Raw genomic sequence first — 67,775 nt, 5'->3', positions numbered from 1 at the left:
TGATGCTTCTCAGCTAGATGGCTGCTTGTATGTCTTCAAGCCTTTAAGACCCCGGACGCTATATCTTATGGTAGCCGGGCACCATCAGCTTTCTTTACCACCTTTGCTTATGTTCACATTTTTCTATTTCATTTTTAATTAATTTTTTGAAGCCCCCTTGTATGTGCCTTATTTTGTATTTCTCCTGATGTTCCCACCTTTGAATTTTCCACCTTTGACAGAGTGCGGTTTTACCACTTTTCTGTCACTCTCTGTGACAGAGCAGTGAATCTATTGACCTGGAAGTCAGGAATGTATCCTGTACACTTTATGCTCCTTGTGTCTCTGAATCAATAGGCACAGAGTGTTGACTATAGGAAGTCCTTGCTGAGGGTAAAGGGATTACGGAATGGGTTGTGGAAGATGACAGTCCTAATACCAGCTATAGCCACATGATCAGTTGCATAAATGAGTACTATAATTTTTATAAATATTAAATTTTTGTATGTATGCATTAAATATTTTTGCTTACTTATGAACTATGCAAATGGGATTTTTGTGTTTTCAGTTGTGTATGTGTTATTTATTTCATATTACACTCAAGTATGATATTATTGTCTTTGTTTGGAGATTACTTATGGTTTAAAGGGATATGTATAAGGGGCAAATTGACAAGGGCTGGACTATAATAGTTTTTGTCCATTTTCAAAACTAGAGGCTTCTGTTAACTCTTGTATCTGTTAGGGCTGTTAGGTTTCCCACATGGTTAGCAATGTAGACCTTCCCTGTGATGTGATGCCATATCAGATAATTGACTCCATGATAGGATCAGCTCTGAGCAGCCAAGGAGTTGTTGGGAAATTAGGATGGAGTGTTGTGGTTCTTAAAATGTTCTTGAAATTCAAGTGTAATGTAATAAAGGTAGTATTGTGGCTCACTTGGACTAGTGTTAATTTTGCTGAGCTCAATCTGAACATACATATACATGAGCAATGAAAGGTCTGCTCCACAGTCAACCTCTGGTCTTGTTCTAGCTGCTGATATTGAATTTCTCCATTGTCTCTTTCCACAGATTCCATATGGAGAAGTACACATGGATAGCCACTGCTGTCTTATTGATAAAATATGTTTGCAGTGAAGTGGTTGGTCTTGAAAATTTTTATCACGCAATCTCCAGCTTTGTATTTATCACCAAACCCCAACTACTATTCTTTCCTCTTTGCTTCCAAATATGCATTCCAATCACCACTAATTATCATTGCAATTTGATCACAGGTTTGATCAATTTCGGGATGAAGATGTCTTCAATTTCTTCTCACTAGCTTTTGTGGTTGATGCATAAATTTAAATAATAGTTGTAATGACTGGATTTCCTTGTATGCAGATACATATTATTTGATCACAGATAGCATTGTACTTCAGGATAGATCTTTAAATACCTTTTTGATGGTGAATGGGAGGCCATTTCTCTTTAATTTTTTATTCCAGGCATTTTAAACCATATGATTTTCTGATTCAAAATGGCCAATACCAGTCCACTTCAGCCCACAACAGGGTGAAATGCTACCCCCTTAATCAGTTCACAGCCTTGATAAGATTTGAAGCAAGTTTTATCAAGGTTGTAACCTGCTCTTATATAAGTTGATGCTTAGGGGAAGCTGCTCACTTCTACTGGGTCTGGATCCTGCACCAAGTTTGGACATGAGCTAGTGTCCTGCCATACTGCTTACCAGTCCTGGGAGTCACTAGTGCCCTTCCAACCCTGGAATCATTTGACTTTGCATCTTTCTGCCTAGGTTTATCCCGCATGTCTTCCTGATTCATCAGCCCTCTCAGCTAAAGGAGTCAAGAGAAGCCTCTAGTTTGACATCTGACCCACAGACTTGAATCCAAATGAACTTACCCATACCTACAACTGTGTGAGCCACTTTCTTTCCATATATACACATATATACTTAATGCCCAGCTATATAATGCATATATATAATTCACATTTACATGGGTGTGTCACTGGTTCTGCTTCTGTCCAGAACCCATCCTAACCCAGCACAGTAGATTTTTCAAAATAATTTATAGGAAACCGAATAAAAATCTTTGTGAGCAATCAGGTACATCGAATTCATACATGTAGAACAATAGAAACTGAGCCAAATTCAACTATAATATTTATCCAGTCATTCTTTGCATCAAATAAAATACCCAGAATGAATTATTTATGTTATAAATATGCTTGTTATAATTAACCTCTATGACATTAATCCAGGTAGACCATAGAGGCTGCGGGGACGGGGACTCACAGTAAATGAGTGGGATTGGATAGCCTTTATCTTGCTACCGTTGTACTTTCCGCAAAGAGTTGTGGCTTAGCTGTGTGATTTCAGTGTACTGCAAGTGCTGTCTGCTAAGTATCTGCTATCTGCACTGCGGGAGCTTTAAAAGTTATGTACCAATATTTTGAAGCCACAGAATCAATTATGGATTGCGCGTATCCCTGTGATTGTGTGGAGAGGTTGTCATGTGTAATGAAAACGTATGGTCCTGTAACTCCCCAAGAGAAAAGGGCTGCTGCTGAGAGGCAGGGATGGAGCTGAATCCAGATACAATGCTCCAGTCCTCTACACGGCAGGGTTCCCAGAACTTCCCTGATGCTTATCTCCCAACGTGTGCTTCCCTGGTGCTCTCCTGACCTTTTAAGCAAGATGTGGGGTTTTTTTCTACTTGCAGAAAATGGGCACCAGGCCAAGCAATTTAAGAGTCACTTGTAGGTACCCAATATAATGGCACACTTCGGGATGATTTTGGTAGAACAAAGGCAAGAAAAAATAATCCTTTTCTTGGTTTCATGCATTGATAAGGATTATTGTTTGCTGCTCATGTGTCTAGTAAAAGGTAGGCCAATTTCAGTTGCATGTATATTTCCTTTGGGTATAGTATTTTGTTAAAAAAGCTTACTAAGAAATCATATATTTTCAAGTGACAAGATTAAATCTATCATTTATACTACTTAATAAATGATCTTGAGAAAGTTTTGTGAAATTTTTTTGACAGTTCCTCCAGAAATGAGGAAATAATAATAAATAAATTATAAATGATAGAAATGCTGGTATACTTGTTTTTTTTGTGTGCTGATCATAGAGATAATGAAAATAAATTTATTATTCAAGTGAAATATATCTACGTATGAGAAATAGTTTCAATTATATCTGTTTGCTTACTAGATAGCCTTCATGTCTTTGTAGAGAATTTTTATTAAATTATTATCTTCTATATTATGTGGAAAAGTGTAAAATATTACTTTGTTTCTTAGAGTTAGACTTGTGTCGTTTTCATTTGTTTAGACTTTAATTTTCGTTCTGAAATAATTTCTGATTCACATCAGTTGAAAGATATTACAGACAGATGGCCTGTAAATGTTAAATATTTTAGCCTAATGGTTGCCTTTTACATAATAATAGTGGAACATCAAAACTAGGCATTTACCATTGTTACTGCCTGTGTGTACTTTAGTACATGTGCATATTTGTGTAAATCTTAAAGCAATCAAGATTAGCACTACCCATCACCATTAAGATAGTCTTCATGATATCCTTTTTTTCTGTTCCTCTTTCTCAAAACCATTCATTTGTTTTCTATTGCTATAGCACTGCTTTGATAATTTTAGATAATACGTGGACTCAGGTCATTTGTTACCTTTTGGTATTAGCTTTGTTTCATTCAAAATAAGCATTTGAGATTCAACCAAGATATACATTAATAATTTACACATTTTATTGTTAACTATCCCATGGTATGGTAACAACACAGATTTTTTAGCTATACGATTCAGAGGCATCTTGATTGTATTCAATATTTGGCTATAAAAACAGAACTGATAAGAATACTCATATGTTGATTTTTGTGTGGAAGGAAATATTCATTTGTTTGGGGAACATGGCCAGGAATGTGTTTGCTGGCCTGTTGGAATACATGTTTCATTTTATAATAAACTAACAAAACTGTGCTTCAGTGTGATAAGCAGGATTGTGCATTCCTGCCCTTTTGGATAGATCCATTTTGTCAGGAAACTTACTCGTGTTTTGGTAATATTATTTCTGTTACGATTACTACTAAACTGTCCATTAGATGTGGAATGTAACTCATTGTGGTTTCAATTTGCATTTGTAGTATGGTGAACGACATTAAGCATTTTTCATGTATTTATTTTATATCTGTATGTCTTTTCATGTATCTTGCCAAAATTCTAATTATTATTTTTTTAAATATTTAGGTTTGAGATGATATGTGTCCCTTGCCATGCACAAAATTTGCAATGAAATCTGACTGGTCAATACCTTGTCCTTTACTCATTTTCATGGCACTTGTCACAGAACACTTTTTTCTTAATTTGACTGAAGCCTAATTTTTTCAACCATTTTTCTTTCATGCATTATGCTTTTACTATTATGTCTAAGTACTGTTTACCAAACCCTACAATTGGAAGATTTTCTCTTGTAATATCTTCTAAAGGTTTTATAATCACATAACTTGTATGTAAATCTATGATCCATTTTAATTTTGGATAAAATGCATGCTTCCGTCAAGACTGTCTTTCTTTCTTTTTCTGTTTTTGCCTGTGGGTAACTAATTATTTCAACAATGCTTGTTGAAATGGCTATCATTACTCCCTGTCAAAAATCTATTTGCTGAGTAAATATGCAAGATATTTCCAGATTGTCTATTTCACTGATCTACTTGCCAAACCAGTCCCCAATATTGCACAGTCTTAGTTTCATAGCATTAATCATTCCTTTCCTTCAATTCTTTTCAAAATTATTTAGCTAGTCTATGACCTAACATCTCTTTAAATTTTAAAACAAACTTCTCTATATCTAAAAAAAAAATCCCAAAAGCCTTTCTGGGGTTTTGATAGAAATTACATTGCAAGAATATCCTTTTACTGAGAATTTTCACCTCTGCCAGCCATGTTGGATTTTTTTCAATCCATAATTACAGGTCTTTTTTTTATTTAGTTTTATTCTTTCAACAGAATTTTGCAGTTTTCAGTGTGTAATCCTTACATATGTCATATTAGGTTGCTCTAGGGAAATAGAACCAAATACATATACATATATAATATCACTATGAAATATTAAATCACTTATTAAGGAACTAACTCATGCAGTTATGGAATTTGGCCAGTCTGACATTTGTAGAGCAACTGATCAGAGGATATGAGTAGATGGTCTGTCCCTATTCTCATCTGTCTTCCAACCCGACCACCTGAGCAGATGCCATGATATTCTCTAATAATGAGGCTGAGAATTAGAGCTCTCTTCCTCCCTGCCTTGTTTACCTATTGGGAAACCCTTCTTCATATTCTGGCACATAACAGCTTTCTTTGTCTTGTCTATTCTCAGGCCAAATTCCTTTCTATATCTGTTGCCAGCATCCCAAAGGGAATAAGTGTGGGACATCTGTTTGACATTGACCTTGAGAGAGGACTCATTGATTATAAAGGACCAGGGCTCACAGTGGAAACTGGCCTCACTTTGCCTCATCCTTTGTGAATAAAGTATTGTTCTGTGCCTCAGTATATCATGTGGATTGTGACTATGGCTGGCAATCTCAATCTCTGGTATGACAGCTGGAAATTCAAGTAGGAGTTGACACTATCTTGAAGTAGATTTTCTTTTTCTTCTGGGAAACCTCAGTTTGGAGTCTGAAAGTCTGCCCACTTACTGGATGAGCCAACACACATCATCAATGTCAATCTTATCTAATTAAAGTCAGTTGACTGCGAAAGTTAACCAAATCTATCATGTATGTGTACATAGCTAGATTTGAGTTTAAGTAACTAGTGATGTCCCTATATAAACTTACATATCACACATGCTTTGTTAGATTAATAACCAAGTCTTTCCTTTCTCTGTTAATGGTAATGGATTTTTAACTTCTGTTTTTATATATTTATTGCTAGTATATAATGACTGTTTAAGAATATATGGCTTTTATCCATTGCCTGACTTAACTACTTTGTAGGTCTAAAGAGTAGATTCATTTCTTTTATTTATGTGGATTTCTTGATGTTTTATGTAAATATGTCTTCTAGAAAGAAAGTTGTACATTTATGCTTTAATCTATATTCTGTTTTCTTTCTTTCTTGTTGCTTTATTGAGGTAGTTTCAACTTTTAGTGAGAGGGAACACCATTGTCTTGTTCCTGATATTACTGTGAAAATATTTGGTTTTCCATCATTAAATATGATGTTAGCTGTAAGTTTAAGACAGGGGGAAAAGACTAGAAAGGAATTCCCAGCGGCCAGCCTATATCCAACCCATGTGCCCCTCTATTGAACAGCTTTTCACAACTTTTATTAAGCAACAACTTCATGCCAAGCACTGAGCAAGGTATAGTACTTGAACCTGGACCTACAACTCAGGAAAGCACATGAATTCCATTCAAAATCCAATGAATCAATCTATCATCAGACCTCAAAGAACCTCACTTTTTTCATTTTTTTTCCAGAGAAACATTGTAATTCTGGTTCACCTGCACGATTGTTGGATTGTTGTTAGGGTCGAATGAAGTGATGTATACAGAAGTACATTTGGTAACAGTTAATTTCACCAATATAGTCTAAGTGATTTCATCCTTTCTCCCTTTTGTAATATCCCAGGATTGCACATCCTAGGAGCAAACTTTCTTTATGGTGATCCAGGGTTTCTCTCTTAAAAAGGTACTTTGCAGAAACTTTTCTTTTTCGATTTGTTTCCTTTACGTCCCACCCCCGGCCCCCCACCCAATGAAGACCATCCATTGTTGCAATAGAAAATTTTAAACAGCAAAGCAAAACAGAAACAAACAAAAATTCCCCACCATATAGCATAATCCCAGACCCTCATGATCCTATTCTAATGTCTGATTTATTTATTTGCAATTACGACCCTGCAATTAATGAAGTCTCACCTGAGGCAAATGCTGTGTTCTCTGTGTACTTACCTGGATCTTATTGATCCTGCCTGCTACTCACTGCTTTTATCCCTGTTAGTGCCAGTCTCATGTAGGTCACCACAGATTTCTCAGTTCTGCAGTATTTCAAATGAAAACCTCTCCAGAGCGCTTTTTCTGAACACTGAAATCCGGTGAGCGCCTGCTACTCTATAAATCATCAACCTAATTCATGGGTACAGCCTCAGCACACGTCAGCTCAGTTTTTGGCAGACTAGCTGTTTCCTGCCTCTTTCCCCATACTCGGAAAAGGTGGCGATAAATGACCCACCGGCCGTGTCTGGCACAGCGTGGCCGCTCCGCACCCTCTCCTCCTCTCTCCAGCGCCTCCAGCGCCTGCGGTCCGGTGCCCTCCAGGCCCAGGGCTGGGCGGGACTAAGCTCCCTCAGCAGGCGGACCGCCCTTGCCCTTGCCCTTGCCGCACCCAGCGGCTCCCTCTGGCTCTGAGCTGGAGCTTGTGCGCGCTGGGGTGTGTCCCTCCGTTTCCATCCTGTCATGCACCGGACAGCGGGCTGAAAAGGAGACAAAAGGGAGAAGGCAGAAGGCCAGGAGGACTCAGGCAGGCAGCAGCATGAAGTTCCTTTCAGCCCAGGTATTTACCACCAGGTGAGTCCAGGAGCGAGCGTGACCTGAGGAAGGGGCTCTGCCACCTGGACATGGGTCCTGCTGCAGGTCAGCAGGAAGCCAAGAAGAGGCAGTTTAGCTTCTTTACAATCCATCCTTTGTCTTTGGAGCTGCACAGCCTGTTTTTATGAAGTCTGGGGTGCTTCCTACGTCCAGAGGCCTAGGGGGTTCCTCGTGAAGAAGACCTATTTAGAATCCACTGGTAACAGAGGGACCAAAGAAGTGGAATGGGGTCAAGGAACCCGGGGGACTTTGTCACCAGGCAGTCAGTGTCCTTACATGAGTCCTATCTCATTGTTCACAGTCTGTTTCCCCCACTCAGTTTAAGTGTGAAAGCAACGAGAAAAAGCAGTCTGTCTCTGGGATGTGAGACCCAGTTAAAAACATAAAGTACTTGTACTCCTAACTAACTGGATTTACTGTCTTGGCAAGGCTAAGTGGTTTGACTAAGGAACACATCCATTCCCGTTCGCATGTCATTGAACCGAGTTGTGCAGATAGCAAATGAAGTGATTTATTGTAAGAAAACACTTTCAGAAGACTGATGTTCTTCTCTGGACCCAGATGGAACTTTTAAAAGGTAGTATTTGCATATAAATAAACGGGCAGATTTAAACTGCATAATTTAATGACTTTGACCAATGTATGTAAATTAAGAAATAGATGATTTTACCCCCTTTGCAGCTGACATGCTGTCCGAATTAAGATATATTAATATTAATATATATTAATAATATATATAGTATTTCACCATAGATTAATTTGGCTTGGTCTTTAATGTATTAAATAAAATAACTACAAAATATATATATGCTTTTTTGTCCAGCTCTTCCACTTAGTGAAAAATCTCTGAGATTCATCTAGTTTGCTTCCTTAGTGATTTGCTCTTTTTCACCGCTGAATACTACTCCGTTGAATGGATAGACCACAATGAATCAAGGCCGTTAAGAATATCTTTATAAATGTTGTCTGTGGATGATCGTTTTCAATTTCTTGGGAGTTGAATTTAGAGTTTGGGATTGAAATGGCTAGATAATAAAGTGTCATTTACCTGCATGAGAAACGAGCCATCTGCTTATGAAAATCATTGTGTTTTACTTCCACCGACAATATATGAGGTATCAGTTGATAAACAGTCTCAACAAATTTGTGTTTTCAATCCTTTAACTATCCTTCTTTTTACAAAGCTGAATGCTTTTTTAAGTTTGATAAAGTCAAAAATATTCATTCTTTATGGGTAGGGCCCCTTCTTTTCTGGTGGTAATGATGTTTTGTTGTCATTTAGAAAAACACTATTATTTTAGCCTATACTTTAGATCTGTAATCCAATCCAAATGATTATTTTTTGTGTTTAATGTGAGATACATTAAGAATTTTCTCCTAATAGATATACAGTAACTTTGTGAGCATTTGTTGAAAAGCTGTAACTTTTCCGCTGGATAGCATTGTTGTTTTATTTGAAGAATTTAAAAACAACAACAACAACAAACAAAGCTACCCACAGGCCAGGGTGGAACTGCCCCTGTGGTTTCCGAGACAGCACTTGTCTCTGGAGGCAGAAAGCCTGTCCTTTTCCCTGTAGTGGGCTTGGAACTGCGGGCCTTTGGGATCCGAGATCAACACACAATCATTACACCACCAGGGCACTTGACCATAATTCATGGGTTTATGTTTGAACTAATGATTGTATTTCATTGGTTGTACCTTAGGCTAATTGTTCAATGTATCGATTAATCTAGTTTAATGTAAATTCTTGAAGTACTGTGATGCAAAATGTATTCCTTTTCAGGATGGTTTGGCTTTTCTAGATTTTTGCAAAGTCACATACAGTTTACAACCAAGTTACCAAAGTCCACAAATTTATCAGATTAAATATTAATTAAATTGCACTGCATATGCCGAAAAATTGGGAGAATGAATGGCATAGAAATTATACAACCTAGTTAGCAATGAACCACATATCAGCCCTGGTGGTACAGGACATTAAATATTGGGCTGCTAACTGAAAAGCCAGCTGTTCAAACCTGTCCACTAATTGGCAGGAGAAAAGTGAGACAATCAGCTGCCATGCAGATTTACAGCCTCAGAAACGATATGAAGCGGTTTGACTCAGGCATGTAGGGGTCTTTTGAGATGAAATTGACTCCAACGCCCGGAGCTTAAGTGTCTCAAGGTTTGGCCCAGCTCTGAGCTGGATCTATCCTTTTATCTACTTAGATAGTCTATATCGTTTCTCCACCAAGTTTTGTCATTTTTTTGCATGGCAGACTTGCACATTTTTTCTTAAATTTAATCAGTGTATTTTATTTGCTTAATTTCATGGAATATGATATACTAAAATTTTAAAGGAGCAAAAAACAGGATTATCATCTCTGTTATTTTAAAATGTCTCCCATTATTTTTTGAAATACGCTTTTGTATGATATTAATAGAGGTACTACAGTGTGTTTTCTTTTTTCTTTCAAATCAGCAAATCTTTCTTTTCAGCCTCTTTTAACAACAATACTGTAATGGAGATTGTTTCTTCTCACCCCCTTTCACCCCCACCCCAAAGAAACGTATTTGAACTTTATCAGCTCTCTGTATTGAGCAGAAGTCCCATCTGTATCTTTAAATCAGGACTTCTCCCTTATATTGGTGGGGTTGGGAGTAGGATTGGAGGCATGAGTGCAGTAAGGTTCTTAGTCTGTACCCAAGAGCAAGGCTGGCATAAAACCTTTAAAAGAGTTTACCATTTTAAAGATTATGTATATATACTTCTAGGTAGCTTTTGCCAGAGAATTTTTTTACTTCTCCAGCTAAGAAAAGGATATACAATTTAAATGACATTCTTATTTCTGCAAAAAAAAATAATTTATGTGAAAGTTCTATCAGGAAAATGTGACTCTAGATACTTTACACTTAGTATTATTCACTACGAATTAATTTTCTCTAATCTCTTCACTATATCTTATTATCAGTGAATTCTTTTCTCCGACAGTGTATGCCTCAGTGGTTTTTACAACTTCAATCATGTTTTTATCTGTTATGAATATTTTAAAAATTATTCAAAAGAAAGATAATATTAATGAAGCCCTAATTATCTCATGCAAACAGATGCACATTAAAAACGGAATAAGTTAATGGAGTACAATAACTATTACATTGGGAGCACATTCGACTACAGGCCATAAAGAGAGGTTGGCATACTGCAGGTTGGCATACACGTTTCTTGCATGGGCTTGGGAGGCAGCATTGATGGATTTTGTACATATACAATTTAGCCTAATATACAAGTAATATCATTTCCACATCTCATCAATATAGCATACACTACTTTTTTGTACTAGGCCTTTCTCTTTTTGAAAACGTTTTATAAGCATAACATTACTAAGCCAGGGAATTTTTGATCAGTCAGGTTTACAAGTTCACTTTCCTACAATGAAATCCTATTTAGTTCATCAGCATCAACTCATAAGAAGTGTTCTACCTTAAGATGTTCTCATTTTACATCTTAAGTTTATAAAACAACTGTAATGCTTAGCTAGTTTTGAATTAACTCACAGATTTTTCTATACCGTTTGGATACTATCACTGCTTTTGTTGTCAATATATTTTCAAATTCTGGGGATTATTAAAATAAGACCATAGATGCAAAAACATGTTATATTACTAAATAACTTACTGTGTGGCTTTTGGTAGATGTTGTGTTTCTCATTGTTTTAAATAAATGTGGTAACTGCAACACAAAACACTATAGTCATTATGTAACAATTGTTAGCTGGCAGAGAGTCAGCCCCTAGCTCCTAGCCCAAGGAATGAAGCATGCCTTGTCCTGTGTCAATCTCTTGAACACTTGTGGAGTGGATCACTTGAGTGATAGAGTTCCGTGTGCTGATTTTTGGAAACATACCCCATTTCTTTCTTCTTAATTTTTGTGTGGAATCTCAGCTGAAACTGATTTAGGGTCATTGTAGCATGCAAGTTCCAAACAGGGGTGGCTACAGAGGGGGTGTTTTCTTGAGGTTAGACCTAGCTCTCCTATGTGGAGAGTCAGAACCCTACACCAAACCAAACAGTGTTACTTGTATCCTACCTTCAGTTTTAAAATAAAAATATGCAATTTAAGTATGAAATCTTCTATTACATTTTGTCTGTTTTCTCCTTGTAACCCTTTTTAGCAACTTTAGAAGCTGAAACAATATTGCAGTTATTAGTCCCATAGATTTCCCCATAGTGGAAACCACTAGGTCCCCTAATTATTGTTTCTTTGTTTGTTCTGCAGTTAGTATTCAGCCTTCAGAAAACTAGTAATATGTATATATTTCATTTAATCATGACAATTGGTTCTTCCCCTCAAAAGCTGGCCTATAAACTCAGTAAAATGAAATTTAATGGCATGAAACATATAGGTAGAAACAACTGTGGACAAATAAAGTAAATGTGTCAATTTAGTAGCTGTGCTTTTAAAATAATTTCATTCTGTAGAAGTATGCCATTGCTATTACAGCTAGTATACCATGCTATTACAGTAATTTGTTTCAGACCCAAAGAGTCTAAGTGTTTAAAAGGGAAAAAAATCTCCAGTAGTGGACCCAGGAGGGGCTAGAGAAGACTGGTCTTTAATCGGCTGTGGCTTTGTGATGTATTTCCACTCTGGGCTCATTTGATGCATTAACCTGTACAGTAAAACCGGCAAGAACCTGAGTCTGGAGAAGGTGGAAAACTGCCGAGGAAGGAAAACAAATATTTTCCACTAAAGAAGAAAAGAAGTCGAGCTCACCTGGGTTAGGGCCAAAACTTGTGGGACCTGGAAGAACAAGGCGGTCTGGACAAGTTCCAGCTTTCCCAGTTTTCACTGTCCATGGTTGGTGAAGACGGAAACACAGTAAGCAAGTAAAGTAGACTCCAGACCTCAACGCTAATCCATTCTCAAAGGAGTGTCGAAATGCGATGCAGTCGAGTTCTGAATCAATTTTCCCATAAGAAATAACTGAAAACCGATTAATGCGTTCCCGACCACCAAGTTTTTACCCTACTCTTGCCTTTTTATACAAAACATTACACAGATATTTCAAAGTAAATAAGTTCAGAGTTAAATAATATAATTTAAATAAGAACACAACATTTAAAAATTTTTAACTACAGTATTGTCCGTTCCTTGAGATGGATGACTATCTGGATCTGTGGACACGGATGTGGAAAGGAGGATGGAGAGAGAGCCATTGTTTGGAAGGGGAACCCCCTTCCATCAAATCAACTGGTCGCTGCTTTTCAGAAGTTTTGTTCCTCCCTTCTTTGCCTTTTTTCACTAGGACCTGGCTGGCTTTCTCTAAAAAAAAAAAAAAAAAAAAATCTGTCTAATGTGGTCTGCTGCTTTTTAAAAAAAAAAAGCTTTATTAAGCAAAAACACGAGGATGTACACTGGTACAGATAGGAACTGTAAACAGGGAATTCAGGACAGATGACCTCTTCAGGATCAGTGGTGAGAGTGGCAATACCTGGAGGGTGGAGGGAAGGTGGGGTAGAAAGGGGGAACTGATTACAAGGATCTACATATAACCTCCTCCCTGGGGGACGGACAACAGAAAAGTGGGTGAAGGGAGATGTTGGAGAGTGTAAGATATGACAAAATAGTAACAATTTATAAATTATAAAGGACTCATGAGGGAGAGGGGAGCAGGGAGGGAGGGGGGAAATGAGGAGCTGATATCAAAGGCTCAAGTAGAAAGCAAATGTTTTGAGAATGATGATTGCAACAAATGTACAAATGTCCTTGACACAATGGGTGGATGTATGGATTGTGAAATTTGCACAAGCCCCCAATAAAATGATTTAAAAAAAAGAGTAAGGAATGTGAATTTGTAATTTCCACATTGGGGGGCTGGCCACCTTAGAGAGAACTCTGATGACATATCATTTTAATAACCCATTCATAGAACTCAACAAATTTTGGTATCAGAGCTGCTGGACCTATGTGAACTGTCTAGCTTTCCATCTGCTGAAGATGGACCTGCAAAGTAGAACTGGGATCATGATAGTGGGTAGGGAGGAAGCACTCAAGAACTAGAGGAAAGTTGTTTGTTTCATCATTGCTACACTGCACCCAAACTGGCTCATCTCCTCCCCAAGACCCTTCTGTAAGAGTGTGTCCAGTTGCCTACAGATGGGCTTTGGGTCTCCGCTCTGTACTCCTCCTCATTTACAATGATATGAATTTTTGTTCTTTGATGCCTGATACCTAATCCCTTCTACACCTTGTGGTCACAGAGGCTGATGTGATTGTTCCATGTGGGCTTTGTTGCTTCTGAGCTAGATGGCCGCTTGTTTATCTTAAAGCCTTTAAGTCCCCAGACGCTATATCTTAATGTTCAACTTCACAACAACATAGTCTAAGTGCTGTAGTAATGTTCATTCCAAAGGTATAAAAAATTAGATGGAACTATGCTTACAATATTTATCTACTCATGTAATAAAGCTCCTTATACTTTTGATGAATTACTAAATTAAAAATCATTTTATTGGGGACTCTTAGAGCTCTTATACTATTCCATACATCAATTGTATCAAGCATATTTATACATTTGTTATCATCATTTCCAAAAGATTTTCTACTTGAGTCCTTGATGTAAGCTCATCTTTTCCCCCCTCCCTCATGTATGCTTCATCAATTATATATTGCTATTGTTATTTTGTGTCTTACACTGTCCATTGTTTCCCTTCACCCACATTTCTGTTCTTTGTCCCCTGGGGTGGGGTGGGGAGCTATATATCCATTCTTGTGATGGGTTCCCCCTTTCTTACCCTCCCCCCTCCCTGACCATTCTCCTACCCTCAGATATCGCTACTCCCATTACTGTTCCTGAAGGGTGTATCTTTCCTGAATTCCATGTATGGGAACTTTTATCTGTACCAATGTGTATTTTCCAGTCTAGCCAGATTTATACGTTAGAAGTGGATCATTAGTGGGGGTGGGAGGAAGTATTCAGGAACTAGAGCAGTGGTTCTCAACCCTCCTAATGCTATGACCCTTTAATACAGTTTCTCATGTTGTGTTGACCCCCCCAACCATAAAATTATTTTCATTACTACTTCATAACTGTAATTTTGCTACTGTTAGGAATCAGACGACCCCTGTGAAAGGGTTGTTCAACCCCCAAAGGGGTCATGACCCAGAGGTTGAGAACCGCTGAACTAGAGGAATGATGTGTGTTTCGTTGGTGCTACACTATACCTTGGTTGAATCATCTCTTCCTTATACCACTTCTGTGGGGGGTGATATCCAATTATCTACACATGGGCTTTGGGTCTCCAATCCAACTACCCTCTTTCGCATTGATATAGTTGTTTCTTTGGGATCTTTTGATACCCGATGCCTGATCCCATTGGTATGCTTCTTCCATGTGGGCTTATTTGCTTCCCTGCTAAATTGCCGCTTGTTTGACTTCAAGCCTTTAAGACCCCAGATGCTAACTCTTTTGATAGCCGGGCACCATCTGATCTCTTCACCACAGCTGCTTATGCACCCATTTTGTCTTTAGTGATTGTGTCATGAAGGTGAGCATCATGGAATGCCAGGTTATTAGAACAAAGTGTTCTTGCATGGAGGGAGTACTTGAGTAGAGGCCCAATGTCTGTCTGCTACCTTAATACTTAATATATAAATATAGATACATTGACCTCAATTCTTTTCATTATAAATTAATATATTTACATATATACATGCCTACAACTATACCTCTATAAATAGCTTTTGCCTCCAATTGCTTTCCTCCATTTCCTTTCACTTTCCCCCTATCCCACTTTCAGGCTCACCCTCCATTCAGCTCTCAGTATTTCCTCTCAGATACATTGCTTTTAATCAAGCCCAACCCTGCTTTATATGCCCTCATCACCATCAATTTTAGAACTCTTGTTCCCTTATCTCTGTGTTTATTGGCTACTCACTCCCCCGCCCCACCCCTCCTCTCCCATGTCCCCCCCAGAACAGCCAGTCCTGTAGTTTTCTCCTCCGGATTGTTCATCCTGCCTATCCTATACAGATAGATATGGGTAATAGAAACAAAACACAACACAATAAAACAAATGAACAAACAAAACAGAAAAAAAAGATAGTTTCAGGTCTGTCTGCTGACCCTTATGTTTGTTTTCTAATCAAGTCTGATGAGGTGCCAAACCCTGTCCCCAACATCAGAACTCTGTTTTCAGGATTCATGGGACACTTGGTTCCTTTACTCCCCTTGCAGCTTAGTTGCACCACTCCCTTCACCTCCCACGCTACTGCACGTGCGGCAGACTGGGTGTGACTTCTGCACAGAGTTCTAGTGCTGCCCCCATAGTGCTGGTGAGGGAAATTTGTGTATCATGGTGGGACTGGCTCTATGGTCCTCTCTATGTACTGGCTGCTCATAGCAGGGATCTCGTCCATGGGGCTTGGTGGACCATGATGAGGCTCTCTCTCTCTCTCTCTCTCTCTCTCTCTCCCTCTCTCTTTCTCTCGCTCTCTCCCTCTTAGTTTGCTCCTCTGTGGTCTGGACAGACCCACTTATCTCCCAAGGCTATATCTTCAGTGAGTAATGGTCTTTTAATACAATGTTTAAATTGATTAAATATTCAACCTAGTTTTGTATACTTGTTTATTCAAAACAAGATCTTAACATTAATGTAATGCTTTGTTCTTTGGCCTTTACCATAGCCTCCTACCCTAAGCAACCATGAGAAGGGTGCATAGAAGTTGTATTTCTTGTGTTACCGTGTTCTATATACCTAATGACATTTTACTAGCAATTTCTCACCTTTTTTCTTAGATATGTAGTTTGTAATTTCCTTAAAACTTGTTCTTAATAAGCCTGTTTTCATCCTTGATAAAAGTTATCAGGATTGCCCCTTTGGGATGGACAAAATGTTGCCGTAACTCTCTGCATTGACATCTCTGCATTGACGTCTCTGCCTTAGATTTCATTTACCCGGCAGACTCCCTTGGACCTGATTTTCAAAGGCACTCGAACGAGACAAAGGCACATGTATGAGAGAACTTGTCTGAAGCCAGTCATTGTTTGCAGACACATGTTTAAAAGTATTTTGTTTGGAATAGATTTGTTCATATATGACCTCTATCATAATGTTGTAATGCCTTATTAAATTGCTTCTAATTTTGAACTTTAGAAATAGTGGGGGATAAAATTTTAGGAAAAGGTGTAAATAACATGTTTAAATGTCTTTTTTTTTTAAAGAAATGTAAGATTTAATTGATTTTTCTTGTGTGAAACCTCTTCAAATGTCTCAGGTTAGATAAAACATACAAGAATGGAAGGGCTAAATTGATTTTCCATTTCTGTTTATTGCAGGGATGAGTCAGAACTTAATCTACCTTAAACATGGATATTGAACAGATGCTAATATGGGATAGGAGACTGAGTTTCAAGTTAATTATCTATAGTTATGGAGGTGTTTCAGGAATTGAGCTGTCCAGTTCCATAATCTTTTGAAAAGTAATAAAGATTTTAAGTGCTACATTTTATCAGGAAAATTAATAAAATAAAATATGCTATAAGATAAAACAGGATATTCACAGTCTGAATATTGAAATCCTAGTCACAACTACTGGCCACTTAATTGACCGCACTCTGTAATAGTTTGACCCAATTTGAAGAATATGCTTGTTCTGTCGATAAATCAGGATTTTTTGAAATGACCTAACAGCAGGAACTTCCCTTTAGAGAAGAGCCCAATTTTAGTGTCACATCTCCTTTAAAAGTTATATTATTTTTTCCCTGTATAAATAAGAATTCAAATATATTGTATACAGTGTAGGATAACTAAAGATCAAATGATAATCAACTCCCTGAGATCCACTTTTTACCATAAGAATGATATCTATTAAAGTAAAAACAGCATAGTTTCCATTTTATCCATTAACTACTTTGTATTATTTGCACAGAATCCAGGGGGGTGGGGGGAATAAGACTCAACTTGCCCCATAGTTCCCAATGAAATCAGGCCATCACCTTAATTGTGATGTAGTCCGTGCTTTTGAGATTGAAATGATAGGCCATAGTGGGTTTGTCTAGTGAGAATATGAATGTCTTGTCTCAAATGTCATGCCAAATAAGTCTAGCTTTTCATTAGTTTACAGGACAAAAAGGGAAGAATTTCACTTTATGCATTCTAGTATCCTGAACTCAAAAATAATGAGCAAACTCATAAAGGAGGAATTAATAAAGTCTTTTGGAACTGAAACAAAATTATTAGATTACACTCAACTCCTACTAATTAGCTGTCCTTTAAGAATTTATATGCAAACATCTATAATTCTGCCTGTGTTGATTGCTAGAAGCCATAAATAATTAGGTAACACTTTCCCTGCATTCCAGGCAGTACAGTATGTGTAAGGAATACACCCAAGGAGGGAGATTTGGACAGTTATATTGCTGTAAAGTGTCATTGGTTTTTTAAATTTTTATAATGCACCCATAGGAAAGAAAACTCAAGAAGAAACTTTAGATTTAGACTATCAATTCTCTTACTAAGTTTCCCAGACAAGCAAAAGGTTACAGTTGAGCAAGCAAATTTTAAAGAGAGATCCTTAGCTTTAATTCTTATTACCAACTCTAGCACCAAGGAATGTTTTATACCAACCTTGACATTTTTCTAACCCTCTATGAAAAGTATGCACTGGTGACTACTCTGTGATTGTGCTTGTGAATTCTGTAGTCCACCTAAGCACATCTAAGCATATGTACCCACTGGAAGCCTTTCTATTCTTCTGTAACCCCTCCCCCTACCGTTTTCTTTTTAATTTCAATCAAACCTAACTAATCAATGGTTTTATTTTAATATCTTTGTTCCTTGATGCATATCCATGTTCCGATATGGTCATGTTTTTCTCTATACAAAATGGCGATTCCTCCAATTCTCACTAACGCCTAAAAATCCTCTGAATTTTCATTTTCGGTCTCAGTATTTTTCAAATTTCCCTTGATTTGACAGTGGCAAGTATGATAATTTCATGTTCTAAATTATTTTGAATAAATATAGAATTGTATTAACTTGTGCTTAACTACTTTCCTCTCTGCTTTTCTCTGATGGGCTCGTTTAACATCCAGTGGACATTGCTCAGACACTCAAAGATATAAAAAGTGAACCCTCTCATTGTGAACCGGGCTGTCGTATACCCATGACCACCCTCTTTTCTGTCTTTGTATTTTAAGAGCTAAAAATCCATTTCAAACCTGTTTTACTGAAGCAGGTCACTCTCCTTAAGGGGACTTCCCTCTGTGAGTAAAGATGAGTGGAACTGCCATATTCGTGAGTGTCTTCAGCTTTCTGGCTATAAAGACCTTGAAAGTATCTCTCTTGACAGTTCTGAGGAAGATCCCCTTTGTGGCGGCCACACGAGGGAACTGTTTTCCTCCTGGCACAGTTGCTCTGTGGTGCGCGGAAGACTGGGAGTCTCAGGGTTGCTTTTCTTTGTAGGTATGAAGTGCTTGCGGATAGCTGGGCTTTAGCTTCTGGATGCAGTCTGACGTCCCTCAGGGAGAACTGGGAAATGGAAGTGAGAATGTTAATTGCAGAAAACTGAAATTTCGTAAGTAAACAAAGCTTTATTTTCTACTACGCTGGTTTGTCTCCCCATGGGTCTAAAAATATATTATTATATTGGGCCTATCCTGTGATATATTTACCCTAGAGGTAACTAACATATTTTAAATTGTGCTTAATTTGGTTTATGTATTTTCATCAAGATTAACTAAAAAGGGAAATGAATAGTCAAATAATTGAAGAAAATTATTTTTATTTAAAAATATCTTCATATGCTTCATAATAATTATTTTATAACTGTACATTTAAGATCAAATTATATAATGCAAAGTCTTTTTTTAAAGAAATGTTATAAATCATACAGATCATTTTAAATATGAATTTTAATGGCATTTATTTTAAAAAGACCCTTTTCAAGAATCCCTCCTCAGCTTTAATTCAGATTATTGTAAAGTCCTTTGAAATAAATGTGTTCCGGATTGTTTTTTAGTAAGGGCCCTGGTGGTATAGTGGTGATGTTCTGGTCTGCGAACTGCACGGCTAGCAGTTCCAAGCCATCAGCAGCTCTACAGGAGCAAGATGAATTTTTCCACACCTATCAAGCTCTTCTGTGTGGAAAACCCACGGAGGCATGGGTTTCTACCATGTCCTATGCGGTGGTTTTGAGTTGGTGAATGAATGAGTGAGAGATTGCTTTTAATAGCCTACCAAAATATGCTAATTTTTTTTTTTTTAAATACTTACACATATTTACTTAAAGGATTCTGATTAACTTATGTATATCTGGATCTCTATGTAATTTAACTTCCAATGAAATTAATGTAATCCAACTAAGAATTTATTTAGATAATAGACCTCCCCTAAGAAAACAAATTGGGATTCCCACGACACCAGCCATATTGACATATTTAGTCTGGGTTTTAAGAAAGATAAGACCAAACCTGAACCTATTCAAGAGAGTAGTGCATTTGAAAGCAGCATTTTGGGAGATGAGAGCACTAGGTATTCTAATCTGGAAAGGGGAAACTAACAAGAGACGCAGGTTTGATGTATCAACCTCAAAAATTTGAAGGATAACTAATGCCAAGAGGCTAGATGAGAATATCACCGGTGCGATAGTTAGGCTTATATGTCAGTTTGGCTAGGCCTTGACCTAGAACTTGTCCATCTGTTTTCATGGTGGTATAGTCACAGTCAATAATAGAAGTGTAGGGAACTGGAACTGTGCTCAAATGAAGTCGAATTTTTGTGCTGCCCATAGAAACAAATTGGAGATCTTGAAAAACAAGTGGGTTTTCTGCCACTCTATGCATCAACTCAGTGACTAATTTTGGTTTTTAAGTTCTTACTCTGTAAAGAATATACTTAAGAGATTTGAAGGATGGTAGGCTACACTAGATCTTTCAACAACTCTGTGAAAACTATTGAATTACACACTTTAAATGGGTGATTGTACAATGCGTGAATTCTATATCATTAAAACCACTACAAAATGCACACTGCCCTTTACAAAAGATGTGTGAAATCCTTAGTGCAAAACAATAAATAAATGAACATGTACTTTGATGCCTGTGGAATAATTATAGAAATATAGGAATTCAACCTTATAATTTATAAAACATATGAAATTGATTTAATCACATTTTATTAATAATTTCCTTATAATTTGGTAGCTCCAAAAATGCTTTTTCCAATTTCTTGTGAAGCAATGATGTCGAATCTCTAAGTGAAGGCTACTAATTTATCTGCCTCTGAGGACCTTATCTCTTAATAATCTAGATTTAGCCCAAGATTCTCCATTTAGGTTTGCATGTCACACTAAGATTTCCTACCCGAGGGTGGCCTTTGACTTCTTAATGCACTCTAAGGTGTCATTTCTATAAATACCTCTTCTCTTCCCTTGTCAACTATGTAAAAACAGATATTTTACATTTATAGGAACAGAAAAAAATTCTAATATTTAGCTAATTTTGACATTAAGTATATCACAACTGAGAAAAAGGCATAGAAGCCACCTCTGACCTCATCCTACTACAGAAAGAGGAGAATCATCACACACCAACCCAACACATTGCAACAAGGGTGGGGGGGGGGGCGGGGTTTGAGCCAGGCCCTGCCCTGCATCTTTCTTTATCTGACACTAACAGTTCCTCACATGAACTCTATTTTTCTGCTCAGTTTAATAATTAATTGCAATCACCACACAGAATTCACAGATAGCACTCATAATTACAGAGGTTCATTAGGGAAACAAGGGAGACCTAGTGATGTAGTAGGCTATGCATTGGGCTGATAACTGCCAAGTCAGCAGTTCAAAACCACCAGCCTCTCCTTGGTAAGAAAGATGAGGCTTTCTACTCCTATAAAGATTTCCAGTCTCCAATGCTTTGTCTCATGGTCTCCTTGCAAGATGAGAGTATCACTGACTATGGTACTTAGGGTTATATATCAATTTTGCTAAGCTTCTAATTTCAGTGATGTAGCAGCTATGTACTGATGTAATTTCACATATATAATTTAAGATATGATGTAGTCATTCTCCATTTTTGCGGGACTCCCATTTTTTGGTATAATCTCCTGATCTTGGGAATCTAACTAAGCAAATTATTGAGCAGACATAAATCATGTTAAAGCTTTCCAAGTTCTTTGGGGGCTGCTAATGAATGCCCCCAAAGGCTTCCTACTCTGCTCTAAACTTCAACCTGAAGGCACTAAAGTCCAGCTCAGTGGGTCACCAAATCTAGGTCCCTAAATGAAGTGCTGAGTCACCCCATTCCACCAGCCTGTGTCCTGCCCCAGAACACTCAACTTTGCTTGGACCATGGGCTGGGGGTCCACAGCTCTGTCCATCATCTGGTTCCTGGTTCTGCTCTGCTGCTCCTTTGTCACTCCTCTGGTGTTAAGAGCTTCGTTACACGCCTTGACTGAACAACTGCAACCAGAGGCTTTCTCACCTGAGTAGCCACCGTTGCCTTCTCTAATGACCCCTGTAATTGTAAGCATCGTCTGTGAGTGATCTATGTGCCCGTTGTGTGGGATTCTAGGACTCAGTGTAAAAGTTGAATGCTTGTGAGACTATCAACTATTGGATGTATATGAACTACTAAAAGCGTCAACAAATCTACCTGGGAAGTGTGGCCAGAATTCACCTTCGAAGTAAGAATGGAATGATTTCATCTCACGTATTGTGGACATCTTATCAGGAAGGTCTAATCCTCATAAGAAGACATCATGTTTGGCAAAGTAGTCACATACTCATTGCTATAGGATTAATTCCAAGTTATAATGACTCTTTAAGACAGGTAGAATCAAGACTTGCCCTGATGGGTGTCCAAGACGGGAACTCTTTATGGAAGTAGAAAGCATTACTTTTCTGCTAACCTTGAATTAGCAACCTGACAGGTAACCCAGAGTAACTCCCAGAAGAGAAGATAAAGTTGCAAAGAAGGCACTCACTGAGATGAGTTGACATAACGGTACAGCAAGGGTCCCAGGCAGCAGCAATTGTGAGAATGAGACAGGACTAGGCAGTGTTTCATTTTGTAGTATGTAGGCTGTCTGTGAGACATAATTAACTAGAGGTCACTGAACAAAACAACACTGTTGTTCTTATATTTTTTCAGTTCAGTTTTTATCTGAAACAATTAAGGCACTTTAATAATTGATAGCATTTGAGCCTTCCTAGAGCTTGTGAAAAGCCAAACAAATGTTCATTGAACAAGTATGGAAGTTAAGTTTTAATCATAATCCTCCCTTTTTTTTTCTTCCACAAAAGCTTCCGTGCATTCAGTTTTAGAGAATTTCTTCCCCCAGCCTTTTGAGATGAACAATAGTGTGTGCCCAAGATTTTCAAAGCCCTAGCTTCCTAAGGGAGGATTAGACAAACAAACTTTACAGCATTGTCTCTAGTATGTCTGCCGAAAGACACATAAAAATAACTGGGCTTTATAATTTTGAAAAGATCATGATTATTCATATTGTTAGACTTCAAAAGGAAAAGACATATGAGTATAGATAATTATACATATCTTAAAAGTATTCCAGAAAAACATGACTTCCTGATTTGTTTTCCCATTTGTAAAACATCAAGTAAAAAGATTTTAAAAGCAAATATCACACAAAAACCCTTGCCTGTAAATAGTACATGACAGTGATTATTAAACATCATTAAGGCAAATTCCTGGCCTTATAATGCATGACATTTATATATATGTTATTTTTTCAATATTATACTTTTAAAACAATTAATGTTAGTGTACCCATTTTATTTTAAAGAAATAAAACTGCAGACAAGTCTTAATATATCAGAGTTAAACTATCATATTAATAATGACATTTGCAGCAAAGAATAAACTAATTGAACATTAGACTAAGTGAAAAGTAGTTTCACTCTTATATTTCAAAAATCTAGGGGTAGTGTAAGATGATTCCTCAATGAGGAAATTAAGATTAAGAGCTTTGATATTTTTATGAATCCTCATAGATTGTTTCATCCCCTCGATATACCATCTTGGCTCTGGCGTGATTCTCAGTGGTTTGGCAATTATATGATGGTGTGATCATATCTCATGATGTGATCTGATGTGATAAGTCAATCAGTTAAAGGGTCACAGTACTCATCCTAGTAAGGGAACTTCCCTTGGGGTGAGACCTGTATTACCATTTACCTCATACAAGATAAGAGGAAAAGAGAGGGGGACCTAAAGATAAACAGAGAGAGGGGGACCTAAACATCCCCCAAAAGATGAGCTCGGAGCATAGAGCATACGTTAGACCCAAGGTTCCTGCTCTGAGTAGTTATTAGACCCAGGGGAAGGTGTTGAGAGTACGATATTTAAAGATCTGACATTTCCAGGGAAAGGAAGCTCTTTAGAAAGAACCGTGACACAAACCTCTTCATCAAGACATGGAAACAAATAGATATGGTGGAGGACCCTAGAGAACTGAATCTCTGAGGAATGAAAAGTCAATAAGCAAAACACCAAGAGTTCAAGAGGAGCAGTCAATTCTTAGCTGGCCAATTATGAGCCACATATAACACCCCCTCACTCACACACACACACACACACACACACACACACACACACACACAGTGCAGAACATTCCCCTGAACACCCAACCATGAAAGAGGTGAGCCAACTCGCTGCATCTCACACCCACCCACCAAATGAATAGAGGAATACTTGGTGTCTGAACTGGTCCACTGAGAGGATGGATGCACCCTTCCTTCTTCACCTTCAGTGTGTCATGGGCCTGGTGTAGAGTGGGCAAGCAGGACAGGCTGGCCATACAATAACTATGGCTAACTACTGAATGACCACACAGCCTCAGCCCAGGCACCTAGATCCAGTGAAAGTTGTTACTCTCAGCAGTAGCCTGGGGCTAAAGCAACTTCACGGCTAAAGCACAAACTTGGCTTCCTCTCTTCCAACCCCCTCTTTCCCCCCCTCTTTCTTTATCAATCTGTGGCTTCATAAATAGTAGACACAGACACAGAAGGGCAAAACCATCTCTGATACCACAACAGGAGTGGATTCATTGCTAATTCCTCACAATCCTACTTTGTGCACTGGAGACAGCAGTCCTACTGTGTACATTCTGGACAGGCCTTTGAGAAGCTTACACTGGTGACTGAAACACGATGTAGTTCTTGGCTCCAAATTGTGTGTGTGTGTGTATTATTTAATACAGACAGTTTCTAAGTTATTTTTACAACTCTTTTCTTATTCACACGATTCTCAAAATTATTCTATAAAGCAGATTGTAAGTAAGGATCTGTAGCAATAGGTTAGTGTAAGTGTTTGTTTGATGGTTATGCTAATTATTTTTGTTTGTAGCATTTAGCACAGTGTCTTGAATATAAGAAAAGAATAATAACTAAAAACATTAAATTGGTGTCAGATTTTATGAATGATAGATTTTATGATATTCGTACTTAAGAGAACCACAGGATTCTTTAAGTTGACATGAATACTTCTATATCTATTTTGTAAACCGTAAAGTCCCATGCATTCCTTAATGTTGAATCACGTTTGAATATGACAATTCTCTCTCTCTTTTTTTAATTCTAGTATTCTGGTCAAATGACAAAAATGCAATTTACTTTGTTTTATATATTCGCAGTTTAAAGACAATAGCTTTTGTGTTTTTTTCTGTTGGCTTCAGAAGTTTTAGACAAGGCAATTAGTTGGAAGACAGCTGTGCATCTGGTGCCTACAATACTGAGAAGATTCATTTTCCTCCCTCATTGACTGCCATGTCAAATGAATAGGCTGAGAGTTTATCTGTTTTAAATGCACTCTGTTTAATGCAAGAAGACAGTCTCTTAATTGCCATACCTACTGTTGTGTCAGCTAAATCTCCTCTGCTGATTTAATTAGCAAGAACTCAGTGTTAATCAACTTAAACTACTGGTTTCACAGACTTGAAAACCTATATAATTATTTCTTAAATAATTTATAAAAAATAGGCCAGTAATAAAAACTGTGTTCATGCTTTTTAAGAAAGTGTAAAATTATTAAATAGTTAATGAATTATTCAACACTCTGCATCTTGGAAGAGATACAGATTTTAATGAGACTCCTTGATTTGACTTTTATCCAAAATTATACTATTTTATTCAAACTTGTTTTTATTGACACAGATGTTCATTAAAAAAATATATTCACCAAATTACCACATATTTTAAATAAGAAAAATGATTTGGAGAAATTTCATTGTAGTGTTTGTTCTAAAATTCTTTCAGTTGACAATTGTTTTAAACTAATTACTCATTGGTTATCCTATAAAAGTTAAGCATATAATGGAAATGGAAATTGTCTGAGTTTGTATATGCTTTCCTCTGGAAGCTTATGTCAACAATGACATAGAGCTCACTTTTAAATATATCCCAATCTCAATTCTTGAGACACTTTTAATATGTCTGCACCTTACAGAGACTGCTGAGGGAGAATAGAGCAGGATGGCAAAGTGAGTGGATACTCCTGTTTACTTACCTAGCAACCATCCCACTGAACAATGACTAAAACCAAGCACAAACCATTACCTTTGAACTCTAGCTAGTAGCTAGAGAAGACTTGGGTGTATCTTGAAGCAGAAATAAGGAGTGGGGACCACACAGAAGCCGAGAACTCTTCCCTGCTAACATTGGGTGTAGACTCTCATTGCAGCCATCTCTGAATGGGGCTGGACAAAACCTCACTCAAGTCACACTGAAAAGGAGCTAATTGGAAGAAGCTGTAACTGGATTTTTTAAAGTAGCACTACTTGGCCGTGGGAGTTCACAGACCATGCCATTCAAGGGGCAAAATAAGAGCATGACAGTATAAAAGAGAACTATTAAATCTCTCAAAGACTCAAGATGAATGAGCACTAGGACCAAAAGACAGGACAAGGGAAGTAGTGTAAGGGGAATTCTTTTGAGGGACAGACAATATAGAGGGAAATGGGTGATTCCTATTCATAAGAGGGACACTGTTGGAATACCTGTGAAGGAGTCCCCATGAGGGAAAGAATATAAATATCCTCACATCTAACCACAGGAAAGTCAAGCCCTACAATTTCCATCAGTATGTGTAACCAGTCATCACAACTATGTGAGCCATTTCCTTAATATTGCCTGAGTTCTGTGAGATGTTGCAGTAAATTGCAGAATTCTGGGATGTGATGGAATCGAGAGGGTATTAACGAGCAAACAAACAAACAAACAGAATTGTGGGAGAGCTTCTGTAGTATGCATTTTTTTTTCCTGCTAGGAAAGCATTGAACAACTCGCTCTGAGTTAATGGACCCAGTGTTTTTGTCTGGGAAGGTTCTCTCTGTTCACAGTGAATATTTTCATAAAAGCTGTTTTGTTCCAACCTCACTTTTTGTGGTGGCTGATGTAAGAAAACAGTGTATGACTGTTAAATTTTGTTTCCTGATAGAGAAAAATGCGGCAGAAATTGTTGTGACATCAAATGCAGTTTACAAGGACAGTGCTTGGGGAAAAACACAAGTGTGCGAGTGTTTTTCTCCTTTTAGCAAAGGTGAAATGTTGATTGCTGACAAACCTCTTTCTGGACCTCCGTCAGCCTCCTGAAGGGATGAAAATGTCGACTCCTAGTACATTTGGACTTCATTCCACCAGGCAGGACTGTTCATCAAGCTTTCTATTTAGAGGTTCTGCAAAGATTGTGTAACCATATGTGACCAAACGAGGCCTGTTTTGTGGCCGCTAGGGAGTGGGCAAGGGGACTGGTTTTGCCACCACGACAACTCACCTGCTCACGCAGCCATCTCAGTACATCAGTTTTTGGCAAAAAACAGTATGCCTCTCTTGCCCCACACACCGTACTCACCTGACCTCACTACTCCATGTAACTTCTTTTTGTTTCCATGAAGAGGAGGGGCATGAAAGGAGGGTTTGATGACATGGAAGAGGTGAAGAAAAAAATGAGAGAGATGCTGTTAGCCATCCAAACAGATGAGTATGAAAAATATTTCCAAGAATGGAAACACAGATAGGACAAAGATAGTGAGTGTAATGACAAGGTTGTTTTGTAAAAAAATTAAATACATAACTTTGAAAAATAAATTCTGGGATATTTTGGATACACCTCGCATACTAAGGGAACAGTGTGGTTAGTATCACAGATAATAGGAGTGGTGTAGAATCTTGGGAGAGTTGGACATTTCATGCATCTTAAATCTTCACCTTATTGGTACTCATTTTGTAGTAATCTTTCAAAAGTAAATTATTTTTGCTACCATATTCTAGGACATATCAACACCTATACTTTTGAAACTTCCTTATTCACTGCCCAGCCTTCATTTTCTTATGTGGCAAACGGAAAGATCAACATTTTAGGTCCGGTTCCCTTAGACCTCCAGGTGCCACCTTTGCCCTTTAACACTTTTAAGAAGTCCCGTGTAGCAGATTTGTTTAGTGCAACACTGCTTGAGTTTTTGACTGCTGCTCCAGGGGGTGTTGATTGTGGATCTAAGTCAAAGGACATCCTGAACTTCAATCCTTTCTTGGCTTACCACGATGCTGTCTGTCGGGGCAGTTGTGAGGCTTTTGGTTTTATTCGCGTTTAGCTGTAATCCATACTGAGAGCTGTACTCCTTCACCGTCACCAGTGACTGCTTCGAGTCTTCAATACTTTCTGCAAGCAAAATCTCTGTATCACAGGTTGTGACTAAGTTATGAGTTGTTCTTTAAATTTAACCCCTCAGGTTTATGGTGAATAGGTATACATATGGGTCTCCTGTAAAGAAAACATCATTTTCTGTCCATACTGCAAGTATATCTCTGACATATTGCTCTATACCAATGAACATTAAATAAATGATTGGATTTCTTGTGTTCAAACACAATCTTCAGTAGCATAAGTGTTAATGCAATGGTAGCCTTCTTACAACTGTTTAGATCTCCTAGTTGAAGTTAAACCTAAACAGTACCTCCAAATTGAAAATTAGATTGTGCTTCAATTTGAAGTTCTTTGATGGCCAGCAAACAGTGATAGAAGAAACTGTAGCACTCGTTGCGTTGCTTTCCCCAAATAAATAATAAATATTTGAGTTGCATGATGTGTTGTAATATAAAGAGCTGAAAAATTACAGAAAGTAAATAGAGACTCATTGAAAATGAGCTAAAGGAAACAATTCATAAATTTTAAAACATGTGTTCTTATTTGTGTGTGTTGTAGTGATGGTTATGTATCGAGAGAGATACAAATTTTAACAGCTGGTCTTTTCCCTTTGGAACTCACAGTTTTGTTTTACCATAAGTTCTAAAACTTACAACATAAAAATGAATGCATACACACATGACTGCACTACAACAATAATATAACATTTTAACCACAAGAGAACGCAATGCCAAAGATATGCCAAATGTGACATTTAGAAAATATGGGAAGAAAATGTTATTGATTTTAAATTTATTTTCAATATGCACTTGCTGTTATTCCCGAATGGCTACGTGCACACCTGCTAACAAAAGGGTTAGCTGTTTGAGACTACACAGAGGTATCTTAGAAGAAATTTTTGGTGACCTGCTCCCTCAAATTTGGCCTTTAGCAACCCTACTCAATGCAATTATAATCTGCATCGTTTTATTGTAGCACTAGCCCAAACCAAAGACCAATTTCATGAATATCTTTACATATATTGGGTTCTCCTGGCTAGTCCTAACTCAGGTGCATTTCGATTTCTATCAATATTTTCAGGGAACCATGTAATCAAGCTTCTTTCAAATAATATATTTGTTTCCCTTTTTTTACAGCAAAACATTCACTCTTTGAAAATAACAATTTTTTTAATTAGCCCAGATTTTTCTAAAGTGTTCTTGCTTTAAAGCAAGAATTCCTTAAGCTTTTCTTAGAAAATGGATTCCTTCATCTAATAAATTCAGTAACACTGAGTCTCATCATCTTTTCTTTGAGCTCATCGTGAACACAAGCCTTCTGAGATATCAGAGATGATTTCTATTTTGCACATATTTAAGATTACCGGTGGCTAAATTATTTTCAAACTTACTTTCACTCTTTGAAAATAGTGGCATGCAGACACATTTTAAACACCCCTCTTCTAATTTGTTGCTTGGTTAACACTGGTATTTTGAGAATAATCATGGTAGAGTGATTTTGTCACCTTAAACTTCCAATTTTAACATTTCATAATTGCAAAAACATTAGCATACTATTTTTATATATGTGCAGATACTCTTTTATATTTAATATGTCAATTATATTTATACTATAGGGAGCCTTCGTGGCGCTATGAAGTAAGTGTGGGGCGGCTAGCCATTAGATCCGTAGTTCAAACACATCAACTGCTCCAAAGCAGAAAGATGAGGCTCCTGCCCCTATAAAAAGTAGCAATCAACTAGATGACAGTGGATTTGATCTCCATATAGAGAGGTTTAGTAAAAGCATACTTATTTAATCTGTATGATATATGTTGGGCATATCATCAGAGTAGCTGGATTATATGAAAAAGAATTCATCATCAGGATTGGAGGAAGGCTTATTAATAGCCTTTGTTATGCAGAAAACACAACCTCATTTGCTGAAAGTGAGGAGGATTTGCAGTACTTGCTGATGAAGATCAAGAATTAGAGCCTTCAGTATATATTTTGGCTCAATATAAAGACAGCAAAGTCCTCACAACTGGACCAATAGATTACATCCTCACAACTGACCAATAGGCAACATCATGATAATTGGAGAAAAGGTCAAAGTTGCCGAGGATATTTGTCATGCTTGGACCCATATCCAGTGCTCATGGAAGCAGCAGTCAAGAGATCAAAAGACGAGATAGATTAGGTAAATCTCCTGCACATGATCTCTTTAGAGTATTGAATGCAAGGATGTTACTTTGAAAATGAAGTTTCATCTGACCCAAGCCATGGTATTTTCAATGGTCTCATATGCATGTAAGATTTGGGAGGTAAGGGAGGCCGAAGAAGAATTGATGCGTTTGAACTGTGGTGCTGGAGAATGAAGAAAATACCATGAATTGCTCAAAGGTCAAACCGCTCTGTTTTGGAAGAAGTAAGGCCAACGTTCTCCTTAGAGGCCAGGATGGGAAGGCTTCATCTTCCTTACATTGGAAAAGTGGTCAGGAGAGACCTGGAGAAGGACATCACGCTTGGGAAAGTGGAGGGGCAGCAAAATAGAGGAAGGGCCTCAAGGAGAGGGACTGACACAGTGGCCGCAGTAATGGACTCAGGCCTAGGAGCAATTGTGAGGTGGGCACAGCACTGTGCCGTGTGGGGCTCTGCTGTGCACACAGTCGGTATTGGTTGGAACTGATTGGATTGTACCTAAAAACAACAACAACAGAACAAGCATTTAGATTACTAAAAATTTCCTTTTGTAATTGGTATTCACTTGCTCTGCATTCTATGTGCACTCACTATATGAAATATAAACAAATTTATTATTATTTAATGATATGTCTTTGTGAAAAGATTGCTGTCCTTTAAGTAGTCTCTCTGCACATTTTGAATTCTTTATTTTAAAGAGGTGTGTAACCACATGTATGTTGTTGTGTGCCTTCAGGTTGGTTGTGATTGATAACTGAATATCCCCACAAATAATCAAAATTGTTATGAAAGGACAAAAAAATTGAAATTGTCCAGGAATTCCTCTTAGTAGGGTACACAGGGTCTCTACATGGATTGAGTTTCTGGTAAGTCACTGCTGTCTATCATTTGGGGATATAAATAGCCCTGCAGAGCTATTGCACACAGAGAGCATTGCAAAGCTGATTATGGCAGATGTAGTTAGGTTAAAATGTAATACCCTATCATTTAATCCCCCCTTTGAGCCATTTTAAAACTATTTCAGTTTGTAATATTTGAGTGAGGTTTTTCTGTGTCTTGTCTAGTCATCAGTGTTGGGTGTTTTTGTTTGTTGGCTTTGTGTGGTTTTGTATGGTTGTGTTTTGTTTGCATGATTTCTGCATATGGAATCCAGGGCAGCGAGAACTATAGAAACAATAACTGTACTGGGGCAATGTGTATAAAACAATGAGTATCAGAAGAAAATGTCCTAACATTAATTGTGACGATGATTCCACAAATCTCCTTAATATGATTGAAGAATTCAATGGTTTGATATGTGAAAAAACTCTTTTTTTTAATCATTTTATTGGGGCTCATACAATTCATCACAATACATAGATCAATTGTGTAAAGCACACCTATACATCTGTTGCCCTCATCATTCCCAAAATTCGCTTTCCTCTTGGGTTCCCGGAATCAGCTCATCTTCCTTTTTTCCCCTCCCCCTCCCTTCCCATGCCCCCCTCCCCTGTGTACCCTTAATAATTTATAAATTATTATTATATCTTATATTACACTGCCCGGCATCTCCCTTCACCCACCTCTCTGCTGCCCATCCCCCAGAGAGGAGACTATATGCAGATCCCTGAACTATCATTTCATAACTACTAATAAAGAACATAGATAAAAAAAATATTGGTAAAAATACAGAGAAATTGGGAAAATGGCTTTCATGGATATACAGGTTGTATGAAACATTGTTAAAATTTTTTTTTTGGTATCCTTACAGCCTTCTAAAATCCAGTGAATAGGTAACATATAATGTGAAAGAGGACATCTTCTTGTGCACAGTCTCTTCATTGTTAGCTCCTTGACCTCTGTTTGATTGGATTTTTTCTTGACGAATTAGACTTATATTAGTTTATTTATTTTCTTATCTACAAAGCTAAAACTGTGCTGTTTGATGCTAGAATAATGATAAAATTAAAAGTTAGGCTGTCCTAAAGACTTCAGATAAAATGTTGATGGGTGAAGATAAAATCTAGCCACTATCTATGAGTCATAATAAGACTAAGAGAAATAATGTGCTAGCCCAAATATCCAAAAGTGCAAGTCCTATTTAATGAACCATTCTGAATTTGCTCTTCATTTTCTCCCCCATCAGGAGTACCACAGCTGCCAGTTAGATTATAACCATGTCAAGAAGACCTTTACTTCAATGATAGCAACAAGAAAACTGGACACAACGAAATTTTAAAAGACTTCTAAAGGGACAGAGAAGAGTGTTGGATGCGGGAAAGATAAATACAATTCTAGAGAGGAACAGCATTCTAGAAGAGAACTAAGTGCAGCAGCCTCTTCCAGGCGGTTTTCAATGGCTGATTCTGGTTCCAAGAGGCCTCCCGTGGACTAGGAGTAGAGAGACATCACCTAGGCTCGGGCGTTCTTTAGGCAATTCAACTCCAGACTCTGTGGATTTGACTGAAGAACTGCATCAAAACCATATGACTCAAATCGAAACCTAATTCAAGGGTATCCAAAAAGAACAGAGATAAAAATGCACTGGATAAATACTTCTACACTGATTTCAACAGAAGTGCCAATGCTAATCAACAGGAAATGAAAAAGGTTTTAAAGCAAAAATAAAACAAATAGACATACATATGAGAGGTGGGAGTGGGAATTAACCACTGTCATCCATAACACACACAAATAATTTGTAATGGATCATGACTTAAAAGTACAAGTTATGTTGGTAAAACTTCAAATAGAAAGATAAGTGATACAGCGGATTACACCTGAGCTGTCATCCTTGACAGATGCTCAATGGGCTTCCCACCAAAGCTTTAGTCTTCGTATTGCAACATAGGCATGATGGCCACCTGCAAAACAGTCAAGACTGGCTGAGGCAGAGTGGAGTGTGGAGCCCACTGCTTAGTGCAAGTGCTCTCCTGCAGGCATTCAAAAGACCCCCCCAAAAAACAACAACAACACACACACACACACACACACACACACACACACACACCATCATCAGAGTCCATATTGTTAGTGATCCCTATGCTATGTAGGCAATGCTCCCTTTACCCCTGAGGACGACCCAGACTGCAGGAAGAGCGAAAAGCTTTAGCCTCAACCTTGGGTGACCTGGTCCTCTTTCCTAGGCCTTTGCTCTGACAACACTGAAAGCACTTGGCTCAAGTCTGTCTGTCTGTTTGTCTGACTGTCTGACTCTCTCTCTCTCACACACACACACACACACACACACACACACACACACCTCCTCCAAAATACCCTTACAGTTCTCATCTTTCTCATACTTTCCATCTATAACCTTCTCTTTGTCAAGGAAGATGGTTCCGGAGACCAGAACTATGGCCATGTGGCTTCTGAGAGGCAGGAACGAGGAAGCATGTGTGTTGTTCAATGATGTGGCTGTGGACTTTACCCAGGAGGAGTGGAGGCTATTGAGCCCGGCTCAGAGAACCCTGTACAGAGATGTGATGCTGGAAAACTATAGGAACCTGGTCTCCATGGGGATTTCATTTTCCAAACCCACACTTGTCATTCTACTGGAACAGGGAGAAGAACCCTGGAAAGTGGGGAGGAAATGCACGCCCAGTCACTGTTCAGCAGACTCAAGTCCAGACATCCGATCCTATTCCTTCTCCAGTCAGACTTTCGATAGTCAACACGTATGCCAATACGTGCTTTGTGATCGTCACCTTCAAATCCGCACAGGCATGGTGGCAGGACCTCGCCAAAGAGCAGATGCCTGCTCCATGCACCTGACGCAGCAGCAACAAAGACTTCCTGATAAAAACATCTGGATGAACAAGATGGAAGGTCAAGCAAGAGAAAGTGACTCCAGATTTATGCTTGGGGATTCATCGGACAGGGTGACTTCAAAGGCCATCTCTAGTCCCTCCAAAAGACAGCTAATAAGCCCTAAGGAAGGCAGCACGATGATCGACATAAAGCCGAGTCCAGCAAAGAAGGGAAACTCGGTGGAGACAGACAATGGATTTAAGTGGGTCAAAGTCTCAGGATTTAAAGCAATCAGTTGTCAAAATCAGGGGATAGACATTAATCCGAAATCAAGACTCTTCGCACTTCAGAAGACCCCCTCAGGGGAAAAGCCCTATACTTGCAATGAGTGCGGCCGGGGCTGTCGTTACAAATCAGCTCTCATCACACATCAGAGGTCGCATACCGGGGAGAAACCTTATCTGTGCATGGAGTGTGGGCAAGCTTTCAGCCAGAAGTCTAATCTAGTCACACATAAGCTGGCCAACTCTGGGGAGAAGCCCTTTGCCTGTGGGGAGTGTGGGAGAAGCTTTAGTCAGAAGTCAACCCTCATCAGGCACCTCAGGATACATTCAGGGGAGAAGCCCTTTGCGCGTGCAGCACCTGTGGGCGAAGCTTTAGGGATAAGTCTAACCTTATCACACACCAGAGAACCCATTCATGGGACAAGCCATAGGTATGCAGGGACTGTGGAAGACTCTTTAGGGATAAATCAACTCTCAGCAAACACCAGAGGATTCATTCTGGGGAGAATCCTCATTTGTGCAGTGAGTGTGGCCGGAGCTTTGGCCAGAAAGCTCACCTCTTTAAGCACAAGAGGACGCACTCAGGAGAGAAGCCTTTTGTGTGTCCAGCATGTGGGAGAAGCTTTAGTGATAAGTCAAACCTTATCACCCACCACAGGACGCACTCAGGGGAAACCCCCTACACGTGTACAGAGTGTGGACCTGGGTTTAATGTGAAGTCAGCTCTCATTACGCACCGGAGGACACACTCGGGAGAGAAGCCTTATGTGTGCAGAGAATGTGAGCGAGGCTTTAGACATAAGTCAACTCTCACGGCACACCAGAGGACCCACTCAGGGGAGAAGCCTTTTGTATGCAGAGAATGTGGGCGAGCCTTTCAACAGAAGTCCCACCTCATCAGTCATCAGAGGACACACTCTGGGGAGAAGGCTTTTGTTTGTCTCAAATGTGGGCACGGCTTTAGCCAGAAAGCAAATTTGGTCAGGCACAAGCTGGCTCACTCCAGGGAGAAGCCCTTTAAGTGCGGTGAGTGTGCGCGAGGTTTTAGCCAAGTCAGCCCTCCTACGACATCAGAGAACACATTCAGGGGAGAAGCCTTATGTGTGCCAGGAATGTCAACAGGCTTTTAGTGATAAGGCGACCCTCGTCACACATCAGAGAATGCACTCTGGGGACAAGCCTTATGTTGGCAACAAATGTGGGGAAGGCTTTAGGCTAAAGGCACACCTTAATTTACACAAGAGGGTACATCTGTTGTAAAAATAAAATTATGTGCAGGGGATGTAGGCAAGGCTTAAGCAATAGGTCACATCAAGTATCAAAGACAACTTTTGGAGGAATCCCATGTGCACATGGACTGATCTAGATTTGTCGACTATCACCAAACATCAGAGCGCAGAAGAAGGTCTATATCTCTAAAGCCAGGGCTCTCACTAGAGATCAGTTTGTGTCCTCCTCACCCCCACAGACACTTTGCAAGGTCTGGAGATAGTTGTGGTTGTCACCCCAGGAGGCTGCATCTAGTGGGCAAGACCCTGGATGCTGGCAAAAACATGACAATGCACAAACGGTTTCCAAATGCAAAGAAGTGTCCAGCCTTAGAAGATGAATCAGAATGGTTGACTTTTTGGTTTCTAAGACGTGGATCCTCTGTGGGCAACACTGGCTTCAGAACTCCAACTCCATACGCTTGTAAAGCTTTTCATCTTAGATCAGAGAATCTCAGAGGTCTCTACTCAGCCTGCCTCCCACTCTCTTCCTTCACACGCAGGCATGCTTGCTTCTGGCACCTTTTGCATTTTCTCTAAAAACAAGTTTTCTCAATAAATCTCTTGCATATCTAACCTTGTCTTCTTTTTCAGTGGTTTCAAAATAACACCGTTACACAGGGGAAATAGTAACTTTACAGTGAATCAACTTGGCATACCAAACAAAGCTAACTAGCAATATTGGATTAAACGGGCACCATACACCCTCTGATTTTGTTGGTGGTGTTCGGGGTACTGAGTCCATTCTGCATATAGCAAACATATGCACAACCGAACAAACATGGCCAAGTCCTGCCCTATCTTCACACTCATTGCTGTTTGAACTGATTGTGCCACCACTGTGTCAGTCCATCGCCTTAATAGTCTTTGCCTTTTTTACTGACCTTCAGCTTTACCAAGCATGATGTCCTTTCCCAGGGAATGACCTCTCTTGATAAGAGTCATTACAAAAAGTAAAATAAAAGTGAAAAAACCATTTCACTTCTTTGGTATTCTTCCTCCAAAAATGAATATCTTAAAGAAGATTCATTCCACAAAAGTAAATTGATCAATATTTTTTAAAGAATTGTTCTATGTGCTTCAACAATGTCAGAAATGGGAAAGACCCAAAAACGCTGTCTAAAGGAATTTGGCTATGTTCAAAAGATGAGCCACTCTGATGGAGAAAGATGAGGCTTTCGACTCGGGTAGAGATTCACTGTCAGAGAAACCCACAGAGACAGTTTTCCTCCCTCCGACAGAGTCACTAAGAGATAGAGTCCACTCAGTGGCAGTGAGTTTGTTTAGTTTGCTCCTTAAGGGAGACTGAAGAATGATTTATGCGTTTGTATTATAATGCTGGGAAAGTGTGTTGAAAGACCAGGGACTGTTGGAAGAAGAAACTCCTCTGTTTTCAAAGAAGGAAAACCAATGTCTGCTTAGAGCGAGGATAGCAAGATTTCATCTCCCATCTCTGGCCATGTTATCAGGAGAAGCTAGTTTCTAGAACAGCACATCATGCTTGGTACAATAGGTTACTGAAAAAGAAGAAGAAGCTGAATGGCCACAGAGGCTGCAGCAATGAGTTCCACTATGACACCGATTCCGACAATGGCGCAGGGCCTGGCGATATCTTGTTGTGCTGTGCAGAGGGTTACATTGAGTCAGAATCGATTTGGTGGCACCTAACACAACAAAATAAAATGTGCTCACTAAATACAATACTTGATACAGGATTGGATAATGACCAAGAAAAGAATATAGTTCTAAAATCAATTATTGAGAGAAATTGAGAAAACTTAAATATGAATTAGTTAATATTTAAGCATTCTAAATCTTTCTAATTTTGATCACCATTGTGTAGCTATAGAAGTAAATTGAGAATATTCTTGTTCTTAAGAATACATGCCTAGAATTAAAATGACACACACATTCTAACATAAAATTGTTCAGGGAGCAAAAGTGTCCTCAAATTTCTCATAGAAAACTAAAAAAATATACAGAAATATAATTACAGATATGTTTTACAGAGGGAGAGGGAGAGAGATGCAACAAATGGAGTGGATATGAACCTTTAGTAAATTCAATAAAATATATGTGAGATAACATTACAATTAATTTTTACTTTCTTCTTAAGTGTGAAATTATACTAAAATTAAAAGGACCATCAAGAAATGAGAAGCAAAGAAAGGAAAGTAAGAAACAAGCAAGTAGCTCCTGGGATGTTGTAACTGCTGTTGAGTAAACTAATAACATATTACATCTAATTACAGTATGACCTAGCCCCCTGTAGGAGAAATCTAAATGATCATCTCACACTCTGCCAAGCAGAGGAAAGGCCATGCACACTGTGAAATAGCTGTATACGCTATACTCCAACATTGTGTATATTGATATGAATAGAATTAGATATTACTAGGAATGCAAAAAAAGGAAAGAAAATATAACAATCGCAAAAGGAAATTAATAGAAATATACAAGCAAATTACCCAGTGATTAAATTAAGTAGCGGGGATTTTAATCAATTATTATAACAGATTTAAGCAATTTATTGAAATGAAAATTAGTCACTTGATTTCTTGAACCCAGAGTTAACATCAGAAGGGGGTCATTGCTTCCAGTTATTCTTTTTATTCTATAGAACTGGAAAATGAATCACCAAAACCTCATTTATGCAACCATGTTATGAAAGGACACTGCTGTGAATTGAATTGTGTACCCATAAAATACATGTTGTAAAATCCTAACCTTTATACCTGTGATTATAACACATTTGGGAATGAGTTTTCTATTTTGTAATGAAGTAGGGTAAGTTTAAAGTATTTCTTGAGTTAATCTTTTACAAAATATTTTAAAAAACTGATTGGTCAAGCAGAAATGGGAAAAGAAAGTTGTCAAGCCACATGGAGTTCTCCAAAGGGCCAGGAAATGGAGCTAAAGAGACAAGGACCTTCCCTCTGATCCCACCAAGAGAAAAAACATTCCCCTAGAACTTGCACCTAAATCAGAACTTCTGCCTTCCTAAATTGTGAGAAAACAAATTTCTGTTTGTTAAAGGCCTCTAATAATGATATTTCTATTATATCAATGCTACATAACTAAGATAGAATGCGATACCAGAAGAATAGGATATCTAACAAAGTTTAGAGAGATAACAGATGCCTACTGTGATAGGTTTATTGTGCCAACTAGGCTTTCATAGGAACATGTGATCAGAGTTTAGTCAGGTAGCAGCTTGATTGGGGGGCGGCCAAGATTAATAGTTTCTGGCTGGCACCCCATCTCTCTTCTTCCCTGGAGATCAGACCAGCATGCTGCTGCTTGAGCCAGTTCTTGGTCTTGACCATGTACTTCACTACCTTTAGGCTGAGCCAACCCATGGATCATGTCCTAGAACTTGAGGCTCTCTAGAGACTTGCTATGCCACCCTCGAGGCTACCTGTAGGTCAACTCTGCCTGTCTTGCCCAAGGGCAGACTCCACTGTCTGATTCCTTGACCTTGGACCAGCAGCCTGGATGAGTTGAAAGACCTTCTGCATATAAACTGCTCCATGAAAGTGAATTGAACTGAGCCCTCTGTACTGCTGTGTGAACTAATTATCCTTCTTGCTGTATAAACCTATCCTTTTATATATATATGTAATCATAAGTGTCCTGGTTTTGTTTCTCTAGAGAACCCTGCGTAACTCACCTACGATGTGTATATATTTTTGAAGTTGGGTAGTACATAGAATCTGGAAGAGTTATAAGGTGCCTCAAACCAAAAGCCTAGATTACCTTGACGAGACTTTTTGTAGAATTAAGCACATCAGTCAATTCTGGTGAGGAAGCAGAAGGCAGTAGTGAGAACGATACAGAGCATCTCTATTATTTTAGAAAATACATATGACATTGTGGTGGTTGCACAGTTTAATGCCAACTTGATGGAGGAGTGAGGGGGGGGGGGCGCGGAATCTAGCCTGTAGGTCAAGTCAGCTTGATTGGTCCCTCCTGTAGGTGTGGCCTTCTCATGGGGACTCTAGGAACTTCTTCCTCCTTGGAGATGGGCCACACTCTTTCTCTGTTACACATTCCATTGACAAGGCACATGAAGCTATGCTGATGGCAGCCAGAGCCCTGGAGGAGCCACAGTTAGGGCCGTGCCAGTGCTGAGATGTTTCCACAAGACTTTTCACCCACTGGCCTGTGATCTTTCAGCTTTTGGCATCACTGCATGTCCTGCGTAAGTCTGCAGAAGCAGTTATGGACTTGTGTTGGGCATATGGGTTAATATCAGACATAGGGGCTAATATCAAACTTTTGGACTTGATCTGGTCTGGACTGGGATGTTTTCTTAACATACAATTGCTCTTGGATATAAAATTCTCTCTTACAGACATATGAGTGCCTCTGGATTTGTTTCTCTAGTCCACTCAGACTAACACAGACATCAGCAAGAAAGTGGTGCTAGAAATATGGGAATTAAGTGTGAAATACGTCTTTAAAAGAAAATGATGAACATAGATTGGACAGTGGCAAAAAGGGTGAAGCTTTTAATGCAATGACAAAGAATGTTGGTATTACTTTCAAATGTTTTGACTTGATTTGATTTGTTTTGACAGCATTGACTTGATGGCAGTGAGTTTGGTTTTTGAGTTTTAGCCTTGAAACAACAAATACATAAGGCCTTATTTTTATAACCTTTACATGATCATCCAATTTGTATAATTTTGGACTTCTGTATGATCCCTAGCAAAGCTCGCATACAGACTGCCCTATGCTTATTTTATCTGAAATTCGAGACAAATTATGAAATGAAAGAAACTTAGGCCAGGTTAACCTGGAAATGTGTATGTGAGAAGTAGGTCATAGGTTTTCCCACAGCAAATCATTTTCAGACCTTTCTGTTTATTCTAGCAATAGCTGAATAAATCTGCATAAGGGAATTCCTTCCTAAGCACTTGTACCCGAGACAAACATTTCAGTAGATGCACCATTTATAAAACCTGGTATAGGAGACAAGATTCTCTGTCAACTTGAAGTTGCAAGCAATGAAGTGCAACAGTGGGAAGGTCCCAGGAAAGTACTGGGAAAGATGCAACTACCTCTCCGGGCCTAGTAAATACAAATTGATAGATTTGGATAATGATGGATTCAATTACCTCTTACATCCCTAACTTTCCTCAGCCCAGGTAGCTGAATCATCATTACTGTTTATGTGCAGTCCCCAAGACAAAGATTAATCAAACTGTGGTCATAGGAAAAATGATCCTGCAAATGGCAATGTAAAGGACTTGGCTTGCTTCAGATTCTGGCTCTGGTTTTTAATTTGCTCCATTAATTTGGAGAACACTGCTCTCTCTAATCATCTATTTCCCCTCATCTGCAGGCAGTGTTAATAAGATTAAATGACAATACATAAACTAAGAGGAGGGAAGGTATTAAATTAAAAAAAAAAGACATTTCCCTCTTTTCTTTTCTGTCCCAACTTATTTTCTAGCTTTTCTCCCTGATTTAAATAGATGAGATATTTAATAAGTCCAGGGAATGGCTATATTTTAGGATCATTTTATGACTTTGAGAAAGACATACATTCTCTCAGAGTTTCTGTTTCTGCATCTGCAAGCCCAGGGTAAAAATAGTTGGCATCTGCTCATGATGTTATGAAGATTAATGTCGTACAAGTCACAAAGAGGGGTGCACTCATGAGAAGGCATTTCAGTAAAAGTAACGCTCATTTCAGTAAAAGTAACAGCAAGGAAAACATTTAAAGATATTTATGTGTCAGGTGTTCCCTAAAGAGATTTGGGCATCTGTTGCCCAGGACATATTAGCCTTTAATTAAAAACAAATGCCTGCCAGTTTTCATTAAAGTCCATGTTAACAAGTGGTCCTGGTCTGTAATACACCTGTTGAGTCTCTTGATTTTCTCCCACAGGAAGTGCCATTGGGGGAAAGAAAACAAAACAGAAAACACGATTGCACTGGCAGGAAATGGAAAACCCCACGACAGCATGTTGTATAGAATTACCCTTCAGTTGACAGCATTTTTCTTTGTAACTTTTTGACTCATTACCCTCAGCAAATATTAGCCACCTAGATCGAGAGATTGTGCCAGTATTATACTCCACCAAACAATAGTGTTTGCGAAATATATTTGGTACCATAAATTGTAGTACAAAGTTTGGGGGAGCTAGCCCCCCACCACTACCCATGGGTTCAGTAATGCACAATTGTACAGTGGATATATATATATATATATATATATATATATATATATATAATATTAAAGTCATCGAAAGCATGAGCGATAGAAGAGATATTACAATAATGCAGTCAGACACATTACATGGTAGCATTGCTCACCTCAGCCCAGCTTGGTGGTCCATGTGGAGAGAGGGGAAGGGAAGGAGGACAGGTAAGGGAACAAGGGAGAGAGGACTGGAGAGCAGAGGGTGAAGAGAGGGGAGCGGCACCAGCGAGCGAGAGCTCTATTGCTAGCCCAGGCCTATATACCTTTTGGGGGGCGTGCAAGCCCACTAATTACAGGTAAAGACATGCGTCACAGGAAGGGGTTGCACTGTAGGTTACACAGTAACGAGAAGGGGTGGTCTAGGGACATACACACAATAGGAAGAGAAGGGATTGGGGTATACATGTGACTAGATGGGCAGATCCTAGGTACAGGATGGCAGCCTAACTTTGGATGTCACAGAGCTGGTTTGACTTGTTTCTGGTTCAACTGCTAGACACCATTATCAGTAGGATGTAAACTCCTTCTATAGGAGTCTGTCTATTGTCCCCAGCAGCAGGGAGCTGGGCCCACTATAGCTCACAACTGATGGCCCTCAGGGGGGGAATGCCTGGGCATCTGACCTCCCCCCACAATAAATCTTGTGGTGTTGCTTTTAACCAGATCAGTGATTGTCACAGCCTTTAGTTATAATAGTTGTGAAATATTGTTATACTTAGGAGCCCTAGTGACATAGCGGATTATTCGCAAGATCAGCACTTTGGGAAAAGGATGAGATTCTCTGCTCCTGTAAGGTTTTACGGCCTTGAAAATCCATGGGGCCCTTCTACTTTGGCCTATCTGGTCACTGTGAGTCATAATCAATGTGATGTTAATGGATTTGACTTGGGAGAATTTTTTTTTTACATTTGATTAGAGATTTTGATTTTTTTTTTTAGCATGCATCTTGTAGGAATGCTCTCCACATTAGGATGTTTTAAAATGCAATTAAACATTTGAAAATGGGATTGAAATAATGTGTGCAAATCCAGGATGCTTGCTATAAATATGATTTGGTGGAGATCTGACCTCCTCTAAATTCACAATGGGGGAGCAGGATAAAATCAATAATTGAAGACTAATTCCTGTAAGGTGGAGGTCAGACATGCCTCTACCCTTCCACCTCCTTACCACGTCTGAAACCAGCTATGTCTCCCCTGGCATTCTCTACTTCACTACTGGCTTTTATAATTTCTTGTAAGGACTACACAGAAATCACAGACCACACTTATACATACAGTTTATTACAACTTAAGAGGTGACCTGGTGGTACATTTTTTAAAGTGTTGGGCTGCTGACTGAAAGGCCAGCAGGTTCAATCCCACCAACCACTCCATGGGAAAAAGATACAGCAATCTGCTTCCATAAAGAAATTATATGGAGCAGTTATACTCTGTCGCAGCAGTCAAAAATGACTTGACATCAGTGGGTTTCGCCGGTTGGTAACATATTGCATTTCAGGTTCAGGGACACTGAAGACAGATGTTCTTCCATCAGGACAGCCTCCTCTCAGCCACTTGACCTCTGTCACTGGACACGTTTTCCAAGACTTCTTTAGCTCAGCTGTTAGATGCCTAGAGGCACACCTGTTTGCCAGTATACCTCAGCCTGGAGATGCTCAGCTCTAGCTCGGAGGGGTGGCAAGCCTATAGGGTCCCCCGAGGCATTTACTGTACCATCAAGCCTGCTGCTTTCAAATGCTCAGCTTTCTTCGTGTTTTGAGAAGCTGCTGTATCTCCTGCCGACTCCCTGGTTCTGCCACCTCTGCTGTTGCCACTGTCCTCCCACCACTTCTCTGTCACCACTGCTGCCATCTCAGTGTTACAGCCCTCTCACTCACATGCTTGCTCTAGGTCTTGAGTCTACGAGTTTCCAACACAAGTCCCTTGGGTCCCCATGTAACGTCTTGCCCTTTCTGCCCTTTCTGCCTCTGAGATGCTCATTTTTATCCCTACTGTGATGGCAAAATGGACTCAATTCCATAACTGGGGTTCTGTCTACACTATTGATATTGTCCCATAACCACAAGGCTACTATGCACCCTGTTTACATTATTAACAAGTTATTCAATCTCTTTGGTGGGCTACAGGCCAAGTCCCACTCCACTTGGTGGGCAGTAAACAGCCTATGGCTAGAATGGCTATGCAAGAATTCACAGCACTATATATACGGATTAAGGAACTCAACAGTTTATACAATTGTCTATATGTGGTTTTGTAGCTTTGGCTTTAAAATTATATCAGAAGACTTTCCTTTAGTCAGACTTGTCCCTTAACATGTTCAACTGAATACTGAATGATTCAAGGAGGCCCATTTAAAACCTCGCCTTTATATGACGTGTAATACGCCTAGAGAAAATGCTGTCTCGTGTCATGTCACTCTTTGTACTGAAAGAGAAAAATAATTTAAATGGCTTTTTGAATATGTTGGTGGTGAAGGTTATTGACCAGTGTGTGAAGAGAGAAAATATTTCTTTTAAAAGTCAGAGTTGCATAATAAGAAGAGTAAAGAAAGAGACTGAAAATGAGAGAGAAAAGAAACCAGGCTTCTCGGGAGAATGCTTACTCCCTGTAAGCATGGAACCTATTAAAGACGTGCATCAGTGATGTGCAAAATTCAACCGATGCCTAGTCTAAGTCTTTTGCTGACTCAAATGGACTTTTATCATTTCCCCTGGGAGATGTGAATGTTACATTTAAAAAGAATAATTTATCTGTAGGGTCTGTTTTTCTTTTTTAGGCAGCCAAATAAAAAGAGTTCTTTATAAACAGAAGTTTATTAGATTTGAACATATTCAGGATTTTAAAGATTAGCTTAGTAAGTCTCTGGGGATGTTGGTGTTACTGTTTTGGTGGAATTTCCACCTTTGTTCGTGCCCCTGCCAGTCTTTCACACAACTGTTAGCCAACCCTCCTAAAGCATGCTTGACTTTCAATGGCTTTCCAAATGAATGCAATCAGGGTTTTCTATGTCTTGGTTATTTTATAGCTTCTCCTACTGCTCTTTCCTACTGAGCTGACTTTCCAATTTAAATTATTTACTATACATTGCACAAAAAAGCCCTGTTGACAATATGTTGGGCTGCTAACCTCAAGGCCAGTAGTTCAAAGCCACCGTACTCTGTGGGAGAAAGCTGAGGGAGGCCTTCTGCGCTGTAAAGATTTACAGACTCAGAAACCCACAGGGGCATTGATGCCCCTTTCCACAGGTTTGCTAGGGCTCAGAATCAATTTGACGGCAGTAAGTTTAAAATTCTCAAAGCAAGATATGTAGATCTTGCCTACTGGATTTCATTATACTTTCCAGCAGGGGAGGGAGACATCAGTCCCATGAACCAGATAAGACTGAGAACCCATCGATGCCCGTTGAGAGCACACACCTTAGCCAAGAGAAGCTGTTGCAGACATCCTGTTAGGGGCAGGGGAGGTAAATATTTGACCAAACATAGCAGGCTTTTGTAAAAACGTGAATAATTGTGTATGCCCATGACTGATGCTACAAAGATCCCAAAGGCCCTTAGCAGAAAAAAAAAAGATAATAACTCCCCACCTTGCTCTAGAATCTGTGCAAATCATCTACTCCATAGCACATCCTTCAGCAGGTATGTTATTTTGTGCCATATATTACATAATCTGCCCAAGAGCAGGAGTCCATTTGTGAATAGCGGCTCTGTAGCTCTGCTTTCTACAAGTGCATTGTGTTTCGTGAAGGAGCCCTGGTAGCACCAGAGTTCAGTGCTCAATTCCATGCAAGACAGGGCCCGTGGCCACAAAGTAGTGAATTATTTAATATGGCTTATTCCGTCATAGCCTTTGTTACTCCCACCAACAGATGTTGGCTTACCTGATAGATCGGAGTAAGAATTTGAAGGAAGATACTGACAAAGTTAAATCCTCATAACTTTGCCCTCTGTGTACATTCCTATTTCAGTGTTTCCCAAAGTGGGCAATCCTACCCACTACCGGGTGCTGGGACAATCTGAGGGGGCTGCAGATATTTAGAAGCTACATTAAAAAAATAGTTAATTCGCAGGGGTGCTGAATATTTTTTTTCTGATTAGGGGGTTGTAAGCCAAATAAATGTAGGTACTTATTAACATGAATATATATACAACATATATGAGTAGTTATAGTCCCATTTGCTTTTCCACAGCTTGAAAGTCCATATCCATATCTACTCATCAATTACTACTATCATTATTGCAAGGTTGGGTATGTGATAATATTTATCTTTGTTTCACTTAATTCCTGTACAGAGTTTAATGAAGCACAATAATTTTATCTTTGGAACATCTGTGAATTAGGCAGCAATAAATTTCTAGAACTCTCTGAGCTTCATTTACTTGGAAAATGAAATAAAATTGTCAATTACAAATCTGTTCTTGATGTCAGTAAGGAATCATTTTATCGGGCTATTTTTCTATTAAATACAATGTAACTTTAGTTTTCAATACACTCACGTCCACATTAAAGAAAACAAATCTACTGGCACTAGTGTTCCCATTATGAAAAATAATTTAGCATGCAGACCCTAACTTGGCTCGGAAATATTACATTTTAATGAATTGAACTAGGGTTATTTTACCTTTAAAGGGAATCAATAGTTTGTGAAACAACTCTAGCTATGTGAATGTTGAACTTCAATACTCTGTGCTAGATACAATCATTGCAATAAATAAGCACCATCCGTCATCAACTAATCTATTTTCCTTTAGAACTAGATGGAGGTGTTTCCTTTCCTGTGTGGAAGCAGCGTATCAAGGACATCCCATGCCGCCTATAACAAAGCTGTTTTAAAATTTTATGCTTAACATATAGGTGACTTAAAGAAAAGATGAAAACCCATCTCTTTAGTATTGGTATTTTAATTTTTTCTCAATTTGGTGAACTTTCAAATGACCCACCCTAACTTAATCTTCTTTTATTCTTCCCTATTAAGTTAATAGCTACCATACCATTTATTTCCTTCATTTCTTTCCTTTGCTTTAATTTTGCCCACTTGGATTCATACTTGTCTTGTCTGTGTATGTTTTACACTCCATAATTTCTCCTGAATCTGTATATCAGACTCAGAAGGGCATGGGTTTTATATGTCTTCTGTATGCTTCTACTCCCACCACAGAGAACTATATTTTCCACATATTACATCTTGATTCTTGAATGAGTTAAAGAACAATGAAAATAGTTGACTCTTCAAGGTTTCTACAAATTTAATTTCTGAACATGGGGTGATTGAGTCAAATGGCAAGTCCACTCGTGTATGTAATTTTGTTAGCTATTTCCAAATTTAACACCACAAGGCCTGGACGGGTTGCTTTTCTACCAACCATCTGTGAGGATGCCTTTTTCCTCATGCCCTTCCCATAGAATGTGCTGTCACTGTGACCTTCTAGTTTATATATATGTATATAAACTTAAATTCTGAGCACTAGAGCACTAAATTTGCCAAAGTTTACAGTTTACAGGGAAGACCCTAAATTCATTTTTGAGTCTCCATCATAGATTCAGTCACCACTGAATTCTTTCTAACTGCTAACTAGCAATGTGAATAGCTTTGGCCCAGGTACAGTGTATTAGAAAGTGGATTCATACCACTCCCTAGCCAGTTTATGGAAGAGAACTCTAGCCCTTAAGGAGTCCTGGGTGCTTAGAAAAGGAGCCCTAGTGACCTAGTGGCTGTGAATCGGGCTGCTAACTTTAAGGTCAGTAGTTCAAAAATCACCAGCCCACTGAGGGAGAGAGATGCGGCTTTCTCTTCCTGTAGACTTAGACTAGACTAGAAACCCACAGGAACAGCCTTGCCCTATTGAATGACACTTAAAGTTTATTGTGCCAACCTGACCGATAAACACATGTGGGGTTAATTGAAGGGCGGAGGGATAAATGGCTCAGTGAACCTCACCTTTCGAGTTCTCGGGTCTCTTGGGTCGGACCAGGGTGCAGCTGCCTTAGCCAGTTCCTGCTTCAGCTGGCAAGGCTCACATCCTGCAAGACATCCCTGAGGAGAAGCTGCATGAACCTGCTCTGATGCAGCCCTTGGGGCTGGAGCAGACACATGGAGACCCCTGCCAGTGCTGAGATGCTTACATGCTCACTGATTCGGCTTGCCTCCTGCAGTTGGCATCATAGGGTGTGTTTTGTGAGATGGAGGAGGACTTTGTGGATTGGTGTCGGACATACGGTTAATGTTGGACTTGTGGGCTTGGGCAGCACTGGGTAGGGATGTTTTCTTGATGTGCACTTACCCTTTATATAAAACTCTCTCATCTATATGAGTTTTTGTGGATTTGTTTCTCTAAAGTGCCCAGACTAACACACTTGTCCTGCGGAGTCTCCATGAGTCAGAATTGACTTGACGGCAGTAAGGGAGCCGGACCCTTGGTGGAACTTGGTGTGCATGTGATCATGAACCATGTCCTGGCTTCCTGGTCTGCTGACCCCTGAACAATCTTGTAAATTCTTTTATCTAGCATAATGTACATGTCCTCACCGTGGTCCTATTCCCTCTTCTAACGTCCTGCCTGGACTATGATGCATTGATCTGCTGATAATCATACTTTTGTTATAGCTTCCCTTGTACTTAAGTGGTCAGTTTTCTACAAATCTGTGGAGGCCAGTATGGCCTTATGCCATCGAGACTCTCCTTCATCTGCATGAGTTGTCTTTGTTTTGTTTAAGATCAGTCTCTTTTTTTTTTTTTTTTTTTGAGTTTTTGTTATTGCTTCTTATAAAAAAAAAACAGAAGAAAAATTTAATTTGTTTTATGATTTGTTTGTATTCCAGGTCCTAGGCTTTAGGCTTTATGAAAGAGACACATTTTACTTACTGATTCCCAAAACCAAGTTCTAATCTTCTTTTACACTGTGGGAAAATGTACTGAAATGAAGCTTTTGGGATAAGAATCTAGTTTCAAAATCTGTAAGTGTTATAAACGATGGAAGAAAGTAATTTCTAGACATTTTTATCATAAACACTGAAATGATAATCCTTGTGAAAAGTTTTCAATTTAAAAATTTTGTATCCACATATATTTCTTTGAGCTTTTCAGTGCGGAGAGCACATATCATTGTAGCTGTCAGGATACACTCTCCTTCTCGGTGAGGTCTCAAGCTCTTCCTTTACAGAGTGGTGGCAGCGATAACACCAGTCCCTTTGGGTTAACGATGATATCACAGTTGACGGAAGTTTCTAGAAGAGCACCAATAAATGACCACACTCCTGCTCCGTCTACCTCACCCCACTGTTGAGAAGATCACATTAGATAATGCGAGAGCGCTTTGCACTGGCAAAGTACTATACAAATGTGATTGTCTCTGGTTTGTAAGTCAATTTGGATGGATGACACCCTCTGCCTGGTTCCTGAATCCCCACTTTAATACCATAAATTGAATTCTAAATTGTAAATTTAATTCACAATTTAATTTCTAATAGTAGATCTTGTTTTGTTTCAACCCCTGGCCCACTTATTGGTAAGTGGAATGTCATGCTGTGAAATATGTAGAGATACAGGAAAAACAGATACAGGACAGGGGAAGAATGTTAACTTACTATGAAGTAAGTTTAATGAAATTAAAGCCATGATTTAAATTTAGCACTATTTTAGTCTAAATCAAGGACCAATGTTTGGCTGGCCTATAAAGAATGATTGTTATGGTTGTTATATACTGAAGACCCCATACCTATTTGAATGTTATATGATTATGAAGGTTGTTATATACTAAAGACCCCGTACCTCTATGAAACAGCCCTGGTGCTGAACTCTCTATATACTGATGGATATGACCTGGATTTATCTTCCTAGGACACACCAGACCCATGGCCAGCTCTCAGACCAACAATTTCTTCTTTAATTTTATTCCTTTACTGAAGCACCTATTGTTCTCGTTGGTTGGTATCTTAAATATTTTTATTCCTACTGTTTCTCAGGTCTGAATCAAAAAGTGAATCAAATTCAGGTTGATCTTAATGCTAAAAAGCTTTGCTTTTTCTCCCTAGTCTCATCAATCCTCACCATGTATCATCTATAAAAGCTAGCTGTCATTGCAGTACTCTGGGCCAACTGCCAATTTTTCTAGTTTGATATATTTTTTTCTCTCTTTCCTCCCGTGCCCAGCCATTTCATTCTTCATCTGGCCAAGGTGTCCACTTAGCTAAGGAATCTGCTGGAAGGCAATGGATTAGAAGCTGAAAGTTTGGTGGAATGAGCCCTTCCAGTGGCTCCGTGGGGGGGGAAAACCCAGCTATCCATACTGTGTTAGTCAAGGTAGACTACAGAAACAAATCCAGAGACACCCATTTATGTATAAGAGACAGCTTTATATCAAGAAGTAGTCATATATCAGGAAAACAACCCAGCCTAGTCAGACCAAGTCTGTGAGTTCAATACTAGTCCCTAATTCCAGTACTCATCCACAAACCCATCTTCAGACTCACACAGCTAATGTGATATGTAAAATGCAGGAAGATCCCAGGCCAGTGGATGGAAAGTCTTGTGGATTCAATTAGGGTGGAAGTATCACAGGGCTGGCGCAGGTCTCTGCCACATGGCTTGCTCAGGTCTCAGCGTGGCTCCAGATGGCTTGTCAGCATGAAGGTGAAGTGGAGAGCAAGTGTGTCCCACCTCTAGGGAGAAAGAGAGCAAGTTCCCAGAATCCTCATGAGAAGGCCACGCCCACAAGGAGACACCATCAAACTGTGACCTGATTGACAGGCTAGGCTCCACTCCAACACTTATTTAACAATTTGACATCAACTTAGGTAACCACCACACACACCTAGAAAGATAACATCCTAGCAGACTCAGAGCCACTATGAGTAGAAAATCAACAGGAATATTTACCAGCATGGCAGGCATCTCTGATCATGCATCTGTGTATAACTACAGCATCATCATTTTTTTCTATCGACAGCTTTATAAACACAGACTGTAATTGCCTAGTTCCTTATAAATCTCCCCTCCTAGAGGCAAGTTACTAAAGCAGCACATTTAGAAAGATTTTTGTTTTGTTTTAGGCAGTGCTTAATGCATAGTATCACAAAGAAATGAACATATACGCTCAGTCTATTGAATTTAATTTTGTAACAGACTCTTTGATAAGCTCTTTATAAGTTTTATCTTTTTTAAAAGAAAAGAGATCAAACTTAGATAAAGATCCACTAACCTGTTCAAGCGTAACTGGCTGGAGTGGAACTGGAGTAAACCAATTCCTGCATCTTTATATCTTAGCTACATCACACTAACTTAGGGGAACGCAAACACGTCCTTTACCACTTAGCTTCGGAGGATACTGGGCATATGTGTCTTATTCAGTGTGACCCACGCATAGCTGAGCATAATTGCTCCACTGAAACCTGAAAAAACGACCTCTCCATTCCCAAACAGTGTCTTCGACATGGAATCAATGAAGCACAAACCCCACGCTGGACTCCGAAATCAAGTCCACAATTAGCTGCTGTACGCGTTTCCTTAATCAATGCTTAAAATTTCAAACTACATTCCTGAAAGATTTGTGTTTCTCTATTTAATTCCTTTTCCTCATTCCTCACCACTGGCACGATCTTCACCAGATACATATGTTTCAAAGCATTTCAGATGTCTTTGTGCTCCCACAGCAGGGTGGCACCAGGAGTGGTTTGCTGTTTTTTCCTTTCCTTTATGAAACACACTACCTTCCATGTCCATCCCTGTAGCCTGTCTCCATTAACTTCAAATATGCGAAAAGAAAAAAGTAATATTGGATGGCTTATGGTCTCTTTGCTTATGCTATTTTTTTCCTATGTTGATTAATTACCCACTCCCCCGCAATGAAAAAGAAACTTTATGAAAACCATAATGAAAATCTCATACACTTTATTCAGGCAGAAGTGCAGGTTGGGCAATTTTAGATTGCAAGAGCTACTGAGTCCAACATCAGTCTCAGGCAAATTACTTATTCATGCTGAGGAATTTTTTCCCTCGCTTCTTAGGGACAATGGGTACCTACCTCAAAAGATTGGTGTGATAACTAAATGAGGAAGCATTTGATACATTTTTATTCTGACCCATAGCAACTTTATTGAAAAAGAACACCACAGCCATTGGCTTGGTTCTAGCTCAGAGCTACCCTGTATATGAGTCCCAAGAGCCTTGGTGGCCTCGTGGGCTCTGCAGAGTTGCTCACATCAAGATAAGCCGTTTAAAGCCACTCGACATTCTGGGAGATAAGGATGAGGCTTTCTGTTCCCATGAAGACTAGGAAATCCACAGAGCCACATAAGATCACTATGGGTCAGGACTGATTTGATAGCAATGAGTTTTTGTTTTTGTTTTCTCTTTGTAAATCTTGATGAGAGCAAATAGCCTCATCTTGCCAGCAGAGAGCTCCTGGGTTTAAACCAGTGAGCTTTCAAGTAGTTGCTGTAAATTTCAATTGTTACATGCCTCTCTCTTCTCTTTTCAAGAAGACCCTTTTCCCACCCTGAAATAATTTTATGTGAATTTTTATCCGACAATATTTTCTAAACATACTATAGTTGTCTATAGAACATAGATTCAAATGCAAATATAAATTGTTTTGTAAAGAAAACATTCCTCATGGTTAAACGTTACAATGTCAACCATTTCCATTTCCCACTAACGCATTTGGGAACGAATGGGAAGTTCCTGGTTTGACAAGTTTTTAAAGAAGAAAAGACCATCAAATCTTTATGTGAGTTGATAATAGGATATAAATATGAAATGATTGCCAAAGCAAACAAACTCATACCATCGAATTAATAGATTGGAACAGAACTTCCCTTTGGCATCCAAGGCTGCAGATCTTTACAGGAGCTGTAAGCCTCATTTTTCTTCTGCAGAGCAACTGGGGGTTCAAACTGCGGACTGTGATTATCAGCCCAAATTTTTACCTATTACTCTATTATTATCCACAGAAAGAAGTACTTCTTAGTATTTTGTAAATATGTGTTAGTCCAGGTAGACCACAGAAACAAATTCATAAGTGTATTGGAAAGAGCTTTACATAACGAGTAATTGTACATTAAGACAACACCCCAGCCTAGTCCAGATTAAGTCCATAAGTCCAATATTAGTCCATATGTCCAATACTAGTTGATACATTTTTCTTTAGACTCACACATACATGCAATAATGTCAAATGCAGGAAGATCACAGTCCAGTGAGTGGATAGTCTTGTGGATCCAGTGGTGTTAGAGCTTCTCAGCACTGGCAGAGGTCTCCACGTGGCTCCTTCAGTTCCCAGGGCTCTGACTGTACCAGCATAACTCTATCAGGCTCGCTGTCAGTAATGTCTCACAGAGAGTGGCTGTGTGTCCTTCCTCCAGTGAGCTATTTATCTCCTTAGCACCTCCAAATGAGGTCATCAAGCTGTGACCTGATTGACAGGTTAAACTTCATCCCTTCAATCTTAAGTCTCAAATTGACAACAGATTCTGTGACTACCACAAACTACTGTATATACTCGAGTATAAGTAGACCCGAATATCAGCCGAGGCACCTAATTTTACCACAAAAACTGCTTTAAAAATGTGCTGAAAACTCAGCTTATACATGAGTATATACGGCATTTAAAATTCGAAAAACATGTTTATATCTATGATTTAATCTTATTTTAGAAATATGCTTTGATGTACATGAGATGAATAATATAATATTCAATTTATTGCAAAGGAAACTAATGAGTAGGAACATGAAATACATTTCTATGATTCAAAAAGGGTTAAAAGAGACAAATTCGAAATTCTAACATAGGTCTTTGTAAATCTAATTCCTGAAATTTTTTCTGTTACCAGAGGTGGTTTAGCATTTCAAGCTTCTCCACTCCTGAGTTCTTATCCCACTCAAAAGAAAGATTTCAGGTGGGGCAAAAATCCAGACGAGAGTCAGAGGAAAGGTTTGAACAGAGTCGTTTTGTTGGAGGGGATACTTTAGAAAACAAAACAACGGTCCTTAGCTAGTCTAAAAGGCCTGGCAACCTGTAAAGTTGGACTTATATGCCACCGACGGCAGACCTCCCATGATAAACTGGCTTTCTGGTTGCTCTTCTGCCCTTTGCTGGGCCACTGGAAGGTACTTCTTCTTTTCAGGTGTGTGAGTCTCAGCAGCCCAGCAACCCAGACTCCTTGCTGTGCTCTTGTCTCCGATGCAAACCTTGGAGTCTACTCAGCCCTGGGGGGGAATGTGAAGATCCTGTCTTCTTCCCCCAGCCTTTCACTATCTCCTCACTATCTCTGGGCTCGTCCATGGACAAGGGATGTGTACTAGTCTGTCCTTCACCTTCCTTTGAGTGGAAACACGTCTCTCCCTCTCCTTTCTGTTGCAGTTTATTCCTGATTCCTTCCCTCATCACTGCCTTCCCATTGCCCATCTCTAACTAGCTAACATTCCTACCTTCCTTCTCTCTCTCTCTCTCCGCCCCCACCTGTCTTTTTCCTCACACCTTACAGCAGTTGAATGAGTGTTATTTGATAACCTTACTTAATTCTGAACATTTACAAATAAAGCAAAAAAACAAACAAACAAACATGGATTCATGGTCTTATTAAAGTTGTCATGGTGAATACTGTGTATTGTTCTTGTCTACTAAGAATATATTAAAAGGCACTCGAGGGATAAAATATGTAGACACAGTTACACACAATAGGGGATCATTCAACACATAAGATGGTTAAATTTTCTCCTTAAAACAGGAAGTGAATGGAAATGTGATGACTACTAGGTCAGGGCTGAGAAAGAGCGTCAAGAACTCAGAAGGGATGTGGAAAATCAGGAAGGGTTTCCTCAGTACAACCCTGCAGAGCCTAAGACTCAGAGGTCAGAGGCCACAGAGGAAGGTCACACAATGAGGCTTACTACACATGAACTACCAATAAATCTATATATTTTAAAGCTAAAAGATTAAAGAGAAAACATAAATGCAATGCTAGATTCTGTAAATTGACAAAGCACCTCTCCCAAATTCCCTTATTTATGTCTGCCAACACTACTGGGGTTTGCAAAGCTAAATGTCACTGTCCCATGCTCTAATTCTGCTTTGGCAGTTCTACAGGCAGGCCTAACCGTTATGACCAAAGAGCGCTTTTATCAAAGGCTTCAAAAAAGGTGGGACGCAAAGTTGCAGGGGCATGTGGGGATTATGAGTCAAAGGCCCAGATAATTAAGGAGACGCTGGTTCTGATATTGGTAAGGCCCTCGACCTACAGCAGCAAATGTCAAATTCCAGGTTTTCTTTCATGTGAGAAAATTAACCTCTATCTGTTAAACAACTGCTAGTTATGTTTTGTTATTTACAGCCAAAGCACGTGTACTATCACACCTTCAGTAGTTATAGTGGGGCCTGAAAGAACAACAGTATATGAACTGTTCGCAAAGCTTAAGGTGGCTGAGCCCTGGCTTGCTGGGCCACCAGATGGCAGGTGAAGGCAGGCAGATGTTCTGCTGTGACAGGAAAGGAACTGTGAGGCGTATTCTACATTCACGTAACAGGATAGGAGGTGAGCAGGAATCGATCACTGAGAAATTTCCCCCTTGAAAGTTTAAATTCTTTCTATGAAGTAAGATGTAAGGACTTGTACCATCTGTATGTAAATGCTCATCCTTTGAGATGTACACTTGTTCCCCCTTGAGGGTTATCAGGCTTTGAAGGAATAGTAGAGTTGGAAAAAGAGCTGAAGTGAATAAGAAAGTTAATGTACAATATGGAAGACTCAACATTGAAAGGTTATGTACAATATTGACTTTATAGAACTGTTTTTCCACCATTTTTTTTTTCAGTATCATCTCCCCAATGACATCTTTTAGGCATTTTTCCCTTAATCACCCTCCTACTATGAAATTTTAATTCTATGACATACTCTATATCTTTGTTGAGAGAACAGCAAGTAACTGTACTATCTAGGATTATTTCAACTACCGAGAACCAATTTGCACCTCTTGGGGGAACTATCCCAATTGGGAATGTATTCTTTTAGTGATAATTTAAAGGTAGAGCTTTCCGGGACAGGTGAGAAGTTTCACAAAAAGGTGAGAGGCAATTAATGCAGTCTAGCTCCACTATAAAGACAGCCCTAAAATGACCAAGACTTTGGAATCACACAGGGAGACATGTGTTCCCATGGTAATTATGCCTTTTCTTTCCTGTGGGATTGATTTTGTGTGGTTTGTTTCACCCATACAATCCATACAAATAATAAATTGTCTAGCACATAGTTGCAAAAAGGATGAACATTATTCTTGATGTCATTACCATCATTTACTAATATTGAAAAGTAAGTTTAAGAAAACCAAGGGAGCTAATAGATTGAGATAAAATGAAGAGGTACGAACATAGGAGAGATAAATGAAATAAGGAGATAAAAGTACAAATGGGTAGAACAAAAAGTGGTTGTGATGAGGGTGAGATGTTGGAGTTTAATATTTCCAATGTGAAGCACTTTGAGGTAATGAGAAAGTTGAAACACATCTTAGGTATAATTTCTGGGCGAATATACAGAATATGGAAAGCAATTAAGAAATATTGGGATTGGGATATAAAACAGATTGTCACAATGGTTATTTAAATCCAAGGTGGGAGAATAAGTCAGAGAATTATAAGTGATACCAATGAAGCATGTAGAGAAGGTTATAAAGATGGCAAGAGATTTGATCATATCTGTATGCATGAAAGTGGGCATGTGGTGAGCCAGACACAATAACAATTACTTGTAAAATACTTTGTCTTCCTTTTAATGGCCTACTGATATGTAGGTTATAGGAGCATCAATGGTCAAGAGCAAAAGTTTTGCAACTCAATTGCTACTACAAATTACATTGAGCATTCAACAAGTTCTGAGGGTATCCTGAATCTCAGCTTGTACAAAGTTGAAATAGTGATGTCGAATGTAGGAGATGGTTGCTCTGATAAAGGTGTCCATGTCTAAGAAATGCTTAGCAGAAGAGTGTTCACATGGTGGTCCTTCAACAAATGGCAGCATTTTCATTGTCATCTTCCACTGGGCAGAGCTCGAAATGTAAGTGGTCCCAGAGAAAAGCCTGGTTCAGAACCATGAGCTAATATATCTTTAATCATGCAGTTCTACCTCGTGGAAAGAAATTAAGAAACTTATCTCAGCATCCTGCAGCATTCACCGTGGTTTGAAGTGCTTGTTTATAAGCTAGTGAAAACAAATGCAACTACCTCTCAACTTTGAAGCCTTAGTACAGATCACAATAAATCACAATTGCATTTTTCTCCTTTGGACAGGTCATCAATAATTTCTATTGCTGTGCCTCCTGGTAGACTTTCATCAATGAGAATGTAACCTTTAAGTCAGCAATAGAATGAGGCAAGAGACCAGCAATCAATGGATCTTACAGGCTTCGTAAATGATACAGATAACTTCATAATTTCTAACTATATTGAATTTCAGACATTTATTTGTAAAGAAAGAACTACTGTGAAAAATTCAACTAGTTAACATTATAATGAAAGCTAGAGATATTATATTAAAAGTATTGTTTTATTTTATTAGGATTTTAGGAACATTAAATGAATTACAAATTAGAGTGGAATTTAATGTGAGTTTTAATTGATCACAGTAAATAATTGAAGCTGGTTCAAATTTCACATTGGTATGTGGAGAAAGATTATTGGAATAACATGTTTCAACTGCTGTATGAAATTTTGCTATAAGACCTTAATTGCTGTGGATCTACAGGAATTCTTTTTCATAACAAACATGAGATACATGTATTTTGTTGCACAAATATTAAAATGATACAATATACAAACTGCATCCCATAAAAAATATCTTTTATTTTACTTCAAGGTAAAACCAGTATTTAGAAGAAAATAAAACCTGCACTTAGATGACCATCTTCACGATCACTTTGGACATTACAGTATCACAAAGCAATCTGTATGAAAGTACAAAAGGCAACAACAGGTCTGTATTAAAGCACGAGCTGCAAATAGTCAAACACGATCTTTCTCCACCACCAAGTTATAAGAATAAGCCACAGTATTAAATCAATATGTTAACATTTATTTTTCTTTGTGTTTGAACATCAGCTAAACTTGGAAGCACTTCTTCATTTTGACCCTTAACCACATGGGTAATCAGTCAGTTTGATTAGAAATAATTTGAATTAAAATAGCCTGGTGGTACAGTGTTTAAGCATTGTTCTGCTAACTAAAAGTTAGCTGTAGAAATCTGACAGTCACTTCAGAAAAGAAAGGAGACGCTGGCTGTCAAAAGGTTTCCAGTTTCAGAAACCTTCAGGAACAGTTCTGCTCTGCCCCGAGAGTCACCGTGAATCTGGATCTGCTGAACGGCAATGGAATCAGTTTGGTTTTAGGGAAAAGGGACAGTGGCAAATATTTCAAACATCCAAACCTACAAATTGGTTGCATTCCATGGAAAAAGATTCTGCAAATATAATTCAAAATTTGGAACTTGAAGATATTATCCTGGAATATTTGGGTGGGAATGAATCTAATTACGTGGGGCCTTAAAGGTAGAGATGCTTCTGTATTGTTTGCTACCAAGAGAGGGATTGGGGCGAGAGGCAGGGAATAGACAGCAGAGGATAGGTCAGAGGGTTTTGAAGGGCTCAGCTGATCATTGGCTTTGAAGATAACGGAGAACTCAAGCTGTGGAAGCTGGGTGACCTCTAGAAGCTGACAATGATCTCTATCCAACCACTAGTAAGCAAGAAGGAGATGTTGTCCTAGAGCTGTGGTTCTCAACCTTCCTAATGCCGGGACCCTTTCATACAGTTCCTCAGGTGGTACTGACCCCCCAACTATTAAATTATTTTCATTGCTACTTCATCACTGTAATTTTGCTACTATTATAAATCTGGCGACCCTGTGAAAGGGTCATTCGACCCCTAAAGGGGTGGTGACCCACAGGTTGAGAACCGCTGTCCTAGAGCAACAAAGTACTGAATTTGGTCTACAATCAAAATGCGTTTAGAAATAGAAACATCCTTGAATCTTCAAATAAGAACCTACCTTGATTTAGACTTTGTGAAATTTAGGGCAGAGATAATAAACAGAATTGTGAGATAATAAATATATGTATGTTTGTTAGCCTGCTTGTTTGCAAGCTGCTATTTTTATAGTATTGATAGAAAATGAATACAATATATTGACACATTTTGTATATTCATTTAAAAGGAAGTTAAGTCATGTTCATGTAAATAAATGCATAATAACAGTTATTAGAGAAAAAGGTTATTAGAGAAAAAGGTGCCACTTCATGGCATTTACTAGAATAAGAGGAATTTCTGAGCTAGTATATAAGTACCCCAAACAAAAACCAGAGAAAGGAAACCGAAAGGCTGGGTGGTCATTGCTATCATGTCAAGTGTACAATAAGAGGTAATGAGCATGGTAATGCTAACAGAATCAGACAGAAAGATGATATCTACAAGAAAATAATTTGGTTTCAGTGTGGAGAATGGGGTGAAAGAGTTAAAACCATCAAGTCATATCCCAGGGTACATAAAAAAAAGGTTCTGTTATTGAATAAAACAAAAAGGCAAAATATGTGGACCTATAAATGTAAATTATCTTCAGTTTTGGACATGCAAAATGGGAGTTGACATGTATTACAACTGAGAAGTCTTGACTCAGTGGTGAACATAAGTGTGGAGCGCAGTGATTGTTCTGGGCTGGGATAGAGACTTGGTGGTCCTAAAAGAGTCTGACAGCACACTGGATGAAACACTCAGCTGCTAACTGAGAGGTCAGTCATATAAACGCTCCACTTACTCATCACGAGAAAAGATAGCAATCTACTCAGGTAAAGATTCACCGCTTGGAAATGCTGTAAGACAGCTCTTCTTTGTCCTATCAGGTCAGAGCTATAAGTCAGAGTAGACTCATTGAGAGAAGGGATTTTTGAATTGTTATACTTCTCTTGGCCATGTTCATATTTCTGAAGCTCAGTACCCTTATTGATAAATTAGGGAAATTTCTATCTACTTCTTATGGATATTTAATATATGAAGGAAGCACTATATTATTTAAAATCATAGACTACAGAAAAGGACTATATATGTCTGAGGACTGGAAATTTATTTTCTGACTTTGTGCAATGAGAAAAATTACTTAATTCATATATGTGTTAATATCATTGTATTAGTACAGGTTGACAAGAGAAACAAATTCAGAGTCACTTATATGTGTATCAGAAAGAACTTTATATCAAACAACAATTGTACATTGAGAAAACATCTCATCCCAGTACAGGTCAAGTCCAAAAGTTGATATTATCCCATATGTCTGATATTAGTCCAAAAATTCTTCTCTAGACTCTCACAGCACATGCAATGGTGCTGAGTGCAGGAAGATCACAGGCTGATGGATAGGAAGTCCTGAAGATCCATGGATGGTGGAAGCATCTGCATGTGGCTCCCCAGATCCTGAGGGTGGTTCAATAGCAGGAAAGGGAAGGCAAAAACGAGAGAGTGGGTCCAGCCTCCAGTGAGCTATTTATCTCTGTAGTGCCTCAAAGTGAGATCTTCAAGCTGCGACTTCATTGACAGGCTAAATTCCATCCCTTCACTCTTAGTACCCTCACGTTTACAGGATATTATGTATCTACCACAGACCACCCCTTGTCAACTTGATACTTTTACACAATTCTTTACCATACATAATTTTTAAAACAGCGAAAATAGTAAAATCCTATTTGTACCTAACCAGATAAAATTAAAATGCATACAACTCAAAATGTGTCACCCTCATTTAATATAATGTTCTATAAGTGAAAAGAATAAAATATTCTATAATTAATGAATGCAGTTATGTGAACACATACACCTTTATCTTATAATTCTACCAACACATTACCTCATCCATGAAAATTTGTAAACCAGCCACTTTAGGCCTTTATCTTACCATTTTGGGTATCCAATGTCTATACTCCCCACTTGTATCAACCCAGTTCTCTGACAAACCAACCAGGTTTTTCATGTGCAGATTCATCATTCCACTTGGAACCTTGTGAGTCTGCATCTTTTCAGCAAAGTCAAATCAATCAGGACAAATCAATCCATAAAGTAGCAGCACTATGCACCAATTCCCAGGCTCAAAACCCCTTTCTTCACCTGGTAGGGTTCTGGCCAACTCAATGTGGGCTGCATCACTTAGCCTCACCAGGGTGCCCATTGGCCTCTTTGTCATTAAACCAGTGGTTCTCAAACCTCCTAATGCTGCAACCCTTTAATAAAGTTTCTCATGTTGTGGTGACTCCTCCCAAACTATAAAATTATTTTCATTGCTACTTCATAACTGTAATGTTGTTTCTGTCATTAATCATTCGACCCTCAAAGGGGTCATGACCTACAGGTTGAATACCGCTGCTTTAGACCATTGGCCCCATTACAAATTCTCAACAACCCTAGCCCCCTTGGGCTAGGTCATGAACTTCAGACCAGTCAACCCACTCTTGTTTACTCCTCTAGTCCCTATGAGCCAGGTCTATGTGTGTCACTGGCCAGACGCAACCTATCTCCCTACTGCTGCATTTCTCCCACTTCTGCTCAACAAGTGGATCCAGGTGGTCACCTAACAAGCATTTCAGGCTGCCCATAGTCTCCATTAAACATTCACTCCTAGAGAGGGGAGTTCTTCATGACTCCAGATTTTTCCAGCTTGAGACACAAACCACTGTTTCAAAATTCAAAACCAAAAGATTCCTTTTTTATTCTGCAATATGTCAATAGCCCCATAGGGAAGTCTCTTCCACTGCCAATGTCCAGAGCACTCAAAGTACTAGGTAGGGCTTATCTTTTCAGGGTCTCCTTTGCAGGCGTGCCCTAACCTATTGAAAGATCCAATTTAATGGCTAGAGACAAGTAGGCTTACAAACTGCATAGGCTAGTGTAAGATATGGCGATAATAACAACAATATATTAAGGGTCCATGCGTGTGTTAGGGTGGGAGGGAGAGAGGATAAAGGCGAGCTGATATCAAAGAGTTAAGGAAGAAAGAAAGTGTATTGAAAGTGATGACAGCAATTGTATAGTTATGCTTGATCCAATTGAAATATGGATTGTAATAATATCTATAAGACCTCCTAATAAAATGCTAATATGTATGCATGTATATGCATATATATAATATTTCACATAAAATGATGGGGAAATTCCTGGAAAATAACAAGCAAATGAATATGATGATGATGATAATGACGACAACGATGGCATAAAACAAGCACAGAGCCCAGTAGGTGAGCAATCACTTGAATTTAAGAGCTGTAGCTGTGCTTCATGTAATTCTAGATTTTATTTGCTTATGTAATCAAAAAGTAAGAACTAGTTTGGAATTAATCCCCTTATTTTCAAAGGCTGTGGTAGTGAATGACAAAAAGAAGTAATTAAAACAAAATAAAACAGAAACATTAATTTGATTAGACTCAAATCAAATGCTTCATTGTTTCAGATAACACACCATCTTTAGTAGAAAAGGAATTAGACCATTTTAGTGATTGTTTTCTATTGGTCACAAAATATATATTGATCAACCTCAACATATAAAGAACTAATATCAGCAGAGTTACTGACCCAAGCTCAACTCAGATGTGAGGTAAAAGGAGAGAAAAACAAATTTAATTTAAACAGAGACACAGTAAAAAGGAAGTGAAGTAACACCCTAACGCCAGTGTTACTGACTCTAGAAAAACTTTGTAATTTCCTTAGGTCTGGTCTCACTGTTATTATATGCTCCCCAAATCCTTTGAACATATTAGTAATCATGATTACAAAGCAAGTTGAATTGGTTAGCTTAGCTATTAAAAAGTAATATATAAATTTTTCTATATCAAATAAATACTAAAATGGAGCTAAATGAAAAATGTTCTTTTATGAAAGTAAGAAGTAACATAATAGTGAACACTACTAGAATTTGAAAGCAGCTATTATGTGCAATCCTGAGAAAATGTTTTAACTTTGTAAACTTCTAGGAATTTCCACTGGGAAAGGGAAAAATTACTTAAATAATATTTTTGGACCTCGGAATATATAGGTGAGGGAAATTTTTAGACTATGGATTTACAAAATGAATCTCTTCCATTAGAATAAAATTAAAGCTTTAAACAAGACCTTAATTAAATTATTGGTGCCTCTTCCCTATATATATTGAAGTATTTCCTTGTTGAGATATAATTAACCCTATAATGCCTGAATTTTTAATTTCATGAAAAAAAATTTTGTTTTCATTCTTTACTTTCATAGTTATCAATATATATTAATATATACATTTAATTAAATGTTACAAAAACATCATGCTCGGCGTTATAAAGTTAACAAACACAAAATCCACTATTTTAAAATCTACCCTTCAGTGTTTTTCTAATATATGCATTATGAAGTGTGTCCATCACCATCTTTAAGTTTCAGAACATTTCCATCACCCCCAAAGTAAAGCTTGGACCTAGCAGCAATCAATCCATCATATCACTTAGCAACAGAATCAATCCAAGTATCAGCATACCTCTTTAATTCTTACTGCAGGAGCAAATTCAGACTGAGAGTGTGGTGGGGCTGGGGAGTTGTGTTTTCTGTTACTAAACAAACATTTTCAAACAGATTGTTACAACAATGTAGTATTAAATTAAAAGTGGCGTGGGGGAGTGGGGTGCCAGCCCCCACCCGCTGCTACTAATACTACCCACGGGTTCAGTAATACTACTTCTGGGTTCAGTAAAGCACAATTGTGCGGTTGAGATATATAAGTATTATATTAAAGTCATTGAGAGCATGAGAGATAATACAACAATACAGTCAGACACATTGCATGGTAGCATTGCTCACCTCAGCCCAGCTTGGTGGTCCACATGGAGAGAGGGGGAAGGGAAGGAGGATAAGGGAACAAGGGAGAGGGGGAAGAGTCAGGGAGGTCAGAGTCCGAGAGAGCTATATTGCTGACTCACGTCTATATACCTTTTGGGGGCATGCCAGCCCACTATATAGGTAGAGACATACGTCACAGGAAGGGGTTATGCTACAGGTATTACACTGATGGGAGGGGGTGATCTAGGGATATACATGCTATAGGAAGAGGAGGGACAGCTAGTTTGGCCTGTCCCTGGCCCAACTGATAGAGACCATTCTCAGTAGGATGCAAACTCCGCCTATCCATTGTCCCCAGCAGCAGGGAGCAGGCCCACCCCTATGGTGGGATGAGACAGCAGTCTGGCAGCAAGGATCTGACTTCCTCCTACACAACATATTGATACTTCCTTTGCAAATCAAATATGACACAATCCATTTAAAGGGTATATTTTTGTATGTGCATCTGTGTAGTTGCTATACTATGCTTGTGTTGAGCCCATTATGCACAGTTTAATGAAGATTAATAGGAGGAACCCCTTTCATTGAGTTCTTATTGCAGGCCTTTTGAATGCAGCCCTCAAAGCTATGTCTCATTAATTTATAGAAGCCTATGGATGTAGTAAGGAGCCTTGGTGGTGTAGGAGGTCATGCAGTGGGCTGCTATCTGCAAGGTGAGAAGTCTGAACCTACCAGCAATTCCACAAGAGAAGGATGAGGCTTTCTGTTTCCGGAAAGATTCACAAGCTCAGAAACCCAAAGAAACAGTTCTACTCTATCCTGTAGAGAATCAACTCAATGGCTGTGAGTTTGTTATAAGTGCAGTGCTACTACTGGCAACAGTTTGTAGATATAAATTTAGACTCAAAATTATGAAGTAACTAGTTCAAGGTCACACAATCAATGAGTGCAGTGTCTACATTTGACGCTAGGAGTGTGTTGCTCCTGTTTTTGATCACTATGCAAATTCACCTCCTAGCATTAAAGGACCAAACTGTCTGGATTTCATGTGTAAACTCTGATTTGCTCAGGATTGATGAAGAATAAAAAAAAAAAAAAAAGAGGAGGGATGAGAAAAGAAACACTTTAAGACAACACATGTTTATTACATATATTCGAGTTCATTGTTTAAGCATACATTCTGTATTTTTCTGTATAATGGTTAGTTAATACTCCCTCAGGAAATAGCTGCAATGGCAGTTAAATCAAATTGCCTAAAAATAGCCCTTTTGGAATTGAAGATGGTCAAAAATGCATGCTTTCAGTTATTTTGAGAGCTGCTTCAAGAAAATACTAACAAGTTGTTGAGTCCAATTAGAGGGCGCCTTGCTAATTAGGTTTATTGAACACATAGTGTTTCTGCTTACTTTGAAAACTAGTATTTTTGGAAACATTTGAAGACAAAGGCTGCAGCAGTTAAATATGCCTTTTAAGTGAGAACTCCTTCCCACCTTCATTACCCATCCCAGGTGCTGTGGCTCAGTAATTTCTGAGTCTCGTGTACTCAAAAATCCCAGGCCAGTCTGAATAGCTGTTTCAACATGCATTTCTGTCGGCTGCAGACCTACAAATTCAATTTCTTATAATTAGGCAAATGATAATAAATGGTCCCTGGAGAGGCTGGTGGATTAGAATGTTTAACCTTTTTGTTATCAGTCATGCACTTTAACCACAGTGCCACTCAGCTTCTGCTTAAATTGATGTGAAAAAAAGAAGCATGTAGATTAGTGCACTCTTCATGATGCACAAGGAACAGCAGGAGACAGCTGGTAAGATGCTTTCCTTTTGTTATGTAGTCGTAAACAGCATTTGACTGGGCTCTCCTGAAGCCCACATGGAAAGCTGGCTGGCAGGTGGATTATTCCCTTCCTTTTATTCCTACAGTCAGAAATTTCCAATAAGATGGAGTGCAAGCATGCCCAGAGGCTAGCATTTGACATAACAGACACAAAAGGCAAAGCTAGGCTATATTTTCTACCCCAACAGCACAAAGGGACTATTGTCTGGAATGTCTGGATTTGTTGTGAATTGCTAGGAGAGTTAGAGACATGTTGCAGGGCCATCAAAAGACATTAACTAGGGATAGAATCATGTCACCTGAGAAACAGGGCAGGGACTAGGAGACGTGGCTATTTAATCTATATAATCATCGTTATCCAGATGTCAGAACTGACTGCATATTTTGAAGCAGTATCAAACGGAAGTGAAATTAGAATTTGTTCTGTGCATTCTAACAGTATAGCGTATCTGGCCTCACTTGTTGAATAAAAGGGCAATTCTGGTTTGAATCAAAACAAAGCATTCTAATAGTAATTCACCAAAATGGACAGTGTAGCCATGAGGTATAGAGAATTACCCTGGAAGTATCAACAAAGAGATGGCAAATAAATCAATGTAGAAAATAGTATTAGATGGGTTTCCTCCTAAAAATAGGTGGTTAATTAGTCAGCTAAAGGTTAAGTTATGACAATTTACCTTGTATAACTCTTTGTACTTCCCTTTAGCACTATGTATTCAGTGTTGAGGGTTATTTGACCCATCTTGTTATTGATAACCACAGCCCTGGTGGCATAGTGATTACACGCTGGGCTGCTTCCCCCAAGGGCAGCAGTTCGAAACCACCAGGTGCTCCCTGGGAAAAAGATGAGGCTTTCTGCTCCCCCGAAGAGTTACAGTCTTAGAAACCAAGGGGGCAGTTCTACCCTGTCCGCTAGGGTCGGTGTGAGTCCACAGCACTCAATGGCACTGAGTTTGGTTTGGTTTGATTAAGGACACATGCATCAATATTTCCAAATCATTGGATGATGGGTGGCTCTATGTATTTAGCATGAAGGATAAATATCTCAGGTGGGCACATTTTTCCTGTGTTTGGTCAAAAATGAACAGTGCCCTAGCATCACATATGACACCTAGGTGTGTTGTTTCACTCGGGGGGAAGGAGGTCCTGGTTCTGAAAATATTTAATCATAGAATACGTATTGGACAATGAGCATGCCCTATAGTAGAGAGCTAAAATTATAGTGAAATATATATTTGACTTCCTACTTCCAATAATAAAATAGGTTGATCGAGTTCTGAAATGATTTGGAAGACTTTTAAGTCTTTTCTCTTCTCAACTTGTCCTACCATCCTCTTACGTTAGAGCTTCATCACCTATGCTCTGCAATTTTATGAACCTTGAATGTTCCTCCTGCCTCCCATCAGACCCTGCTTGTTAAATGTTTCACTGTGGAATCTTCAGCACATATTGAAGTTCAAATATGATCTTGAACAAAATCCTAACACGGTGTCATGCTTCTCATACAGATGGCTTCCAAACTTTTGAAACTGAGAAATTTATTTCACACCAAATGGCATGTGAAACCCCATTAACTCATTACTAATCTATCTATCTATCTATATATATATAGAATGAAATCTCCATTATTTGAGACAGATAAAAGGAAAAAATGGTTTCTTTATTTGGTATCTAACTATTGCCATGTGACATTTAAAAACAGTAAGTATTCAAGATTTGCCCATGCCCACAGTTTTTTCTGGTTCAATTAAAAACTTACTCACTTTATTTCTAATATGAAGTTTTAGGTGTTTGTTTCTTATTTTTATATTTAAATTTATGTATATGTTAAATGCTAATGATTATTAGAAGTCCAGTTAGTAATTGATTTTGAAAATATGTTTTAGTAATATTTGAAAATTAGCTGTTTTGGATCACCATTGCATTTTTCCATCAATTTATTTCCCTAATTTTTATACATAGTATCAAGAAAACCCTGATTGTCAACCATTTATTGTTCACATTATCATTGTATAATGAGATTTAAAAAATATCCCAATCATAATTCATTTTAAATTATAAGATTTATGCATTATAAATTGAAAGGCTCAGTTATCCTGGTTCAGACATTAAAAACAGAAATAAAAAATGCTATTTTTGCAAAGTTGAGGTATTACATATAAACTCATCACCTTATTACTATTTCTTTTAAACTAAAGTGTCCATTTAA

General features: G+C 38.7%; 1 protein-coding gene and 1 long non-coding RNA gene across 3 annotated transcripts; both read left to right on the top strand.

Annotated features, from left to right (window-relative positions):
- The first annotated feature begins 7,426 nt into the window (after positions 1–7,426).
- Positions 7,427–45,333, top strand: LOC123521772. 2 transcript variants are annotated; one of them, XR_006680119.1, is made up of 3 exons: positions 7,427–7,572; positions 19,045–19,156; positions 45,262–45,333. It is a non-coding gene; the product is annotated as an uncharacterized LOC123521772 (long non-coding RNA). The 2 variants fall into 2 exon arrangements; XR_006680118.1 differs by lacking the exon at positions 45,262–45,333 and adding an exon at positions 32,547–33,649.
- Positions 33,650–36,278, top strand: LOC101638174 (gastrula zinc finger protein XlCGF57.1-like). The gene is given in 3 exon segments (XM_030885888.2): positions 33,650–34,779; positions 34,782–35,482; positions 35,484–36,278. Coding segments are annotated over 3 exon segments (1,956 nt in total). The 5' UTR covers positions 33,650–33,735; the 3' UTR covers positions 35,695–36,278.
- Positions 45,334–67,775: the final 22,442 nt, after the last annotated feature.

This window comes from Echinops telfairi, unplaced genomic scaffold (assembly GCF_000313985.2).
Source record: "Echinops telfairi isolate 266 unplaced genomic scaffold, ASM31398v2 ScPeMD7_60;HRSCAF=208, whole genome shotgun sequence".
Taxonomy (NCBI): Eukaryota; Metazoa; Chordata; class Mammalia; order Afrosoricida; family Tenrecidae; genus Echinops; species Echinops telfairi.
This window is presented reverse-complemented; position numbering and strand designations above follow the sequence as displayed.